We start from the raw sequence: 72,089 nt of genomic DNA on the forward strand, positions 1-72,089 counted from the left end.
GAGTGCACCCGCCCTAAATCCTAAGATGAGGAGGGGCCTAGGCGTTTTGCTTGTTAGTCGGAAAATGGGAACAACACAAGAACACACGAGGATTTAGAGTGGTTCAGGCCGCCGGAGCGTAACACCCTACTCCACTGTGTGATGTATTGCTTGAGAGCTTGTATGAACTTGTGAGTGTTTGAGTGAGCCTAAGATTGGATCTGTCTTATAACGTCGCATGCCTCCCCTTTTATAGCTGAAGGGGGGCATGCACAAAGGTTCTGGGCCCAGGGACATAAAGGATATAACACTTGGGGCTACAAACGTTTGCTGCTGGAGCGATCTTCTCGTGCCCTGACACCCGAGATCTGCGCATCTTCGGCGTGTAGGGGAGGCTTCTCGTAGAAGGGATGATGAGCTCAGTGCGCCGCTTGGCACGGGCGCACTGTTTGTCAATAGACTGGACAGGCGCGCCGTCTGCTGGGAGACCCTAACGCCGCCTGTCAGCGGATTGGATAGGACACATTAAATGCTGAGAGGGCACGTCGCCCGTCAGCGTGGTGGCAGGCGACACGTCCTCTCCGCAATAAATGTAGAGGCTGCGCGTTGTCATGGGCCTCGCGTCAGGCCCAGCCCGTTGGCTTATGTCATGGGCCACAAGCCACGCGACAGCAGTGGGTCTCTGCCTGAGCGAGGAGCGCAGGGCAGGGCCTAGACGCGTGTCAGCACCGAACCCTTACTCAAGCCAGGGTCCTCCCCGTCCCGGGACCTTGCTAAGGCCCGGACCTTACTCAGAGGGAACTGGGGCCTACCCGAGGGACCCGACATGCCTTCTTGGAAGCTCCGGACTTGTACGCACAGGGTCTGGTGTCCTACTGTGGGGGTCCGGACCCAATGATGCATCCTGGGATGTATTATCTTTCCTTGCCACGCGGTGCCTTAAATCCTGCCCATGTGGTGGGGTCAGGTGCCGTTCTCCATGTGACCTGGAGACGTCGTACATGTATAGCGCCTTCATACTGTAGAAGAGGGTACCCCTGATTCAGGGTACCGATAGTGGCCCCCAGACCCGCCTCAGGGGAGGATGCGAGCCTGCAGGTGGGGCCAAAGCTTGATTAGCGGTTGGCCTGCTGCCCCTGCGCGCCTGTTGACGCAATTACTGCCGGCCCGCCTATGGTCATGCCGACTGCCACGCTTATTCCCACGGTTGACTTGCCCGTGATTTTCGTACTTAATGCCACCGCTGGGCCATGCGCGGGCTGCCTTGAGTCGCTGCACTGGTTCTGAAAACTTATCTTTTCAGTCTTTCGTGATGGCCTCGAGAAGACGTGGCATTGGCGCGAGCGGCAGTGCGATTTTTCCGCACCCGGTAACTGGCGCGCCGGTTGTATGACATGTGGGCCTGGGCCCCCATGTTGGACCACCGGTTGCAGCGAAGCTGAGGGGGCGCACAACCGCGGGGCGGTTGTACGCTTATTGTGTTGCGGTTCGCCTTTTCGACCGCTGGTTTCGGCGAAGATGAGGGAGCGTTTAACCGCGGGGCGGTTGCATGCTTCTTGTGTGGCGATTCGCCTTCTTGACTGCTGGTTGCTCCGAAAATGAAGGGGTGCATAACTACGGGGCAGTTGCACGCTCCTTGTGCGGTGGTTCGCCTTCTTCGTGCTTCATGTCAGTCTGTATGACATGTGGGGCCTGGCCCCCGTGTCATAGGGCGGTAACCCTGGTGCACGTCGGGGGAAACTTCGCCCGTGACGCTTCGGGGCGCGAGTGGTGAGATCTGCCTTTAAAAAGGGATCGATCTCCCGAGTAGTAGCCATGCCTTGCTCCTCTCGCTTTCATCTCGCCCTTCCGCCTTCCGGGCGTCCAGATGGGGTGCGCCGGTGTTCTCTGGAGGGATCCGCGTCAGGGTCGCCCCCTCCGGCGATCTCACCGTCGGAGAGCTCGCGCTCGTGGTGGTGCTGCCGGTCTTGTCTTCTTCTTGCTGCTGTTAGAGGAGTGCAATCCCGTGGGGGTTGGCGCTCTTCCGCCATCGCTCGGCTTCAAGGATTTTCATCATGCAGCCCGGCCGCAACCCCTCGCCAGTGGTCATCTAGAGGGATGACCACCAGCCTTGTGGTGGAGAGAAGCGAGCCAGGCTGCGGCCTCCCCCCTGTCCTCAGCTTCAAGGATGTTCATCATCCACGCTGGGGAGGAGGGCGAGCCGAGTTGGGGTCCCGCCTTTCGCATGGGCTGGTGGCCCGCTTCTTCCTCCAGCATTCGGGGGAGAAGGGCGTTCACCAGCTCTGAGGAGGAGGCGAACTTTGGGTACGCGGGACCGGCCAACTGCGGGTGCCGCCGACCGCCATGTGCCCGGTTCCCCGGCTTGGATGGTCTCGGCGCCGCCTCCGACACTGCCTCCTGCCGTTTGGTTGGGGCGTGGCTGCCCGTCCACCGCACGGGCGACGGTCGCGCCGTGCGCAGGTCTGCCACATCCACAGCTTCTCCCGCGCTGGCGGCCGCACCGGGGGGCGGTACAAGACGTGGTATGCTGCGGGGGCGGCAGCCGCGTTCTTGGATGGTCTTATCCTCACTCCCGTAGTGAGGACGGGAGCGAGGACCTCTTCGTGTGTGCTGAGGCAGCCGCCGCCCACCGGTGCAGAGGTGGCTGCTGTCGTCGGCGCTAAGGTGGTCATCGCCGCGGGTGAGGCTGCCCGTTGCAGAGGTGGTTGCCTTCGCTGGCGAGGCCATCAGTGCCACCTGCCGCCGAGCCTTCCGACTCTTTGGCTTTAATGGCCTCGTTGTCGCCCCCCGTAGGAAGACGGGGGCGAGGACCTTTCCGCAATGGCGCACGTGCTGAGGTGATCGCCATTGCTGGCGAGTCATCGGTGCAAAGGTGGCCGCCGCCATCGGTGCTGAGGTGGTCGCCTCCGCTGGCGAGCCGCTCGGAGCTAGCTATCCCACGTCCCTACTGGTGTGGAGGTAGTTCATACCTGCAGAGTAGAGATGGAACTAGGGCTCCACTTGAAAACAGATGTAATACTTTCGCTTTTTGTAAGGTACTCAAGAGTACTATTTGTTAAGCAGTATTAGCACTTATCAATTTTCAACTTGTTTCTGCTTTGTGTGATATTGTTGACTCCTCCCTGGTACCTGGCCCCCCGCCTGGGATGCAGGCTTGATTTGTTGAGGTTGGATACCAGCGTATCTGAAAAGGTTGTCAATAATTCTCGGGAGACAGCCTCGCCGAGGTCTGGATCTGTACACAGCTTCAGCTAAGGAGCGTTAGTAGTACACCCATAGGGTCCCCTGTCTGACATTATCCATCCTTTGATACATGCTCGGGACTCGTAGGTTTCAGTCCGGGTGGCCAAGTTGTGTGTCCAGACCTCCTTGGGCAGCGGCTCTAGATACTAGGATACTTGTCGTAGGGCGGTGGAGCGTGCAGGCCCACAGTACGGGACCAGGCTGAGCGGCTACACGGGCTCCGGACCACCCCAGGGGACTAATGTCCATTCTCTAGTTCCGGACCCGAGGTTGTCAGACCCATAGGACTTATAGCCCCAAATACTAGGTACCCGTCATGGAGTGGTGAAGTGTGCAGGCTTTCGGGTATGAAACCAGGCTAAGCGGCCACACAGGCTCCGGACCACCCCATGGAATGGGGTCCCGTTCTCTGGGGCTGGCTCCCAGGCTGTTGGACCTCCCAACTTTCGTATCGGGGGCCTAAACTACAAGCCTGGCTGCTCAATTCGGATGTCGTCATGTCAGTACAGATGGGATCCGTACGGGTGGGTTAGATAAAAAGTATTGTCTGAAAAAATACTGCAAGGCAAGACCATGGAGCAGCGAGATGGAACTATCATAGAGGCTTAGCTGAGGGGGTACTTTTTCTTTATAACTCATCATGCATGGGTGTAGACCAACATACCAGGTTTATGGGGATAGACCCCACCGAGTTGGCGTACCCGTATGCGCTACCTAGTTACAAAAGGGAAACTAAATCAACCCCTCAGACTTGCTCTATGGTTAGAACTTATAGAGATGTTCCGGCATCGGGGTGAGGGACTCCTTCAGTCGTAGCTAGATGGTTGCCCTCAGGTCAGTGCATTCCCGTTACCTTGAAGGGTCCTTCCCAGTAGGGGGAGAGTTGTGGAGCCCTTCTTGGTTGGTACTTGTCGTAGGGCTAGGTCCCGACCCTTGGTCCCCATCTGCATTTGACACGGGAGCCCTCGCCTTTGGTTGTGGCCATCCCTGCATGTACCTGTTGGAAGTCTGGACCCGTGGGGAATCCAGAAGGGTTTCCGGAGGAAAGCAAGCTTCAGCTCCATAGACCGGGGAACACGGGGTCCCTCTAGGATCCGTCTAGTTGTCTCCATCGGAGTAGGAGCCTCCAGCGAAGACATCCTTCAGGTCCCCCTCGGGTGACTGATACCCGAGGTCCCGTTCAACTACGGCCACCTCGCCGTCGTCTACCTTTTCTTTGCTAGGTCGGCTACGGGGTGGGGAGCTGTCTTTGGAAGACTGCTCATGCTGACTGACGTGTTTCGCGAGGTCGATGATCTCACGACACTCCTCGGCGCTGTGGCGACCATTAGGGTGCACAGGGCATGAGCCGCTGTTACCCCTTTGTGGCCGTGGACGTTTGTTGTGGTCGCCCTACCCCCGGTCGTGGCTGCGACAACCAGAGCGGTGGACCGCGACTTCTGGTAGTCGCGGTCCTTCTTCTTTTTCTTCTTTCCGTCCCGGGGGACGGCGCCCGAGCCACCCGACTGGGCAGCCCCGGTTTGTGGGGCTGAGTGCCATGCACGACCCTCTGCAGCTCTGGCGCATTTATCGGCCAGAGCAAAGAGTGTGGGGACAGTTTCCACGTCATGTGTGGCCAACTTCTCCAGCATTTTGTCATCACGTACTCCCTGTCGGAAGGCCGTGATGATGGACGAATCAGAAATACGAGGTATAGTACCTCGCACCTTGGTGAAGCGGGAGATGAACTTCCGAAGAGTCTCCTCGGGCTCCTGCCTCACCGCATGGAGGTGTGCCTCCACACCGTGCTGCTGGTAAGCACTGGCGAAGTTCGCAACGAACCGCACGCAGAGCTCTTCCTAGGAGTAGACTGACCCCGGGGTGAGGTTCATGAGCTAGGTCTGGGCAGGTCCAGACAAGGCAACATGAAAATATGTTGCCATCACAGAGGTGTTTCCACCTGCTGCCGTGATGGCGGTGACATACTGTCACACCTGGTTTTAGAAGGCAAACCGAATGCGAACCATGTACGTGCCAGGATCAGTTATTCACGTACACAGCAGTTACATAACATGGACATCATCGCACAGTGCTCAAAATAGTATTAAAAGGGAAATAATAGTCGATTACATCATACGTCTGAGACGTCCATATAGTCCTTACAATAAATCAAAGTGCGGAAAAGAAACGTAGATAACCGTGGCCTTCACAGGCAGCCGACTGGGGGTTGCCGCTAACCCACGCCTAGAACTCGTCGTAGTCTTGGAACTCCTGAAAGTCTCCTTCCACAGCTTCATCTTTGCCTGAGCAGTGGTTGCAATGCTGACAACCTGGGGATGGGGGGGGGGGGGTTGGTGTGTAGAGCAAGGGTGAGTACACATCAACATACTCAGCAAGTATCCTGTTTGGCTGTAGTGGACTAGCTTTATGTGGGGATAAGTCAAGCAGTTGCTTTTAGTTGGTCAGATTATTATTTACTAATAGAAAGCCAGGTTTTAGCATTAACCCAAGTTATTAACCCGATGTACCCTTTCCAAACAGAAAGAATACCACTTACCAGCACCATAGTCATAACCAAAACCATTGATCTCATAGCCACCTGTACCATAATGTCTCTGATCAAGTACCACTAATCACTGAAGCTCCCTTGGCCGCTCATAACCGCGAGCACGGGCCACGGCTGATATATCAGTTTTCAAACACTCTGCAGAGGTTGTGCACTTTACCCACAAGCCGTGATTCCCTCTTGCCTCGGGCCGATCAAACCCTTAAACACTACCAAGGTGAATAGGCAGGGTCTCACTACGTAGCCTTTACAAAGATTCCCCGGGGCTGTAGCCGCCCGTTAGGTTTCCTAAATGTACCGCACTCCTCCCCAAGGGACGAATCAACCTTGGCAGAGCGAGCCGCATACACCGAGCCCCATTGACGGCACGACGGCGAAGCGAACTACACCCCGGATCCTCTAATTATTCAGCTAAGGGCACCCCATTCCACCCTCATGGTTGCACTGTTTTCCCGGGCGGTCATCCATAGAACAGGTCCTTACGGAGAGGCACTCGAGAAACCGCTCGAGCCCCCTTAAAGGCCACAAGTATAATATCATAATAAGAAGAGGGAAAACAGCGTATCATAGATAATCTCATCATGTTCATTGATTAGAGTTTGAGCAATAGCATAAAGCTAAACAATAATAATCGAACCCAAATAGGTAAGCAAGGACATGGATAACAAAGCTAGTCAATCCTTAGGCATAAATGTATAAAACGGGAGGTGAATTAAAGAATGAATAGGACAGAGATAGCTCAAAGGACACTTGCCTTCACCAAACAGATGCTCAGAGTCTTCAATCTCGTAGAACTCGAAGAGCCAGATCACTTGGTCGCCAGCGCTTGATCGTCGATTCCCCGAAGCTTGGAAACGAATCGCGGTCTAATCGCAACGCGACGCGAAGACGAACAGGCACAAGCAAACAAACATATACATATACATAAGAACATTACACCATACAATACAAAATGTTATAAAAACGAGCAATATAAAATATATAGCGCTTTTACGGTTATGCGAGGAAAAGAACCGCGATAGTCGAAGCTAGGGTCGAGAAGTTATAATATTGACGCTACAAAGTATTAGTTAGAACATTTAATTCGACGCAATCACATTAATTGACATCAAATGTAGATTAAAACTACTATATAGTTATGACTAACTTACTAGTTTAATAGTGGACGATTAAATAGTTAATTAACTGTCATGAGTGATTATAAGCAAACGGCTTAATCTCACGCGCGAATAACATGTGATACGCGCGAACGTCGAGCGACAACGTGTGCGGAGAGCACGCGCGACACTCGCGAACGACACACGGATACACACGACTTAGCGTGCAGACAACACATGGCCCAGCACGACACCACGTGCGGAACAGTACACACGAATCCATACGCGCGACATCGCGCGAATGACATGTAAATCAGCACACGCGAAGCGCGGGAACCACTAAATAACTGTCGTGCTTATACTAAACAAGTATTGATTCATGAACGTTTGAATTGATGTAATCATATTAATGGGTATTTATAAAAGGACAAGTTAAAGCTACACTTAAATTAGAATGTCATTTCATTAACCATTAGATAAACAAACAATACGCTAGTTAGACAAAATACTTATTATTAACGTGCATTTGATATGATTACGAAGTTATCACAATTAAAACAGGATCAGATGTATCTGCTATGCATGCACATTGAATACGTACTCGTTCGCGATTCAAAACGATAGGATCTCATGCGGCCACAACAACCTCACTCACGAATAGGATGATTGCTTCTTCTTCTCGTTCTCCACTGCGCACATGAGGACCAACACGACAGAAGGAGTTCGACGAAGGTGGTCTTTCGGTCGATCACGATGGTTGGGTGCCGACCAGGACCCGCTGGGAGCACACCGCGACGGGCTAGGGAGCCGGGGGGCCGGACGCTCGGGCACGCGGGACATGCGCGCAGGGGAGGGCTCGGCAGCGGGCTGGGAGCTAGGCCGCGCGCGTTGCGCTCACTGGCCGCGAGCCACCACGCCGGGCAGGCTGCCGCGCCATGGCCGCTGCTGCGAACGCGCCGCGAGCGGGCTGGCCACGCACCACGCCGGCTGCGCGCCACGCGCTGGCCACGCCGGCCGCGCACCACGCCGGCCCTCTTGGCCGCACTGCAGGGGGCGCCGAGCTGGCCGCGCCGGGCCGCCGAGCCGGTGCCGCGCCGAAGCCGCGCCCACGCAGGGACCGCGCGCCCGCGCGCCCGCGCAGAGACCGCGCGCCCGCGCAGGGGCCACGCGCCCGCGCCGGGACGTGCCCGCGCCGGAACCGCGCCCAGGCCACCCGCGTCGGGCCGCCAGGGCCGCCGGGGCCGCCGTGTCCGGCCGAGCCGAGGGGAGGGGCGGGGAGAGGGAGGGCGAGGGCGAGCGGCGTCGAGGGAGAGAGAGGGATGTGCGCGGGATCGGGGAGGGAGAGAAGGAGGTAGGGGAAAGGGGGTGGGCTGACGAGCGGGCCCCACCAGAGGGGGTGGCGGCGGCGGCTGGGGGAGGGCGTGGCCTAGGGTTAAGGGGGTGGGGCTGCTGCGCGCGGGATGGGCCAGGTGGGCCGTGTGGGGGAGGGGCGAGCTGGGCCGCCGGCTGGGCCGCGCGGGGGAGGGGGCGGCTGGGCCGCCGAGCCAGCCGGCCCAAGGGGAAAGGGGGAAGGAGGGGGGCCTGCTGGGCCTGCCAAAGAGCCGACCCAAGAGAGAAGGGGGGCTCCTTTCTATTTTCCATTTTCTTTATCTTTTGTTCTTTCCTATTTTCTTCACGGTGTTAAATTGAATTCCTTATTAAACCCATGCTCCACAGAATCACTCATCAAACAAAGTGAAAGTGTACGCCAGCATGATGCGACAATCAAAGCACTCATAGGGTTTTAATTTACTAGGCTTACACGTAGATATAATACAAAATAATTCCCCACTATTTAGGGAAAAGAAAAGAAAGATCAAGGAAAAGAGAGGGTAACACCTGAATTTGGTGGATATTGGAAAAGAAATTTTATACCCCCAAATTCAGGGTGTTACACATACACCTGCAGGAACTCCGACGGGTTCGATGTTCCGTCGTATTTTTCCGGCAGGTGTGGCCGGAACTTGGGTGGCCATGACGTCGCACAGAGATGATCTGTGGGGGCGGCGCAACCCACACTGGCCAAGGGGACACCCGTTTGGGACCGGGTGCCCATTGGTGTCTACGGTGCAACCGCAGCGAAGTCTTGATCGAGGTTGCGACCACCGATGTTCTGGTGGCGCTCGCGCGCCCTTTCCAAAGAGACCCGGGCATCCTCTCCCGCACGCCTGCGGTCGAGCTCTGCCCGGAGATCATTGGTCTGTGCGCCCCTTACAGAGGGCGAGCGCACAGACGCTCATGCCTCGTGTTGGCGCCGGGATGACCGTGTCCTCAACCTGGTCGAGGTAGAATGTGCCATACCGAGTAGTCGGTCGACGTTGTCCCGCCATTGTTTCATGGCCCCTAGTGAGGCCGTGGAGCTTGGAGGGTGTCGCAACAACTCCCTGGCTGCTGACAATGCCCCCGGAGTCGCCCTCGATGGAGCCCGTGACGTTTTTGCAGCCGTGTGCTACCGTGCGACGTGCACAGCAGCAGTGCCTGGCACAGGGCGGTTGGGAACTTGTGGCGTGGAAGAAGCAGCTTCTCCTTCCACCGCGAAATCTACCGAAGTCTCGGCACGGTGCTCAACAATTTTCACCATCATGCTCGAGCAAGGAAACAAGCAAAAACCTAATGCCTAGCCCCCAACCTAGCGTGCCAAATGTCGGAGAGGAAATCTCCGGCCGGGTGGCGGAGTGCACCCGCCCTAAATCCTAAGATGAGGAGGGGCCTAGGCGTTTTGCTTGTTAGTCGGAAAATGGGAACATCACAAGAACACACGAGGATTTAGAGTGGTTCGGGCCGCCGGAGCGTAACACCCTACTCCACTGTGTGATGTATTGCTTGAGAGCTTGTATGAACTTGTGAGTGTCTGAGTGAGCCTAAGATTGGATCTGTCTTGTAACGTCGCATGCCTCTCCTTTTATAGCTGAAGGGGGGCATACACAAAGGTTCTGGGCCCCGACGTGTGGGCCTAGGAACATAAAGGGTATAGCACTTGGGGCTACAAATGTTTGCTGCTGGAGCGATCTTCTCGTGCCCTGACACCCGAGATCTGCGCATCTTCGACGTGCAGGGGAGGCTTCTCATAGAAGGGATGATGAGCTCAGTGCGCCGCTCAGCACGGGCGCACTGTTTGTCAACAGACTGGACACGCGCGCCGTCTGCTAGGAGACCCTGACGTCGCCTGGCAGCGGATTGGACAGGACACATTAAATGCTGAGAGGGCACGTCGCCCGTCAGCGTGGTGCAGGCGGCGCGTCCTCTCTGCAATAAATGCAGAGGCTGCGCGGCGTCATGGGCCTCGTGTCAGGCCCAGGCCGTTGGCTTATGTCACGGGCCACAAGCCACGTGGCAGCAACAGGTCTCTGCCTGAGCGAGGAGCGCAGGGTAGGGCCTAGACGCGTGTCAGCACCGGACCCTTACTCAAGCCGGGGTCCTCCCCGTCCCGGGACTGTTGGGGACTTGTCCTTAAATGCTATGAATTAAGAACAAGGCAACACATAAATTGTTAAACGTTAAAGTCCTTCGTCCTTCGAAGCATTATTTCCCTTGGGATATAATGAGTTTCAGACAAAGGTTATGAAGGACATACCTTCATCACCATAATAAATAATGAAGAAAGATTCATATAAAGTATGAGAAATAACATAAACACTTAAATATTATTATTAACTCATTTCTATTTTATTATTATGGAAAAATAGAAATGATAATAAATTACAAATGTACCTTCGGCTTGAAAGAAGGCAAAAGTACAAGCGTGATGCAAAAGCAAATGCGAAGTCAGCGTGAACAGTACGGGAGCACTGTTCATCTATTTATACGCACGGGACGCAACCCATGTAAAATTACACCCATGCCCTTTACATTTGCTAATAACTCTATAGTAATCCATCGGGGTCTAAATAGCCTTTTCCCCTTTAAGCCGGTTTCCTTTTCTGCTATCACGCCGAAGCTCCCCTGCGCATAGCTTCGGCTCTGCGCCATCCTTCGTATTCTTTGTGCTTCTTCACACTGTGGTTTTGACCTAAGTCCGAAGGTACCTGTTCATGTATCATACTCCAGAAACATTGTTAAATCATGTTTTTGAGGACCTTCGGAAGCCGAAAGCCCCCAACAGTAGCCCCTCGCAATATTAATTTGTTAGAATGATAAATTCATATTGCGATATGGACGAAGGCCTTAAGCCGAAGGTCCGAAAAACACCTTCCCTTTGCTAGAATAGCAACAATCAATGACAAGCGGGGCCCTCCCACTTGCAACGTACTAGGCGTATAAATAAGAGCGCACCGCGAGCTCATTTGGCACGCTTTTTTGCCATCTGCTCTGCCTGCTCAATTTTAGCTCTTGCCTACAAACGCTTTGCCTGGCTTTTTAGATTTTTTAGCTTCGGCCTTAAGAGCACATTTTCAACATTTTTGAAGAGATGTCTCAAGACAAGAAAGTTGTTGTTGAAACGAAGCTGAGCCTTTCTGAGGAGAAGAATCTTGGCTTTCTTGAATCAATAGCGAAGAGAAATACAGAGAAGATTACTAGAGAGATTTTAGAAGGTTTATCTGAAGACACCAGTGATAGTGACAGTTATGATGTGGAAAGCGGTGGTGAAGACTCCGAAGATCGACCTTGGCGACCAAGTCATACAGTTTTCGAAAAATCAACTATTAAACAGATTCATCTCGACAATATGAGGGGAAGATATTTTCGAGATGTGTCTATCGTGAGGGCTGACAATGGAGATAGGACTTCTCCTGCTCCCGAAGAGAATGAAGTCGTGATCTTCCGAAGCTTCTTCAAGGCTGGGCTTTGGTTCCCCCTAAGCAATTTTGTGGTTGAAGTTTTAAAAATATATCAGGTTTACCTTCATGAAATTACTCCCGAAGCAATCATAAGAATGGGAATCTTCGTCTGGGCCATGAGGAGCCAGGGCTTGGAGCCAAATGCAAAAAGTTTCTATAGTATGCACGAACTGTTATATGAGACGAAACCTTGGGGCAAAGAGCAATACAATATTAATTTTGGCTGCTATAGCTTTGTTGCTCGCTCTGGGTCAAGCTGCCCCGTGCCGACTTTTCGGAAGAGATGGCCCGAAGATTGGATGAAGTAATGGTTTTATGTGAAAAATGATTTAAAAGCACGAGCGGATATTAAGGAGATCATCATGCGCCCTATCTGGCAGCGTTTCGGCCTCCGGAAACCAAAGGTGGAAATTGATGAAGCAGCCAAAGAATGCCGAAAGGCCTTTGGCATAGTTTGCTCTTTCATTGGGACAAGGGATTTAGTCCAGGAGCACATAGCCTTCAGAGTGTGGCCACTTGTAGAGAAATGGGAAATGCCAAAGGAAACTATTTGCAAGTGTGACGAAGGTGGGCTGGTTAGGTTGAAATACACCTTCAGATATGAAGGTAAGTTTGTTGAGCCAGATGATGATTGGCTGAAATGTATTGAAGCTACAAGCGATGAACTACTTGGGCCATATTCAAAGGCAAAAGATAACACGTTATCTGCGGCCTTCGGAGGCCGGAAGAAGAAGAGGCCGAATAGAGTTTTCGATGCTATTGGGCCATATTCAAAGGCAAAAGATAACCCGCCGAAAGGGCAAAAGATAAAAAGTGCAACTTCTAGGAAAGGTGATGCTTCAGCTGCTCTAAGCGAGCCCGCGCCAAAGAGGAAAAAGGTGAAGGTCCTTACTCACCGACCGCGCTTCATTGAACCGGCCACAGTGCTCAAATTTGGTGGTGAGACCTCTTCGGCTACTGAAGCCAAAGGACCTGCTCTTACACAGAAGAATGAAGAGCCAGCTATGATGCCGAAGGCCGATAATATTGAAGAGATAGAGGTCGAGAAAACAAAGGTATTAGAAGTTATAAGCCCTTCAGCAGGAATGACAGTGCCGAAGGCACAAAAAGATCTCACGGCGACTCCTAAGAGAAAAAGGATGGTCAATGTACTAGATGTGTTGGAGACAATAAAGTCTTCAAGCACCACTCCGAGGAAAACTGCCAAAGCGTCAAAAATGCAAATTGAGACAAAACCATTCGAAGCCGAAGCTGCAAAGAGCCAGACCGAGGCCGAAGCTGGGCCTTCAGAGCCCGCCAAGGAGAAATCCTTGGAAACCGGAGAAGAAGAAACGAAAAAAGAGGCTACAAAGCAAATTCTGCCTGAAAAAACTGTCTCTTCAACTCCCGAAGCATCTTCCGGAGTACCTGATTATATTGTACGACATGCTTCGGGCAAAAGGCTATCTCAAGAGGAAAAGCGAGAAGCTCAATATTATGCTCAGAAATTAAAATATCCAAAGGGGACATTAATATTCAACGGCAGCGGAGAAGAAGATTTCTTGTATTGTCTCCCAGACAGCAAGGAAATTTCTGTCTGCCGGGAGATGAGCAAAAGCTTTGGATTCCCGACGCTAGAAGATGGGCTTTCGGTGCTATCGAAAGATGAACTGGCTGACAGCTTAGCATATAATAGCTTAAAGGTATGAGAATGAATTTTTTTGTATTAAAAAACCAAGATTTGTTTTATTTGCTTATACTTAATACCACACTTCTTTTTGCAGGGCCTAATTCTTAGCAACGCCCTCAGGGCGCAAAAAAGTGCTGAAGACGAAGGATGCACTATAGCTTTGAACAACCTTCGTTCCGAAGTAATTGAACTAAGGAACGAAGGTCTTGAAAAAGATAAAATATTAAACTCATTGGTGAATAAAATAAAAGAAGACGAAGCTACTTCCAAGGCCCAAGCTGAAGCCCAGAAGTGTGAAATTGAAGATCTTCGGAAATAGCTGGCTGGAGCGAAGTTAAAATGTGCTATCGCCGAAGCTGACCGAGACGCCAGTGACTACTGGAAAAATTACTGGGAAAAAACAGTTGTAGAGCTTCGTTCTTCAAAAGAAAGATGCTATGAAAAATCTATAGCATGTGTACAAAAGATAAAAACCAGCTTCGCCAATATTGGCGCATATTCGAATGAAGACAACTTCGTACTGGGTGATCCCGAAGGTCCAATCGAATGGATCAATGGTGAAGCCAAAGCCTTTGAGGAAGTTTTGAGTGGCCGTGGAGATGTGTGCGCCTTCTTAGGTGCCAGGGGAATTGCGGCTATTTTGGAGAAGGCAGGATGCGAACACGTGAAGATTCTGGCCCAAGCCGAAGCTGCTTTCTCTATTGATGACACGAAGGATCCCTCGGCCGAAGCAAGCTTAGTTGGCGGAAAATTCTTTACTGACATTTGGGAAATGGCGGCCGAGGGATAGCCCATGAGATAATAAAAAAAGTGCGAAAAAGATACTCACGATACAAGAGAAGCAACAAAGGCAGCTGAGAAAGCTGCGGAACTCGAAAGACGGATAGGTATTGCCTAATTGTTTTCAGCTTTATGTTTTATTTCTGTGACTTCAAACTTATTTACGTTTTGTATCGCAGCTGAACTATCTCCTCCTCCAGAGCCCTTCGAGTCAATGGCCGACCCAGAAGCAGAGAAAGAAGATGAAATTACTAAAGTGGTCGAAGCTATTATGGACGGAGATGTTTCTCGACTGCTAAACGAAGCTGCGGAAACAGTTTTAAAAGAAGAATAGCTGTTATTGTAAAAACATTTGGAATGTAATATTTGCTAAACAAAGTATGTAACATTTTATAGTTTTGAATGTAATATATAAGCTGTTTGCAATTCAATTCTTTACGATGCATGAAACTTTACGTACATACCGTTTTTGAGCCATCTGCGAAAAAACACCTTCCCTTCTTTTCATGCTTCGTGAAGATATCCATATTCCGTAAAAACATCCAATCTCCGTAAAAACATTATACTTTGTAAGCAATAGATCTCATTTCATATTAGAGTTGATGAAGCTGTACTTCTTCAAAACTTATTTTGTGCCTTGGCACAACTTCTTCGAAGCAATTTCCGAAAATTAACATTGTATCCCCTTCTTGTGCCATTGATGCAATATGGTGTATGATGTTATGTTATGCGAATGATGTAATGATGTTATGCTATGCAGAATGATATTTGTGCCGAAGATACACACACATTCCCACAGTAGAATACACAATCTCTTTGCCGTTTATTTTTCGGCTTCACCGCTTATTTTTCGGTGTATCAGCGTTGACTTTTCGCTGTAAGTTCTGCATTCCCTTAAGAACGTCTTTTGAACTTCTTCGCCTTCTATTTCGGCGGTATTCGTGTTGACTTTTCGCGCTTTGCCTTATATTTCGGCGGAATCAGCGTTTATTTTTCGCTGTAAGCTCTACATTCCCTTTGGAACGACTTTTGAGCAGAAAACTTACGCTGCGCTCCCTTAGGAACGACTTTTTGTTGCTTCGGCAAACTTACGCTGCGTTCCTTAGAACAACTTTTTGTTGCTTCGGCAAAACTTACGCTGCGTTCCTTAGAACGACTTTTTGTTGCTTCGGCAAAACTTGTAATATGATTGTAAACCCCACGTTCTCTTGAAAACAACTTTCGTGGTTCGCCGACTTTTGGAACTTCGTGAGTCTGTGAAGAAGGTTTATTATATCATGACAATTATGAAGCTATTACAAAAAATTGAAAACAACAAAAGAACTAGGCTTTCAATGATTGTTCCTTATTAAAAAAATGATGATGAACGCAAAAACTGTTTTAGAGGTAGGATATCTCTTAGTAGATGTGCTTCGATTCTGGCACAGTACTGTTGACTGTGCGAGCTTCGGACTGCTCCCTGAAGTATCGCTGCTGGTGAGTGTGCTGGCTCCCTTCTAGCTGCTGGCCTTGGGGATATGCGGGTTGCATTGGTGGTGGAGGCTGTTGCCAAGATACCTGAGGTTGGCTTGCCGAAGCAACAGAAGCTGCAGGATGGTTACCCACATACTCTGGTATGTACGGTGAATGATACGAAGCAGTATGCATCACTTGCTTTGGCTGGTTCTGTTGGGCTGCAGCTTCTGCTATCTCCTTCTGTTTCTGGTGACATGGCACATCCTTGTAGTATGGACCTTGTCCTCACCGCAGAATAGGCAATAAATTTTCCTGGGCTTATCCCCAAACCTTCCACCGAAGCCCCTGGCGCCTCTGCCCCTTGGAGCTGGAGGCCGAGGATAGCTTTGTTGCTGCCCCGAAGTCTGGGAGGAATATTGCGGCCTCTGCTGCTGATCTCCTCTGTCGTCATTCTGAGTAGAGTGGATTGATCTGACGTGCCTTGGGTGGACTCTCCCTCAGAAGCCCCTGGTCATTTCGGAGAACCTGTAAGCTTCCTCCCTTCTCTGCCGAAAGTCATTATCAGCGCGGATGTATACATCCATCTTCTGAAGCAATTTCTCCAGGGTCTGAGGGGGCTTCCTGGCGAAGTATTGGGCCGTATGTCCTGGCCGAAGCCCCTTGATCATGGCCTCAATGACAATTTCATTGGGCACTGTTGGCGCTTGTGCCTTCAGACGCAAGAACCTTCGGACATACGCCTGAAGGTATTCTTCATGATCTTGCGTGCACTGGAACAAAGCTTGAGCAGTAACCGGCTTCGTCTGAAACCCTTGGAAACTGGTGATCAGCATGTCCTTCAGCTTCTGCCATGATGTGATTGTTCCTGGCCGAAGAGAGGAGTACCAGGTTTGTGCAACGTTCTTGACTGCCATGACGAAAGACTTCGCCATGACTGCAGTATTGCCTCCATATGAAGATATGGTAGCTTCGTAGCTCATCAAAAACTGCTGTGGATCTGAGTGTCCGTCATACATGGGGAGCTGGGGTGGCTTGTAAGATGGGGGCCAAGGTGTAGCCTGCAGTTCTGCTAACAGAGGAGAAGCATCATCAAAAGCAAAATTTCCATGATGGAAATCCTCATACCAATCATCCTCGTTGAAAAAGCCCTCTTGGTGTAGCTCTCTATGTTGGGGCCTTCGGTTTTGCTCATCTTGAGTAAGATGACGTACTTCTTCAGTGGCTTCGTCAATCTACCTTTGTAGGTCGGCTAGCCGAGCCATTTTTTCCTTCTTCTTTTGCACTTGTTGATGAAGCATCTCCATGTTCCTGATCTCTTGGTCCAACTCATCCTCTTGGGGTGTTGGACTGGTGGCCTTCCTCTTTTGGCTTTGGGGCTCTCGAAGAGAAAGGGTCTCCTGGTTCGGGTCCAGCGGCTGCAGAGCGGCAGTCCCTGTCGCTGAAGCTTTCTTTGGCGGCATGACGAAGGTCGATGTTTGCCGAAGGTGGTCAAAAAGGGTTCACCGGAGGTGGGCGCCAATGTTGGGGACTTGTCCTTAAATGCTATGAATTAAGAACAAGGCAACACAAAAATTGTTAAACGTTAAAGTCCTTCGTCCTTCGAAGCATTATTTCCCTTGGGATATAATGAGTTTCAGACGAAGGTTATGAAGGACATACCTTCATCACCACAATAAATAATGAAGAAAGATTCATATAAAGTATGAGTAATAACATAAAAACTTAAATATTATTATTAACTCATTTCTATTTTATTATTAAGGAAAAATAGAAATGATAACAAATTACAAATGTACCTTCGGCTTGAAAGAAGACAAAAGTACAAGCGTGACGCAAAAGCAAATGCCAAGTCAGCGTGAACAGTACGGGAGCACTGTTCATCTATTTATAGGCACGGGACGCAGCCCATGTAAAATTACACCCATGCCCTTTACATTTGCTAATAACTCTATAGTAATCCATCGGGGTCTAAATAGCCTTTTCCCCTTTAAGCCGGTTTCCTTTTCTGCTATCACGCCGAAGCTCCTCTGCGCATAGCTTCGGCTCTGCGCCATTCTTCGTATTCTTTGTGCTTCTTCACACTGTGGTTTTGACCTAAGTCCGAAGGTACCTGTTCATGTATCATACTCCAGAAACATTGTTAAATCATGTTTTTGAGGACCTTCGGAAGCCGAAGGCCCCCAACAGGGACCTTGCTAAGGCCCGGACCTTACTTGGAGGGACCTGGGGCCTACCCGAGGGACCCGACATGCCTTCTTGGGAGCTTTGGAATTGTACGCACAGGGGTCCAGTGTCCTACTGTGGGGGTCCGGACCCAATGATGCATCCTGGGATGTATTACCTTTCCTTGCCACGTGGTGCCTTTAGACCTGCCCATGTGGTGGGGTCGGGTGCCGTTCTCCATGTGACCTGGAGACGTCATTCATGTACATCGCCTTCATACTGTAGAAGAGGGTACCGACAATTTTAATAGAGCTGAACTCGACACTTGCTTAATTGCTAAGACTAACATGGGTTGGCTCTGGCATCGCCGACTAGCCCACGTTGGGAGAAGAATCTTCATAAGCTTCTAAAGGGAGAGCACATTTTGGGACCAACAAATGTTCATTTTGAGAAAGACATGATTTGTAGCACCTGTCAAGCAGGGAAGCAAGTTGGTGCTCATCATCCACACAAGAACATTATGGCGACCGACAGGCCGCTTGAACTACTCCACATGGATCTATTCGGCCCGATAGCTTACATAAGCATCGGCGGGAGTAAGTATTGTCTTGTAATTATGGATGATTACTCTCGCTTCACTTGGTTGTTCTTTTTGCAGGAAAAATCACGAACCCAAGAGACCCTAAAGGGATTCTTGAGACAGGCTCAAAATGAGTTCGGCTTAAGGATCAAAAAGTTTAGAAGCGATAATGGGACAAAGTTCAAGAACTCACAAATAGAAGGCTTTCTTGAGGAGGAGGGCATCAAGCATGAGTTCTCTTCTCCCTACACGCCTCAACAAAATGGTGTAGTGGAGAGGAAGAATAGAACTCTACTTGACATGGCAAGGACCATGCTTGATGAGTACAAGACTTCGGACCGGTTTTGGGTGAAAGCAATCGACACCGCTTGCTACGCCATCAACCGTCTCTACCTTCACTGAATCCTCAAGAAGACATCGTATGAACTCCTCATGGTAAAAAGCCCAATGTTTCATATTTTAGAGTCTTTGGTAGCAAATGCTTTATTCTTGTTAAAAGAGGTAGAAAATCTAAATTTGCACCCAAGGTTGTAGAAGGCTTTTTACTTGGTTATGACTCAAACACAAGGGCATATAGAGTCTTTAACAAGTCCACTGGACTAGTTGAAGTTTCTTGTGACATTGTGTTTAATGAGACTAACGGCTCTCAAGTAGAGCAAGTTAATCTTGATGAGCTAGATGATGAAGAGGCTCCATGCGTCGCGCTAAGGAACATGTCCATTGGGATGTGTGTCCTATGGAATCCGAAGAGCCTCCACATGCACAAGATCAACCATCTTCCTCCATGCAAGCATCTCCACCAACCCAAGATGAGGATCAAGCTCAAGATGATGAAAATGAAGATCAAGAGGAGCCACCTCAAGAGGAGGACAATGATCAAGGGGGAGATGCTAATAATTAAAACAAGGAAGATGATGAGGGTCCAAGACCGCCTCACCCAAGAGTCCACCAAGCGATACAACGAGATCACCCTGTGAACTCCATCCTCGGCGACATTCATAAGGGGGTAACCACTCGATCTCGTGTCGCACATTTTTGTGAGCATTACTCTTTTGTTTCCTCTATTGAGCCTTATAGGGTAGAGGATGCACTACGAGATTCGGATTGGGTGTTGGCAATGCAAGAGGAACTCAACAACTTCACGAGGAATGAGGTATGACATCTTGTTCCACGTCCTAACCAAAATGTTGTAGGAACCAAGTGGGTCTTCCACAACAAGCAAGATGAGCATGGTGTGGTGACAAGGAACAAAGCTCGACTTGTGGCCAATGGATATTCACAAGTCAAAGGTTTGGATTTCGGTGAAACCTATGCACCCGTAGCTTGGCTTGAGTCAAATTGTGTATTACTTGCCTATGCTACTTACCATGTCTTTAAGCTTTACCAAATGGACGTAAAAAGTGCCTTCCTCAATGGACCAATCAAGGAGGAGGTCTATGTTGAGCAACCTCCCGGCTTTGAAGATAGTGAGTACCCTAACCATGTCTATAAACTCTCTAAGGCGCTTTATGGGCTCAAGCAAGCCCAAAGAGCATGGTATGAATGTCTAAGAGATTTTCTTATTGCTAATGGTTTCAAAGTCGGCAAAGCAGATCCTACTCTCTTTACTAAAACTATTGCTAATGATTTGTTTGTATGCCAAATTTATGTAAATGATATTATATTTGGGTCTACTAACAAATCTACATGTGTAGAGTTTAGTAGGATTATGATTCAAAAATTCGAGATGTCTATGATGGGGGAGTTGAAGTACTTCTTAGCATTTCAAGTGAAGCAACTCCAAGAGGGCACCTTCATCAGCCAAACCAAGTACACGCAAGATATACTTACTAAGTTTGGAATGAAGGATGCCAAGCCCATCAAGACACCCATGGGAACCAATGGGCATCTCGACCTCGACACGGGAGGTAAATCCGTAGATCAAAAGGTATACCGGTCGATGATAGGATCTTTACTCTATTTATGTGCATCTCGACCGGATATTATGCTTTCCGTATGCATGTGTGCAAGATTCCAAGCCGATCCTAAGGAAATTCACCTTAGGGCCGTGAAATGAATCTTGAGATATTTAGTTCATACACCTAAGTTTGGTCTTTGGTACCCTAGGGGATCCACTTTTGATTTAATAGGTTATTCAGATGCTTATTGGGCAGGGTGTAAAATTGATAGAAAGAGCACATCAGGGACTTCTCAGTTCTTGGGAAGATCCCTGGTGTCTTGGGCTTCAAAGAAACAAAATTCCATAGCTCTTTCTACCGCCGAAGCCGAGTACATTGCCGCAGGCCATTGTTGCGTGCAATTGCTTTGGATGAGGCAAACCCTTAGGGACTATGGTTACAAATTAACCAAAGTTTCTCTCCTATGTGATAATGAGAGTGCAATCCGCATGGCGGATAATCCCGTTGAGCACAGTCGCACTAAGCACATAGCCATTCGATATCACTTTTTGAGGGATCACCAACAAAGGGGGGATATCGAGATAGCCTATGTAAGCACCAAAGAACAATTAGCCGATATCTTCACCAAGCCATTAGATGAGAAAACTTTTACAAAACTTAGACATGAACTAATCATTCTTGATTCTAGGAATTTTGATTGATATTTTGCACACATAGCTCATTAATGTACCTTTGATTATCTCTTTCATTTGCTATGACTAATGTGGTTTTCAAGTGTATTTCATGCTAAGTCATAGATTGAAAGGGAAATGGAGTCTTCGGCGAAGACAAGGCTTCCACTCCACTCCATCATATTATTTCTCCTTCGCTGTCACTCCGCATCGCTCTCCACTTTGGTATAATCCTTCACTCATATATTATTTGCCAAAGAGGGAGAAAGTTTGACTAAGGGCTGTAATGACTCCGTTTTTGGCGATTCATGCCAAAGGGGGAGAGAGTATTAGCCCAAAGCAAAAGGACCGCACCACCACCAATTTCAAAAATGTAATCTTTTCAAATTGTATTGAAGAAGTTTTTCAATTGGTATCTTATATTTGATATAATTTCAAATTGGTATAACCCCTTTCAAAATTAATATCTAAAACCCTCTTGAACACTAAGAGGAGGATTTCATTGAGGGGGAGTTTTGTTTAGTCAAAGGAAAAGCATTTGAAACAGGGGGAGAAAATTTCAAATCTTGAAAATGCTTCTCAAAATCTTATTCATATACCCTTGACTATTTGCAAAAGACTTTGAAAAAGAATTTCCAAAACATTTGCAAAAACAAAACAAGTGGTGCAAGCGTGGTCCAAAATGTTAAAATAAATAAAGCAATCCATGCATATCCTATGAATGTATAAATTGGTTTAATTCCAAGTAATCTTTGCACTTACCTTATGCAAACTAGTTCAATTCTGCACTTATATATTTGCTTTGGTTTGTGTTGGCATCAATCACCAAAAAGGGGGAGATTGAAAGGGAAATAGACAAAAACCTTTTCCTAATTGATTTTGGTGGTTGAATTGCCCAACACAAATAATTGGACTAACTAGTTTGCTCTAGATTATAAGTTATACAGGTGCCAAAGGTTCACAACAAACCAATACAAAGTTAAAAGAAAGGGTTCAAAAAGAAAGGAGCAAAGCAACCAAAGGCTGCCCTGGTCTGGCGCACCGGACTGTCCGGTGTGCCACCGGACAATGTCCGGTGCACCAGGGTGGATTATCTCCAACTCTCTAGCTTCGGGAATTTGGGGAGCCACTCCGCTATAATTCACCGGACTGTCCGGTGTGCCAAGCGGAGCAACGGCTAGCTGCGCCAACGGTCGTCTGCAACAGCTACAAGAACATTGAACAGTGCGCGACTGCGCGCGTAGAGTCAGAGCAGGCGCCAGAAGGCGCACCAGACAGTGAACAGTGACTGTCCGGTGCACCACCGGACTGTCCGGTGGCCCACTTGTCAGAGCTCCAACGGTCGAACCCCAACAGCTGGGTGACGTGGTTGGCGCACTGGACTGTCCGGTGCGCCCTTCGACAGCAGCCTTCACCAACGAACACTTTGGTGGTTGGGGCTATAAATACCCCCAACTACCACACTTCATTGTATCCAAGTTTTCAGACATTCCACCCAATACAAGAGCTAGTGCATTCAATACAAGACACAAATAGAGTGAATCAAAATCTCTCCAAGTCCCAATTCCACTCAAAGCATTAGTGACTAAAAGAGAGAGTTTTGTTGTGTTCTTTTGAGCTCTTGCGCTTGGATCGCTTTTCTTCTTCCCCATTTCTTGTTCCCAAGTTCTTTGTAATCAAAGCAAGAGACACCAATTGTGTGGTGGTCCTTGTGGGGACTTAGTGTCCCAATTGATTGGGAAGAGAAGCTCACTCGGTCTAAGTAACCGTTTGAGAGAGGGAAAGGGTTGAAAGAGACCAGGTCTTTGTGACCACCTCAATGGGGAGTAGGTTTGCAAGAACCGAACCTCGGTAAAACAAATCACCGTGTCATCCGCCTTATTTGCTTATGATTTGTTTTTCGCCCTCTCTTTCGGACTCGATTATATTTCTAACGCTAACCCTGGCTTGTAGTTGTGCTTAAACTTTATAAATTTCAGGTTTGCCTATTCACCCCCCTCTAGGCGACTTTCAAAATGAGCCTAACATTTCATTCAAGACTTTTGATGCTTCTTATGTTTTAACTAACAAATCAGGCAAAGTAGTTGCCAAATATGTTGGGGGCAAACACAAGGGCTCCAAGACTTGTGTTTGCGTACCCAAGGTGCTTGTTTCTAATGTGAAAGGACCCAAACGGGTACCTAAGAAAAAGGCCTAAATTATTTTGCAGGTTTATGCATCCGGGGGGCTCAAGTTGGATAATTGATAGCAGATGCACAAACCACATGACAGAGGAGAAAAGGATGTTCTCCTCCTACGAGAAAAACGAAGATCCCCAACGAGCTATCACATTCGGGTATGGAAATCAAGGTTTGGTCAAAGGACTTGGTAAAATTGCTATATCACCTGACCATTCTATTTCCAATGTTTTTCTTGTAGATTCTTTAGATTACAATTTGCTTTCTGTTTCTCAATTATGTAAAATGGGCTACAACTGTCTTTTTACAGATATAGGTGTTACTGTCTTTAGAACAAGTGATGATTCAGTAGCATTTAAGGGAGTATTAGCGGGTCAGCTATACTTAGTTTATTTTAATAGAGCTGAACTCGATACTTGCTTAATTGCTAAGACTAATATGGGTTGGCTCTGGCATCGCCGACTAGCCCATGTTGGGATGAAGAATCTTCACAAGCTTCTAAAGGGAGAACACATTTTGCGACTAACAAATGTTCATTTTGAGAAAGACAAGGTTTGTAGCGCATGTCAAGCAGGAAAGCAAGTTGGTACCCACCATCCACACAAGAACATCATGACCACCGACAGGCCGCTTGAGCTACTCCACATGGATTTATTCGGCCCGATCGCTTACATAAGCATCAGTGGGAGTAAGTATTGTCTTGTAATTATGGATGATTATTCTCTCTTCACTTGGGTATTCTTTTTGCAGGAAAAATCACAAACCCTAGAGACTTCAAAGGGATTCTTGAGACGAGCTCAAAATGAGTTCGGTTTAAGGATCAAAAAAATAAGAAGCGATAATGGGACGGAGTTCAAGAACTCTCAAATAGAAGGCTTTCTTGAGGAGGAGGGCATCAAGCATGAGTTCTCTTCTCCCTACACACCTCAACAAAATGGTGTAGTGGAGAGGAAGAATAGAACTCTATTGGACATGGCGAGGACCATGCTTGATGAGTACAAGACTCCGGACCGGTTTTGGGCTGAGGCGATTAACACCGCCTGCTACTCCATCAACCGGCTCTACCTCCACCGAATCCTTAAGAAGACATCATACGAATTCCTTACCGATAAAAAGCCGAATGTTTCATATTTTAGAGTCTGTGGTAGCAAATGTTTTATTCTTGTTAAAAGAGGTAGAAAATCAAAATTTGCTCCTAAGGCTGTAGAAGGCTTTTTACTTAGTTATGACTCAAACACAAGGGCATATAGAGTCTTCAACAAATCCACTGGATTAGTTGAGGTTTCTTGTGACATTGTGTTTGATGAGACTAATGGCTCCCAAGTGGAGCAAGTTGATCTTGATGAGCTAGATGATGAAGAGGCTCCGTGCGTCGCTCTAAGGAACATGTCCATTGGGGATGTGTGTTCTGAGGAATCCGAAGAGCCCATACAAGCGTAAGATCAATCGTCATCTTCCATGCAAGCATCTCCACCAACTCAAGATGAGGATCAGGCTCAAGACAATGAAAATGAAGATTAAGAGGATGAGCCACATCAAGAGGATGACAATGATCAAGGGGGAGATGAAGTTGATCAAGACAAGGAAGATGAGCAAGAGATAAAGGGTCAAAGACCGCCACACCCAAGAGTTCACCAAGCAATTTAAACAGATCACCCAGTGAACTCATTTCTCGGTGACATTCATAAGGGGGTAACCACTCGATCTCGAGTCACTCATTTTTGTGAACATTACTCTTTTGTGTCCTCTATTGAGCCATATAGGGCAGAGGATGCACTAAAAGATTCGGATTGGGTGTTGGCAATGCAAGAGGAGCTCAACAACTTCACGAGGAATGAGGTATGGCATTTAGTTCCACGTCCTAATCAAAATGTTGTAGGTACCAAGTGGGTATTCCGCAACAAGCAAGATCAGCATGGTGTGGTGACAAGGAACTAAGCCTGACTTGTGGCCAAAGGTTATTCACAAGTCGAAGGTTTGGATTTCGGTGAAACCTATGCACCCGTAGCTAGGCTTGAGTCAATTCGTATATTACTTGCCTATGGTACTTACCATGGCTTTAAGCTTTATCAAATGGACATGAAAAGTGCTGTTGGGGGCCTTCGTCCTCCGAAGGTCCTCAAAAACATGATTTGACAATGTTTTCCAAGTGGATTATGTGAACAGGTACCTTCGGACTCAGAATTACGAACATGAAGTGCGGTCAGGACGAAGCCTGAACCAGACGAAGGACGGGCTGATTACCAAGCTCCACGAAGGATGGTGCACAGCCGAAGCTGTGCGTAGGGAAGCTTCGTCGCGATAGCAGAGAGGGGAACCGACTTAAAGATGAAAAGACTACGTGGGCCTTGTCAGATTTCCATAAGTCATTGACAAATGTAATGGACATAAATGTAATTTTACGTGGGCTGCGTCCCGCGTCTATAAATAGATGAACAGTACTCCCGTACTGTTCACGCTGACTTGGCATTTGCTTTTGCGTCACGCTTGTACTTTTTATCTTCTCTCAGGACCGAAGGTACATTTGTAATTTGAAATCATTTCTATTTTTCCATGTTAATAAAATAGAAATGATTCTATGATAATGCTTATATTATATTTCATGCTTTATATGAATCCTTCGTCATTACTTGTTATGTTTACGAAGGTATGTCTCTTATGACCTTCGTCCGAAACTCATTATTTCCCGAAGGGACATAATGCTTCGAAGGACGAAGGACTTTAACACTTAACACTTTTTATGTTGCCTTGTTCTTAACTCTTAGCATTTGAGAACAAGTCCCCAACATTGGCGCCCACCTCCGGTGAACTCACTTCCACTTCGAGTTTTTTGAACACCTTCGGAAGCTATAGACCCTCGCTATGGCGCCGAAGAAAGCTTCAGCGACTGGGGCTGCAGCACTGCAACCGCTGGACCCCAACCAGGAGACCGTCTCTCTTCGGGAGGCCCGAAACCAGAAGAGGAAGGCTGTCAGCCCGACGATTCAGGAGGATGAACTAGACCAAGAGATCAGGGACATGGAGATGCTACATCAACAGGTGCAGAGGAAGAAGGAGAAGATGGCCAGGCTAGCTGAGCTGCAGAGGCAGATAGACGAAGCTTCTGAAGAAGTCCGTCATCTTACCCACGATGAGCAGAACCGAAGGCCTCAACAAAAAGACCTTCATCAGGAGGGCTTCTTCAATGAAGATGACTGGTATGACAATTTCCATCATGGAAATTTTGTTTTCGACGATGCTTCTCCTCTGTCCGCTGAGCTGCAGGCTACACCTTGGCCTCCGTCCTATAAGCCACCCCAGCTTCCCATGTTCGATGGCCATTCGGACCCGAAGCAGTTCTTGATGAGTTACGAAGCAACAGTGTCTTCGTATGGTGGCAATGCTGCAGTAATGGCAAAGTCTTTCGTTATGGCCGTCAGGAGTGTTGCTCAGACCTGGTATTCCTCCCTTCGGCCAGGAACGATCACTTCATGGCAGAAGCTGAAGGATATGTTAATGACCAGCTTTCAAGGATTTCAGACGAAGCCGGTCACTGCTCAAGCCTTGTTCCAGTGCACTCAGGATCATGAAGAATACCTTCAGGCGTATGTCAGAAGGTTCTTGCGTTTGAGGGCGCAGGCACCAACGGTGCCCAATGAAATTGTCATCGAAGCCATGATCAAGGGGCTTCGTCCTGGACCTGCTGCTCAATACTTTGCTAGGAAGCCTCCTCAGACCCTGGAGAAGCTGCTCCAAAAGATGGACGAGTACATTCGTGCTGACAATGACTTTCGCCAAAGAAGGGAGGAGGCCTTCAGATTTTCTGAAATGACCAGGGGCTTCGGAGGAAGATCCTATCCGAGGCATGTCAGGTCCATCCACAACTCCACTCAGAATGATGATAAGGGGAGTCAGCAGAACAGACCGCAGTGCTCCTCACAGGCTTCGGGGCAACAACAAACTTTCTTCCGGCCACCAGCTCCAAGAGGCAGAGGCGCCAGGGGCTTCGGCGGAAGATTCGGAGATCAACCAAGGAAACTGTTTTGCTTGTTCTGTGGAGAAAGCAAGGGCCATACCACCAGGACGTGCCATATTACAATCCAGAAGCAAAAGGAAATAGCCGAAGCTGCATCTCAACAAGCTCAGCCGAAGCAGGTCATGCATACTGCTTCGTATCATCCACCTTACATCCCACAATACATAGACAACCACCCTGCAGCTTCTGTAGCTTCGGCAAGTCAACCTCAAGCTTCCTGGCAGCAGCCTCCGCCTCCACCTCCACTGCAACAGGGTCAACAGCCAGAAGGGAGTCAATATGCCCCACACCAAAGGGACTTCAGAGAACAATCCGAAGCTCGCACAGTCAACAGCACTGTGCCAGAGTCGAAGCACATTTATTGACACATATCCTACCTTTGATAGCAGTCTTTTCTATTCAGTTTTATTTTCTGTGAAACAAAGAACATTGTTAGTTTTCATGTAATAATTTCGTTGTTTCCCACGAGGAAAACCCATTTTCTTCACAGGCTTAAGTCCCTGAAGCTTAAAATTTTTTTGCGCTAACAAGGAGGACCTTCGAATTATTAAAAATCCTTCGAAGCAACAGAAAGTCGTTCTAAGGAACGCAGAGTAAGTTGATGAAGTCACAAAAAGCCGTTCCAAAGGGAGCGCAGTGTAAGTTTTCTGCTCAAAAGTCGTTCCTACGGGAATGCAGAGCTTACAGCGAAAAGTCAACGCTGATACCGCCTAAGTAAAAGGCGAAGAAGCTCCTAAGGGAGGCTTACAGCGAAAAGTCAACGCTGATACCGCCTAAGTAAAAGGCGAAGAAGCTCCTAAGGGAGGCTTACAGCGAAAAGTCAACGCTGATACCGCCTAAGTAAAAGGCGAAGAAACTCCAAAGACGTTCCTAAGGGAATGCAGAGTTTACAGAGATATTTTGTGTGTATCTTCGGAACAAACGTCATTTGCATAACATAACATCATCACACCATTTTGCATAGCATAAGCATCATACATCATGTTGCATATGGCAAAAGAAGGGGACACCGTATCAACCTTCGAAAGGACGCTTTGAGAAAGTGAAAATTGTGTAAAGTCATGAGGAAATACAATGATAATCTTCGGAATACAGTTTCGGAGAATGTTTTTACGAAGCATGGATGAGCTTCATCAGAGTAATATCGAAATTGTACAGCTTCGGAGAATGTCTTCTTCACGAAGCATGAAAAGAAGGGAAGGTGTTTTTTCGCCGAAGGCTCAAAAATGGTATGTATGTAGAATTTCATGCATCGTAAAGAATTGAATAATGAAAAGGGACTTATATATCACATTCAAGTGTACAAAATATTACATAGATCACACTTCAAATGTTTTTTCTAATAACATCTAGTCTTCTCTTAATACTACTTCGGCAGCCTCATTTAGAAGTTGTTCAACAACTTTATCCATGATAGCTTCGGCCATTTGTTTGATTTCGTCATCCTCTTTGATGTGAGGGTCAATAGACGATCCAGTAGGTTCTGAGGAAACAGAATATTTTTGCATTACTATTACAAACTGCGAGTAAAGTTTGAAATAAAAATTACAACACAATAAGTGCGACTAATTAATACCTATTTGCCCTTCGGCAACTTCTGCCACTTTCCTGGCATCATGGATGCCTTTTTCACTTCTTTGAATAATTTCTTGCGCCATTTCTCGGCCGCCGTTGTCCCAGATATCAGTGAAGAATTTACCGCCAACCATGCTTGCTTCGGCCGAGGGGTCTTTGATGTCTTCGGAGGATAAGGCAGCTTCGGACTGAGCTAAAGATTTTACATGTTCACAACCTTTTTTCTCCAAGACAGTAGCAATTCCTCTGGCGCCCGAAAAAGCGCAGATGTCACCGCGGCTACTCAGGATTTCCTCGAAGGCCTCTGCTTCGTGACTGATCCATTCTATTGGACCTTCGGGATCGCCTCTTGAGAAGTTCTCTTCACTGGAAAATGCGCCCACGCTAGCGAAGCTGGTTTTGATTTTCTTTACGCCTTCCATGGATTTTTCGTAGCATTTTTTCTTAGAAGACCGAAGCTCTTCCACGGTTGCTTCCAAATGATCAGCCCATTGGTCGCTGCATTCACGTCTTGTTTCTTCAAGTATGCGTTCTTCTTTCGCCCGGGCCAATTGCTTCTGAAGGTCCTTAATTTCGCGTTTGTGAGCTTCGGCTTGAACCTTTGCAGCAGCTTCGTCCTTTTTTATCTTGTCTACTAATGTAACCAGAATTTTATCTTTTTCTAGAGCTTCGTTTCTCAGTTTAATAACTTCGGAGCGTAAATTGTTGAACGCAATTTCATGGCTTTCATCTTTGGTGCTTTTTTGTGCTCTTAATGCGTTGCTTAGGATTAAGCCCTATACGAAAAAGTATCCATATAAGAATAAAAGAATGAATTACGTATTAAAAAGTTTTTTCAAGCGACTAATTCCCATACCTTTAGGCTATTGTACGCAAGACTGTCCGCGAGATCCTCCTTTGTCATAGCACATAATCCAGCTTCGAGCTTCGGGAACCCCATACTCCTAGCCATCTCTCGGCAGACAGATAGTTCTTTATTATCAGGCAGGCAGTATAGGAAGTCATCCTCTTTTGTCCCGTTGAATACTACTGCCCCCTTCGGATATTTTAGCTCTCTGGCATAGTAGTTGGCTTCATAAGTCTGTTGGCAGACAGATAATTTCTTCCCCGAAGCATGTCGTATGATGTAATCGCATGTGCTGGCAGGAGCTTCGGGGACGACAGTGTCAATTTCCTCAACCAAAAATGGTTCTGATGTTTTTATTTTTTTTTCTTTCGGTTTCCAAAGATTGTTCCTTGGTGGGCTCTGAAGGCCCAGCTTCAGCTTGTTGCTTCGAAGCTTCAGTAGACGCTTCAGCAAGATCAATAGTCTTCTTTGGAGTTGTGCTTGAAGACTTAATTGTCTCCAAGACATCTAGTACGTTCACCATTCTTTTCCTTTTTGGGGTCACCAATGGGCCCTTTTGGATTTTTCTTGTTTCGACATTTGCTGAAGGACTTAAGATTTCCAATATTTTTTGTCCTTCAATTCTCGGTTTTTCTGCCTTCTCTGCTGAAGGCGCTTCAGATTTCTCTTCTATCTTCGGCACTGGAGCTGGTTCTGTAGCTTCAGAGGCCAAAGAGACTTCACCAATAAATTCTGGCACTGTGGCCGGCTCAATAAAACGCGCTCGGTGGGTGAGCACCTTCATCTTTTTCCTTTGCGGCGCTGGCTCACTAGTGGCACTTGTGGTAGCTTCTGTTGCAAGAGAAGTATTCTTTCTTTTGCGACCCAGTATCGGATAGTGATAATCAGGGTAGACAAACCCGACTGCGTCAAATACCCGGTTGAGTCTTTTCTTCTTTCGGCCTCCGAAGGCTGCTGATAACGCAGTGTTCTCGGCCTTCGAATATGCCCCAAGCAGTTCGTCACTTAATGTTTCAATGTTTTTCAACCAGTCGTCATCGGGTTCAACAAATTTATCCCCGTATTTGAATGTGTATTTCAGTCTGACCAGTCCGCCTTCGTCGGACTCTTTGATGGTCTCCTTCGGCATCTCCCACTTTCCTGCAAGTGGCCACACCCTGAAGGCAATATGTTCTTGAATCAAGTCCCTTGTCCCAATAAAAGAGCAGACTACGCCGAAGGCTCTTTGGCATTCCTCGGCCGCTTCATCCATTTCAACCTTCGGCCTTCGAAGTCCGAAGCGTTGCCAGATGGGGCGCATAATGATACTCTTGACATTTTCTTGCGCTGTTAAGTCATTCTTTACATAGAACCATTCAGTCATCCAGGCTCCGGGCCACCTCTTCCGAAAAGTTGGCACAGGGCGGCTTGACCCGGAGCGGGCACCGAAGCTGTAGCACCCAAAGTTGTTGAGATATTGTTCCTTCCCCCAGGGCTTCGTCTCATATAACAACTCATGAATGTTGTAAAAGCTTTTAGCATTTGGTTCTAAACTTTGGCTTCTCGCAGCCCAGACAAACATCCCCATTCTTATGATAGCTTCGGGAGTAAGTTGATGAAGGTAGACTTGAAATGTCTTCAGGACTTCAATGACAAAGTTGCTTAGGGGGAATCGAAGTCCTGCCTTGAGAAAGCTTCGGAAGATCACGACTTCATCTTCTTCGGGGGTGGGAGAAGTCTTTTCTCCAGCATCAGCCCTCACGATAGATATATCACGAAAATATCTCCCTCTCATGTTATCAATGTGACTCTGCTTAATGGTGGTTTTCCCGAAAACCGTGTGACTTGGCCGCCATGGTCGATCTTCGGATTCTTCCCCTCCACTTTCTATATCATAACTGTCGCTGTCACCAGTATCTTCGGACAAACCTTCAAGAATCTCCTTGGTGATTTTCTCCGTATTAGTCTCCGCCATCGCTATAAGGAATCCCAAGTTCTTCTCCTCGTCGAGACTCAGCTTCGTATCAGCAGGGATCTTCTTACCTTCAGACATCTTCGGAAACACTAAAAAACTGTTTTCAAGGCCGAAGCTTCAAAATCAAAAAGATCAGCAAATCTTATTGCACAAGAGCTAAAAATTTAGTGGGCCGAAGCAGATGGCAAGTGTGCGAACCAAATGAGTTTGCGGTATGATCTTATTTATACGCCCAGGGCGTTGAAAATTGAAAGACCCCGCTTATCAGTGAAAGTTGCTATTCTAGCAAAGGGAAGGTGTTTTTTCGGACCTTCGGCTCAAGGCCTTCGTCCATATCGCAATCTGAATTTATCATTAACAAATTAATATTGCGAGGGGCTACTGTTGGGGGCCTTTGTCCTCCGAAGGTCCTCAAAAACATGATTTGACAATGTTTTCCAAGTGGATTATGTGAACAGGTACCTTCGGACTCAGAATTACGAACATGAAGTGCGGTCAGGACGAAGCCTGAACCAGACGAAGGACGGGCTGATTACCAAGCTCCACGAAGGATGGTGCACAGCCGAAGCTGTGCGTAGGGAAGCTTCGTCGCGATAGCAGAGAGGGGAACCGACTTAAAGATGAAAAGACTACGTGGGCCTTGTCAGATTTCCATAAGTCATTGACAAATGTAATGGACATAAATGTAATTTTACGTGGGCTGCGTCCCGCGTCTATAAATAGATGAACAGTACTCCCGTACTGTTCACGCTGACTTGGCATTTGCTTTTGCGTCACGCTTGTACTTTTTATCTTCTCTCAGGACCGAAGGTACATTTGTAATTTGAAATCATTTCTATTTTTCCATGTTAATAAAATAGAAATGATTCTATGATAATGCTTATATTATATTTCATGCTTTATATGAATCCTTCGTCATTACTTGTTATGTTTACGAAGGTATGTCTCTTATGACCTTCGTCCGAAACTCATTATTTCCCGAAGGGACATAATGCTTCGAAGGACGAAGGACTTTAACACTTAACACTTTTTATGTTGCCTTGTTCTTAACTCTTAGCATTTGAGAACAAGTCCCCAACAAGTGCCTTCCTCAATGGACCAATCAAGGAAGAGGTCTATGTTGAGTAACCTCATGGCTTTAAAGATAGTGAGTACCATGACCATGTGTATAAACTCTCAAAGGCGCTTTATGGGCTCAAGCAAGCCCCGAGAGCATGGTATGAATGCCTAAGAGATTTTCTTATCACTAATGGCTTCAAAGTCGGTAAATCCGATCCTACTCTCTTTACTAAAACCATTGCAAAAGATTTGTTTGTATGCCAAATTTATGTTGATGATATCATATTTGGGTCTACTAACAAATCTACATGTGAAGAGTTTAGTAGGATCATGATTCAAAAATTTGAGATGTCTATGATGGAGGAGTTGAAGTATTTCCTAGGATTTCAAGTCAAGCAACTCCAAGAGGGCACATTCATCAGCCAAACAAAGTACATACAAGACATACTTAACAAGTTTGGAATGAAGGATGCCAAGCCCATCAAGAAACCCATGGGAACTAATGGGCATCTCGACCTCGACGCGGGAGGTAAATACGTAGATCAAAAGGTATACCAGTCGATGATAGGATCTTTACTCTATTTATGTGCATCTTGACCGGATATTATGCTTTCTATATGCATGTGTGCAAGGTTCCAAGCTGATCCTAAGGAAGTTCACCTTAGGGCCGTGAAAAGAATCATGAGATATTTAGTTTCACTACAAGAAATTTGTCCTTTTATGACAAAATACCTAATGACAAGGTCAGTTATCGTCATATAATGTCACATAATATGATGGAATTTTTTTGAGTCGTCATAATTTCATGAGGCCATGAAGATTTTATGACGATAGTGTTTTTGTTGTCACATAAGGGTACGAAGATTCGTCATATATTGTCAGGAGCCGGTAGACGGTTTTACTTTTATGACGCTTAGATGTGCCTTTATGTGATGATTTGGCGGCGTCACTTTATGTTTTTTTCCAAAAAAGAACCGTACCCCTTTCTGTTGACCGCATTCACTTTCCCATCTCCCCCACACCACCGAAGACGAAAACGAGCGGAGGGCGGCCTCTGGCGGTGCGGAGGACGACGAGCGGTGGGCGAGCGTCGTGCGGCTGGTGGCGTCTGGGCTGTGCACGGCCGGCGTTGGGCAGGCTCCGGGCGTAGCTGCCTCCCCGTCTCCCCAGGTGACGGCGCGGTAGCCTGGGCGGAGGCAACGCGAGCTCCGCTGCCAGGCCGCCCGGAGGAGCGCGGATCTCCAGTGACCGCCGCGACTAAATCAGGTTGGTAGGTGGCGTGCTCCTACTCCCCACCTGCTCGTGGAGGGCACTGGTGCCGTCAATCCCCTCCTTGTCCCCTTGGATTTGGTTGGTAGTGGCACCCTCATCCCCTCCCTATTCATCTTTCAATTGGAATTATAGTTGCTAATCATTCCCATGTGCATCAATCAGGGTCATGTCGCAGGCCTGGTCATCAACTGCGCGCTCTCGGTGGCGAAGCACAGCTAGGGATGTCGTAGAACCCAGACCCCTTGCTGTTGTTGCTGCAGGAACTGTGCCCATTGGCGTTGATCTGGAGGCGCCGATCGATGATGTGACCGGGTTGCCGTTGATAATGTGCCCGGATTGCAAGGATGTGAGGGTGTTTGCTGCTAATACCACGTACTCCAATAACGTTGGAAAGAGATTTTTCAAGTGTCCTAGGAAGAACCGTAGAAATGTCAGTGAAGTGGTTGAATAATTTGCATTGCCCATATTTCATTCTTGTTTGTAGTGGTTGACTTTGCTGAAATTTGGATGCAGGGGACATGTGATAGGTTTTGGTTCGAGGAAGAATATTTGGTGTTCCTTCAGGATAATGGATATCTACCGTCAGTATCCTCCACCATTGCAGCAGGTTCAACAACCAAGGTTCCTAAGCTCATGGGAAAAATTGACAGCTTAGAGCAAAATCTGAACAAGGTGACGGAAATGGTTAGCAAGAACAAAGATGGCATGGGAAGCTTGATTTGTCTCGTGTGTGGATGTGTGAATGTAATAGTACTCCTGGTGTTTGCCATCTTCTTGGTTGTAGCTTTTGTGTTGAATTAGGCAATGTTGATGAAGTATTGGCTTTTGTGTTGAAGTTGTAGTATTATTGAAGAACAAGTTGTATTGAACCTGTTGTTATGGATGTATGTGTACTTCGTAGGAAATATGGGCCTTCGTGCTCTTGGACATCTCTTGTGTAATCTGTGTCTTTGTAATGTATGTTGGAAATAAAGATATCTATTGCTTATGATGATTTACTTGTGTGCGATGAAATTTTTGTGGCCTGCATGTTTCTTCCAGCCTATACATTTTGTGACAGATTCTATACATTCCATGACAGAAGCTGGGCATTCCATGACGATGAAATTTTGGACTATATGTATATACAACATCATGTGAATCAATTCTGGGCACTGTAACTTGCATCATACATCTAGTATGCACTGAAAACAGAGTCATTGCATATAAGGTCTTACAAATTCAGAATTCAGATACAAATGTAGTAGCATAATTGAAATACACAACAAAATCACTAATAGAAAAAGTTCATGGTTCACAAGTCTCTACAAATGCAAAGGTTAGTCATCATCACCGTCTTCTCCTGAAGTATTGCCTTCTTCTGGACTATGGTACTAAAGGTAGGTGTCATCTTCATCTTCTTCATCGCCGTGTGTGTTATCACCTTGAGTTGTATGTTTCTGTCGACGGATGTGTTCGACGAGGTTTCTACTAATAGGGTTGCCTGGTTCATTATCCATGTGCAACAAATCCAAATCAAGATGAATGTCTCCCACTGCACCATCTCTCAATGAAGTATGCTCCTCTTGGTATGCCTCCTGACATCTCATCTGTACTTGTTCATGGATCGGTTCGTTTGTGTCGGTCTCTTCAACATCAAATATATGTCGGTGGCCAAATTCTTGTACCACTTGCCAACATGCACCTAACTTTGTATCTTCCAAGAAAAATACTTGTGAAGCATCTGTGGCTGTTGGGGGCCTTCGGCTTCCGAAGGTCCTCAAAAACGTGATTTGACAATGTTTCTGGAGTATAATACATGAGCAGGTACCTTCAGACATGAACCCTTCGAACAAGTCAAAATTGTTGTATGAAGAAACACAAAGAGAACGAGGGATGGAACAGAGCCGAAGCTGTGCGCAAGGAAGCTTCGGCATGATGGCAGAAAAGAGGAAACCGACTTAAAGAGGAAAAGACTATTTAGACCCTGATAGATTACTATAGAGTTATTATCAAAAGCAAAGGGCCTGGATGTAATTTTACATGGGCTGCGACCCGTGCCTATAAATAGGTGAACAGTATTCCCGTACTGTTCACGCTGACTTGGCATTTGCTTTTGCATCACGCTTGTACTTTTACCTTCTTTCAAGTCAAAGGTATATTTGTAACCCAACATCATTCCTATTCTTCTACAGCAATAAAATAAAAAATGAGTTGATAATAATACATAACTATTCATGTTATCTTTTATATTCCATGTAATTCCCTTTTCATTATGATATGTAATGTTCATAAAGGTATGTCCTTCATAACCTTCGTCCGAAAATCATTATATCCCAAGGGAAATAATGCTTCGAAGGACGAAGGACTTTAACGATTAACGTTTTCTGTGTTGCCTTGTTCTTAACTCTTAGCATTTGAGAACAAGTCCCCAACATTGGCGCCCACCTCCGGTGAACTCACTTCCACTTTTTGAGTTTCGAACACCTTTGGCAAGCATCGACCTTCGTCATGCCGCCAAAGAAAGCTTCAGCGATAGGGGCTGCAGCTCTGCAGCCGCTGGACCCGAACCAGGAGACCCTTTCTCTTCGAGAGGCCCGAAGCCAGAAGAGGAAGGCCACCAGTCCAACGCCCTAGGAGGACGACTTGGACCAAGAGATCAGGAATATGGAGATGCTCCATCAGCAAGTACAAAGGAAGAAGGAAAAGATGGCTCGGCTAGCTGATCTGCAAAGGCAGATAGATGAAGCTTCTGAAGAAGTTCATCATCTAGCTCAAGATGAGCAGAACCGAAGGCCTCAGCACAGAGAGCTTCATCAAGAGGGCTTCTTCAACGAGGATGACTGGTATGAGGATTTCCATCATAGAAATTTTGCTTTTGATGATGCTTCTCCTCTGTCAGTAGAACTGTAGGCAACACCTTGGCCCCCGTCTTACAAGCCACCCCAGCTTCCCATGTACGACGGACACTCAGACCCGAAGCAGTTTTTGATGAGCTACGAAGCAACCATATCTTCTTATGGTGGCAATACCGCAGTCATGGCGAAGTCTTTCGTCATGGCTGTCAAGAATGTTGCACAAACCTGGTACTCCTCTCTTCGGCCAGGAACAATCACGTCATGGCAGAAGCTGAAGGATATGCTGATTACCAGTTTCCAAGGGTTTCAAACGAAGCCGGTCACCGCTCAAGCTTTATTTCAGTGCACCCAGGATCACGAAGAATACCTTCAGGCGTATGTTCGAAGGTTCTTGCGTCTGAGGGCACAGGCACCAACGGTGCCCAATGAAATTGTCATTGAGGCCATGATCAAGGGGCTTCGGCCAGGACCTACGTTCCAATACTTCGCCAGGAAACCCCCTCAGACACTGGAAAAGCTGCTCCAAAAGATGGATGAATACATCCGCGCTGATAATGATTTTCGTCAAAGAAGAGAGGAAGCTTACAGGTTCTCCGAAATGACCAGGGGCTTCGGAGGGAGAATCCACCCAAGACATGTAAGATCAATCCATTCCACTCAAAATGATGATAGAGGAAGTCAGCAACAGCGGCCACAATACTCCTCTCAGGATTCGGGGCAACAACAGAGCTATCTTCGGCCGCCAGCTCCAAGGGGCAGAGGCGCCAGGGGCTTCAGAGGAAGATTTGGGGACCAGCCCAGGAAAATTTATTGCTTATTCTGCGGTGAGGACAAGGGCCATACTACCAGGATGTGCCATGTCACCATCCAGAAACAGAAAGAGATAGCAGAAGCTGCAGCCCAACAGAGCCAGCCGAAGCAAGTTATGCATACTGCTTCATATCACTCACCGTACATTCCAGAGTATGTGGGTAACCATTCTGCAGCTTCTGTTGCTTCGGCAAGCCAACCTCAGGCGTCTTGGCAACAGCCTCCACCTCCACCACCTATGCAACAAGGCCAGCAGCCAGAAGGGAGCCAGCACACTCATCAGCAACGAGACTTCAGAGAGGAGTCCGAAGCTCGCACAGTCAACAGTACTGTGCCAGAGTCGAAGCACATCTACTAGAAGATATCCTACCTCGGCAATAGTTCTTGCATTCGTTTTCATTTTTTTAAAATAAGGAACAATCATTAAAGCTTAAGTTTTTCTTCTCATTTTCAATTTCTTGTAACAGCTTTGTTTTTTACCATAGTGAAAATATATCTTCTCCATAGATTTACGGCGTCAGAAAAATTACCGAAGCACTAAAGCTCGGTCTTAAGAGCTCGTGATTACAGAAAGTATCTCCGAAGATATAAAAAAGTCGTTCTACGGAACGCAGCGTAAGTTGCCAAAGTTATAAAAAGTCGTTCCTAAGGGAGCGCAGTTTAAGTTTTCTGCTCAAAAGTCGTTCCAAAGGGAATGCAGAGCTTACAGCGAAAAATAAACGCTGATTCCGCCGAAATAGAAGGCGAAGAAGCTCCTAAGGGAGGCTTACAGCGAAAAATAAACGTTGATTCCGCCGAAATAGAAGGTGAAGAAGCTCCTAAGGGAGACTTACAGCGAAAAATAAACGCTGATTCCGCCGAAATAGAAGGCGAAGAAGCTCCTAAGGGAGGCTTGCAGCGAAAAGTCAGCACTGATCTTCGGCACAAATATCATTTTGCATAACATCACATCATCACATCATTTGCATAGCATAACATCATACATCATATTGCATCAATGACGCAAGAAGGGGGTTCAATGTTGATCTTCGGGGATTGTTTCGAAGAAGCAGTGCCAAGGCACAAAATAATTATTAAAGAAGCATACCTTCGTCAAACTCTAAAATGAAAAGACCTATTGCTTAAGAGGCACAATATTTTTTACGAGGATTGGATGTTTTTATGAAATATGGATATTCTTCACGAAGCATGAAAAGAAGGGAAGGTGTTTTTTCGCCGAAGGCTCAAAAACGGTATGTACGTCAAGTTTCATGCATCGTAAAGAATTGAGTTACAAGCAGCTTATATATTACATTCAAGGTTATAAAAATATTACACACTTTGTCCAGCAAATATTACATTCTCAATGTCTTTACAATAGCAGCTAATCTTCTCTTAAGACTACTTCCGCAGCTTCGTTTAGTAGTTGATCAACAACCTTATCCATAATAGCTTCAGCCATTTTTCTAATTTCGTCATCCCCCTTTGTGTTGGGGTCCACCAATGGCTCGGCGGGCTCTGGGGGAGAAGATAGTGCGGCTGTGTTACAAAGTGTAAATAAGTCCAAAATCATATAATTACAACATAAAGTCAAAACTTAGTAGTCAATACCTATTCGCCTCTCGAGATCCGCACTTTTCTCAGCGGCCTCTGCTATATTTCTAGCGTCGTGAATACCTTTTTCACTTTTCCTTATAATTTCTTGAGCCATCTGCCGGCCACCATTTTCCTAGATGTCGGTGAAAAATTTACCACCAACCAAGCTTGCTTCGGCTGAGGGGTCTTTTATATCTTCAGAAGATAAGGCAGCCTCGGCTTGTGCCAAGGATTTCACATGATCGCAGCCTCTACTCTCCAAAATAGTGGCAATCCCCCTAGCACCCGAGAAGGCACATATGTCTCCGCGGCCATTCAAAACTTCCTCAAAAGCTTCGGCTTCGTGGCTGGTCCATTCAATTGGGCCCTCGGGGTCGCCCTTTACAAAATTTTCCTCGCTTGAATACGCGCCAACGTTGGCGAAGCTAGTTTTTATTTTCTTAACACACTCTATAGACTTTTCATAACACCTTTCCTTGGATGCACGAAGTTCTTCAATGTTTTTCTCTAAATGATTTGTCCATTGTTCACTGATTTCTCGTTTAGCTTCTGCAACTGCGCATTTTCCTTTAGCTTCAGCTAGCTGTTTCCGAAGATCCTCAATTTCGCGCTTCTGGGCCTCAACTTGAGTTTTGGAAGCAGCTTCGTCTTCTTTTATTTTATTCACCAATTAATGTAATATTTAATCTTTCTCAAGACCTTCGTTCCTTAGCTCAATTACTTCGGAACGAAGGTTGTTTAAAGCCATGGCGCACCCTTCATCTTCGGCACTTTTTTGCGCTCTGAGGGCATTGGTGAGGATAAGGCCCTGCAAAAGGAATGTGATATTAAGAAATAAACACACGAATTTTTAACCACACAAAAAGTGTATTTTCTCACCTTTAAGCTGTTATATGCTAAGCTGTCAGCCAATTCATCTTTCGACAAAACTGAAAGCCCATCTTCTAGAGTTGGGAAGCCGAAGTTTCTTGCCATCTCCCGGCAGACAGAGATCTCCTTGCTGTCTGGGAGGCAATACAAGAAGTCTTCTTCTCCGCTGCCATTGAATATCAACGCCCCTTTCAGATATTTCAATTTTTGCGCATAGAACTGAGCTTCTCGCTTTTCTTTTTCAGTCAAATTTTTACCTGAAGCATGGCGTAAGACATAGTTGGGAGCTTCGGAAGATGCTTCGGGAATAGGGATGGCGGTTTTCTCAGATAAAATTTCTTCTACACATTCTCTTTCTGTTTCTTTTCCAATTTCCAAGAATTCCCTCTTGGCAGGCTTTGAAAGCCCAGTTTCGGTTTCCACTTGGTATTGGGGGCCTTCGGCTTCCGAAGGTCCTCAAAAACATGATTTGACAATGTTTTCCAAGTGAAATATGTGAACAGGTATCTTCAGAATCGGGTTATGAGTATACAAGAGCATGGTCAGGACAAAGCCTGAGCGAGACGAAAGGCGATTATGACGAAGGATAAGATGATCACGAAGTTGTGCGCAGAAAAGCTTCGGCATGATAGCAGAGAAGGGGAACCGACTTAAAGATGAAAAGGCAAATTAGACCTCGAAGAATTACTATAGAGTTATTGATAAATGTAAAGGGCATTAATATAATTCTACACGGGCTGCGTCCCTTGCCTATAAATAGATGAACAGTACTCCCGTACTGTTCACGCTGACTTGGCATTCGCTTTTTGCATCACGCATGTACCTTTACTTTCCGTCAAACCGAAGGTACATTTGTAATTTGTTATTCTGGATATGATAATGCAAATAAAAATAAGTTGGTGATAATATCTATATTATTCTTCATATTTCGCATATGAATTCTTCCTTATCATCTATTGTGCTTACGGAGGTTTTTTCTTTCATAACCTTCGTCCGGAATTCATTATATCCGAAGGTATATAATGTCTTGAAGGACTTTAATATTTAACACATTTTATGTTGCCTTGTTCTTAACTCTTAGCATTTGAGAACAAGTCTCCAACATTAGCGCCCACCTCCGGTGAACTCACGTCCATTTTTTGAGTTTTGAACACCTTCGGCAAGCATCACCTTCGTCATGCCGCCGAAGAAAGCTTCAGCAACAGGGGCTGCCACTCTGCAGCCGCTGGATCCCAATCAGGATGTCCTTTCTCTTAGGGAGGCCCAAAGCCAGAAGAGGAAGGCCACCAGTCCAACGCCTCCGGAGGACGACTTGGATCAAGAAATCCAAAACTTGGAGATGCTCCATCAACAGGTCCAACAAAAGAAGGAAAAGATGGCTCGTCTAGCTGACCTACAAAGGCAGATAGATGAAGCCTCTGAAGAAGTTCGTCATCTTGCTCAAGATGACCAGAACCGAAGGCCTCCGCGCAGAGAGCTTCATCAGGACGGCTTCTACAATGAGGACGACTGGTATGAAGATTTCCATCATGGAAATTTTGCTTTTGATGATACTTCTCCTCTGTCAACAGAACTGCAGGCTACACCTTGGCCCCAGTCTTACAAGCCACCCCAGCTCCCCATGTACGACGGTCATTCAGACCCGAAGCAATTCTTGATGAGTTATGAAGCAACCATATCTTCGTATGGTGGCAATACTGCAGTCATGGCAAAGTCTTTCGTCATGGCTGTCAAGAGTGTTGCACAAACCTGGTACTCCTCTCTTTGGCCAGGAACAATCACCTCATGGCAAAAGCTGAAGGACATGCTGTTAACCAGCTTCCAAGGGTTTCAAACGAAGCCGATCACTGCTCAAGCTTTATTCTAGTGCACCCAGGACCACGAAGAATACCTTTAGGCGTATGTCCGAAGGTTCCTGCGTCTGAGGGCATAAGCACCAACGGTGTCCAATGAAATTGTCATTGAGGCCATGATTAAGGGGCTTCGCCCGGGACCTTCAGCTCAATACTTTGCCAGGAAGCCTTCTCAAACTTTGGAAAAGCTGCTCCAGAAGATGGACAAGTATATTCGAGCTGACAATGACTTCCGCCAAAGAAGGGAGGAAGCATACAGGTTCTCTGAAATGACCAGGGGCTTCGGAGGAAGATTTCATCCGAGGCACGTCAAGTCAATTCACAACTCTACTCAGAGTGATGATAGAGGGAGTCAACAGCAAAGGCCACAGTACTCCTCGCAAGCTTCAGGGCAGCAGCAAAGCTCTTTCCGACCGACAGCTCCAAGGGGCAGAGGCGCCAGGGGCTTCGGAGGAAGATTTGGGGATCAGCCAAGGAAAATTTATTGTCTATTCTGTGGTGAGGACAAGGGCCATACCACCAGGATGTGCCATGTTACCATCCAGAAGCAAAAGGAGATAGCAGAAGCTGCAACACAACAGAGTCAGCCGAAGCAAGTCATGCATACTGCTTCATATCATTCGCCTTACATTCCAGAATATGTAGGCAACCACCCTGCAGCTTCGGTTTCTTCGGCAAGCCAACCCCAAGCATCTTGGCAACAGCCTCCACCACCAACGCAACGAGACCAACAGCCAGAAGGGAGTCAGCCCACCCACCTTCAACGGGACTTCAGAGAAGAGTCCGAAGCTCGCACAGTCAATAGCACTGTGTCAGAGTCGAAGCATATTTACTGACAAATATCCTACCCCGACAGCAGTTTTTCGCATTCAGTATTATTTTTTTAATAAGGAACACTTATGGGAGGCTTAAGTGTTTTTTGTCGTTTTTAATCTCTTGTGACAGTTTCGCTTTTTACCATAATGAAAATATATCTTCTCTGAAGGCTTAAGTTGCCGAAGCATAAGAATTTATGGTGGCAAGGAGGACCTTCGAATTATCAAAAATTTTGTTCTAAGGAACGCAGCGTAATTTCTTTGAAGCAGCAGAAAGTCGTTCCTAAGGGAGCGCAGTGTAAGTTTTTTGCTCAAAAGTCGTTCCGAAGGGAATGCAGAGCTTACAGCGAAAAATAAACGCTGATTCCACTAAAAGTAAAAGGCGAAGAAGCTCCTAAGGGAGGCTTACAGCGAAAAATAAACGCTGATTCTGCTGAAAGTAAAAGGCGAAGAAGCTCGTAAGGGAGGCTTACAGCGAAAAATAATCGCTGATTCCGCTGAAAGTAAAAGGCGAAGAAGCTCCTAAGGGAGGCTTACAGCGAAAAATAAACGCTGATTCCGCTGAAGTAAAAGGCGAAGAAGCTCCTAAGGGAGGCTTGCAGTGAAAAAACATCGACCTTCGGCAAATATCATTTTGCATAACATCACATCATTACATCATTTGCATAGAATAACATCATACATCATGTTGCACCAACAACGCAAGAAGGGAATCTCAGTATTGATATTCGAAAATTGTTTCGAAGAAATAGTGACAAGGCACAAAAATAGCTATTGAAGAGTTGTACCTTCGTCAAACTCTGAAATGGAAAGATCTATTAGTTATTGACTTTACGAGGATTGGTTACTAATCTTATGAGAGCACGGATATTGTTTACGAAGCATGAAAAGAAGGGAAGGTGTTTTTTCGCCGAAGGCTCAAAAACGGTATGTATAAGAAATTTCATGCATCGTAAAGAATAGAACCATAAACAGCTAATATATTACATTCAAAGTTACAAAATATTACACATGTTTCTCAACAAACATTACATTCTAAATGTTTTTTGCAACAGCATCTAATCTTCCCTTAGAACTACTTCTGCAACTTCATTTAACAGTTGATCAACAACCTTATACATGATAGCTTCGGCCATTTTCCTAATTTCGTCATCCCCCTTCGCGTGGGGGCTCGCAGATGGCTCGGCAGGTTCTGAGGGAGGAGAAGATACGGCTATATTACTATTACAAACCGTAAACAAGTTCGAAATCAAAAAATTACAACAGAGCCAAAAACCACTAGTTAGTACATATTTGCCCTTCGAGCTCCGCACTTTTCTCAGCGGCCTCTGCTACTTTTCTAGCGTCATGGATGCCTTTTTCGCTTTTTCGTATAATTTTTTGGGCCATTTCTCGGCCACCGTTGTCCCAGATGTCGGTGAAAAATTTTCCACCGACCAGGCTCGCTTCGGTCGAGGGGTCTTTTATATCTTTGGAGGATAAGGCGGCTTCGGATTGTGCCAAAAATTTCACATGCTCACAGCCCTTCCTCTCCAAAATGGTAGCAATCCCCCTGGCACCCGAAAAGGCACATATGTCTCCGCGGCTATTCAAAATTTCTTCAAAGGCCTCAGCTTCGTGGCTGGTCCATTCGATTGGGCCTTCGGGGTCACCCCTTATGAAGTTCTCTTCACTTGAAAAAGCGCCAATGCTGGTGAAGCTAGTTTTTACTTTCTTAACACATTCTATAGACTTTTCATAGCATCTTTTTTTAGATGCACGAAGCTCTTCAACGCTTTTTTCTAAATGGTTTGCCCATTGTTCACTGATTTCTCGTTTTGTTTCTTCAAGTGTGCGTTCCTCTTTAGCTCTGGCTAGTTATTTTCGGAGATCTTCAATTTCACGCCTCTGAGCCTCAGCTTGAACTTTAAAAGTAGCTTCGTCTTCTTTTATTCTATTTATCAATGAATGAAATATTTTATCTTTTTCGAGACCTTCGTTCCTTAGTTCAATTACTTCGGAACGAAGGTTGCTCAGGGCCATAGCACACCCTTCGTCTTCGGCATCTTTTTGGGCCCTGAGGGCATTACTAAGTATAAGGCCCTGCAAAGAAAAATGTGTGTGCGTCAATAAATTTAAGCAAATGAAAAATTTTGGTTTCAAGAAAAAATAGAAAAACCTCATTTTTGCACCTTTAAGCTATTATACGCCAAGCTATCGGCTAGCTCGTTTTTCGACAGCACCGAGAGCTCGTCTTCTAGTGTTGGGAATCCGAAGCTCTTGCTCATCTCCCGACAGACAGAAATCTCCTTGCTGTCAGGGAGACAATACAAAAAGTCTTCTTCTCCACTGCCATTGAAAATCAACGCCCCCTTTGGATATTTCAATTTTTGGGCGTAAAACTGGGCCTCTTGCTTTTCTTTTTCAGACAATTTTTTCCCCGAAGCATGACGTAAAATATAATCGAAGGCTTCGGAAGATGCTTCGGGGGCGGCAGTACCAGTTTCTTCAGCCGGAATTTGTTCTGTTATTTCTGTTTCTTTGGCTTCCAAGGATTTCACCTTGGTGGGCTCTGAAGGCCCAGCTTCAGTCTCAGGTTGATGTTGTGAAGCTTCGGCATCAAATGCTTCAATATGCACTTCGGAAGTTTCGACAATTTTCTTCGGAGTTGTGCTTGAATACTTTATTGTCTCCAAAACATCCAGCACATTAACCATCCTTTTTCTTTTGGGGGTCACTGCTGGACCCTTTTGGCTTTTTGCTGCTTCAATTTTTGCTGAAGGACTTAAAATTTCTGATGTCTTTGTTTCTTCAGCCCTCGGTTCTTCTATTTTTTCTGTCGCCGGCACTTCGGCCAACCCTTCAATATTCGGCAGGGGAGTTGGTTCTTTAGCTTCGGTGGCCGAAGAGGTCTCACCGACAAACTCAGGCACTGTGGCCGGTTCAATATAACGTGGCCGGTGTGTGAGAACCTTTACCCTTTTCCTCTTCGGCGCCGGCTCGCTAGGAGCGGCTAAAGCAACTTCCTTCGCAGAAGATGTATTTTTTCTTTTTTGACCCCGCGTTGGATAACGGTAGTCGGGGTAGACAAACCCAATTGCATCAAATACTCGGTTGAGTCTCTTCTTCTTTCGGCCTCCGAAGGCCGCTGATAGTGCAGTGTCTTCGGCCTTCGAGTATAATCCAAGCAATTCATCACTTATGGCCTCAATACTTTTTAGCCAGTCATCATCTGGCTCGACGAATTTATCTCCATATTGGAATGTGTATTTTAGCCTAACTAATCCACCTTCATCAGTTTCTCTAACGGTCTCCTTCGGCATTTCCCACTTTTCTACAAGTGGCCATATTCTGAAGGCAATGTGCTCTTGGACCAAATCCCTTGTCCCAATAAAAAAGCAAACCACGCTGAAGGCTCTCTGGCATTCTTTGGCTGCTTCATTCATTTCCACCTTCGGCCTCCGAAGGCCGAAGCGTTGCCATATAGGGCGCATAATGATATCTTTAATATCTTCCCGTGTTTTCAAATCATTCTTCACATAAAACCATTCCGTCATCCAGTCGCCGGGCCATCTCTTTCGAAAGGTTGGCACAGGACAGCTTGACCCAGATCGGGCACCGAAGCTGTAGCAGCCAAAATTGTTGTGATACTGCTCTTTACCCCAGGGTTTTGTCTCATACAATAGCTCATGTATGTTGCAGAAACTTTTTGCATTTGGTTCTAAACCTTGGCTCCTCACGGCCCAGACGAAGATGCCCATCCTTATCATTGCTTCGGGAGTAATTTGATGAAGGCAGATTTCAAATATCTTCAGTACCTCCACGACAAAACTGCTCAAGGGAAACCGTAGTCCAGCCTTCAAGAAGCTTCGGAATATCACAACTTCATCCTCCTCAGGAGTCGGACTAGTTTTTTCTCCTTCGTCAGCCCTCACAATAGACAAGTCCCAAAAATATCTACCCCTCATATTAACAAGATGGCTTTGTTTAATACTTGATTTACCAAAAACCGCATGGCTTGGTCGCCAAGGTCGATCTTCGGAATCTTCACCACCATTATCCACATCGTAGCTGTCACTATCGCCAGTGTCTTCAGATAAACCCTCTAAAATCTCCCTCGTAATCTTCTCTGTATTTGTCTTTGCCATTGATTGAAGAAAGCCAAGATGCATCTCCTCAGAAAGGCTTAGCTTCGATTCAGCAACAGCCTTTTTATCTTCAGACATCTTTGAAAATGCTGAGAAAGTGCTCTCGAAACCGAAGCTTAAAAATTTAAAAAGCCAAGCAGGTGTTGTTGCGCAAGGGCTAAAAGTCGAGTGAGCAAAAGCAGATGGCAAGAAAGCGTGCCAAATAAACTCGTGGTGAGCTCTTATTTATACACCTAGTGCGTTGAAAACTGGAGGGTCCCGCTTGTCAATGACTGTTGCTATTCTAGCAAAGGGAAGGTGTTTTTTCGGACCTTCGGCTTAAGGCCTTCGTCCATGTCGCAATATGAATTTATCATTCTAGCAAATTAATATTGCGAGGGGCTACTGTTGGGGGCCTTCGGCTTCCGAAGGTCCTCAAAAACATGATTTGACAATGTTTTCCAAGTGAAATATGTGAACAAGTATCTTCAGAATCGGGTTATGAGTATACAAGAGCATGGTCAGGACGAAGCCTGAGCGAGACGAAAGGCGATTATGACGAAGGATAAGATGATCACAAAGTTGTGCGCAGAAAAGCTTCGGCATGATAGCAGAGAAGGGGAACCGACTTAAAGATGAAAAGGCAAATTAGACCTCAAAGAATTACTATAGAGTTATTGATAAATGTAAAGGGCATTAATTTAATTCTACACGGGCTGCGTCCCTTGCCTATAAATAGATGAACAGTACTCCCGTACTGTTCACGCTGACTTGGCATTCGCTTTTTGCATCACGCCTGTACCTTTACTTTCCGTCAAACCAAAGGTACATTTGTAATTTGTTATTCTGGATATGATAATGCAAATAAAAATAAGTTGGTGATAATATCTATATTATTCTTCATATTTCGCATATGAATTCTTCCTTATCATCTATTGTGCTTACGAAGGTTTTTTCTTTCATAACCATCGTCTGGAATTCATTATATCCGAAGGTATATAATGTCTTGAAGGACGAAGGACTTTAATATTTAACACATTTTATGTTGCCTTGTTCTTAACTCTTAGCATTTGAGAACAAGTCTCCAACACTTGGTTTTTGGCAGCTTCGGTCTCAATTTCTGTTTTTGGAGCTTCGACAGCTATCTTCGAAGTAGAGCTTGAAGATTTTATTGATTCTAGCACATCTAGCACGTTAACCATTCTCTTTCTCTTGGGAGTTGTTGTAAGGTCCTTTTGTGCCTTCGGTGTTGGCATTGGCACCTCAACTCTTGCTGAAGGACTTAAAACTTCTTATGTCTTTGTCTCTTCAGCCCTCGGTTCTTCCATTTTTCCGTCTCCGGCATTGTAGCCAGCTCTTCAATATTCTGCAGATGAGTAGGCTCTTTGACTTCAGTGGCCGAAGAGGTTTCACCAACAAACTCAGGCACTATGGCTGGCTCAATATAGCGTGGCCGGTGCGTAAGAACTTTCATCCTTTTTCTCTTCGGCGCTAGCTCACTAGGAGCGGCCGAAGCAACTTCCTTCACAGAAGCCGTACCTTTTCTTTTTTGACCCCGTATTGGGTAACGGTAGTTAGGATAGACGAACCCAATAGCATCAAAAACTCGATTGAGTCTTTTCTTCTTCCGGCCTCCGAAGGCCGCAGATAGTGCAGTATCTTCTGCCTTCGAGTATGGCCCAAGCAGTTCATCGCTTGTAGCTTCAACGCATTTCAACCAATCGTCATCTGGCTCGATAAATTGGTCTACGAACCTGAAGGTATATTTTAGTCGAATCAGGCCACCTTCATGTGGGTTGTTGATGGTTTCCTTCGGCATTTCCCAGTTAGCTACCAATGGCCATATCCTGTAGGCCACGTGCTCTTGAACTAAGTCCCTAGTCCCGATGAAAGAGCAGACTATGCCGAAGGCTCTCTGGCACTCTTCGGCTGCTTCATCCATTTCCACCTTCGGTTTCCGAAGGCCGAAACGCTACCAGATAGAGCGCATGATGATATCTTTAATATCTTCTCGTGCCTTCAAATTGTTTTTCACATAGAACCATTCCTTCATCCAGTCTCTGGGCCATCTCTTTCGAAAGGTTGGCACGGGACAGCTTGACCTAGATCGAGCACCGAAGCTATAGCAGCCAAAATTGTTATGATATTGTTCTTTACCCCAGGGTTTTGTCTCATATAATAGCTCATGCATATTGCAGAAACTTTTTGCATTTGGCTCCAAACCTTGGCTCTTCACGACCCATACAAAGATTCCCATCCTTATGATTGCTTCGGGAGTAATTTGATGAAGGCAGATTTCAAATATCTTTAAAACTTCAACCATGAAACTGCTTAGAGGAAACCAAAGCCCAGCCTTGAAGAAGCTTCGGAAGATCACGACTTCATTTTCCTCAAGAGTAGGACAAGTTTTCTCTCCTTCATCAGCCCTCACAATAGACAAATCCCGAAAATATCTACCTCTCATATTGGCAAGATGGCTTTGTTTAATGGTTGATTTTCCAAAAACTGCATGGCTTGGCCGCCAGGGTCGATCTTCCGAGTCTTCCCCCCACTTTCGGCATCATAACTGTCACTATCACCACTATCTTCAGATAAACCTTCCAAAATTTCCCTTGTAATCTTTTATGTATTTGTCTTTGATATTGATTCAAGAAAGCCAAGATTCTTCTCCTCAAGGAGGCTCAGCTTTGTTTCAGCAACAGCTTTCTTATCTTCAGACATGTTCGGAAACGCTAAAAATCGATTTTAAAGCCGAAGCTTAAAAAACTTACAAATTAAGCAAGTCTTGTTGCACAGTAGCTAAAAACTGAGTAAGCAAGAGCAGATGGCAAAGAAAGCGTACCAAATGACATTGCGGTGTGCTCTTATTTATACATCTGGCGCATTGAGAACATGAGGGCCCCGCTTGACATTGACTGTTGCTATTCTAGCAAGAGGAAGGTGTTTTTTCGGACCTTTGGCTTAGGGCCTTCGTCCATATCGCAATCTGAATTTATGATTCTAACAAATTAATATTGCGAGGGGCTACTGTTGGGGGCCTTCGGCTTCCGAAGGTCCTCAAAAACGTGATTTGACAATGTTTCTGGAGTATAATACATGAGCAGGTACCTTCGGACACGAACCCTTTGAACAAGTCAAAATTGCTGTATGAAGAAACACAAAGAGAACGAAGGATGGAACAGAGCCGAAGCTGTGCGCAAGGAAGCTTCGGCATGATGGCAGAAAAGAGGAAACCGACTTAAAGAGGAAAAGACTATTTAGACCCCGATAGATTACTATAGAGTTATTATCAAAAGCAAAGGGCCTAGATGTAATTTTACATGGGCTGCGACCCGTGCCTATAAATAGGTGAACTGTACTCCCGTACTGTTCACGCTGACTTGGCATTTGCTTTTGCATCACGCTTGTACTTTTACCTTCTTTCAAGTCAAAGGTATATTTGTAACCCAACATCATTCCTATTCTTCTACAGCAATAAATAAAAAATGAGTTGATAATAATACATAACTATTCATGTTATCTTTTATATTCCATGTAATTCCCTTTTCATTATGATATGTAATGTTCATGAAGGTATGTCCTTCATAACCTTCGTCCGAAAATCATTATATCCCAAGGGAAATAATGCTTCGAAGGACGAAGGACTTTAACGATTAACGTTTTCTGTGTTGCCTTGTTCTTAACTCTTAGCATTTGAGAACAAGTCCCCAACAGTGGCTATAATGAAAGGATCATTTTTATACCATTGACCTTGGTTGTTTATGCTCTTGAAATAACCATCATCTTTCATTTGGTATGTCCTTCCCTCTAGATTGTACCATTCACACTGTAATAAGATAACAGTTCTACGCCCTTTGCTGTTCTTACTGTAACTCAACTCAATAATGTCTGTGATTGTCCCATAGAAGTCAATTGTGTCATCACCGTGAGTACCTGCACTTTTGATGGTGGAGTTTTGTGTATTCCTGTGTTCGTCACGAGCTAGAGTGTGGAACCGTACCCCATTGATTATATAGGCTGTGTATGAACGCACTCTCCGATCCGGCCGGCATGCTAGTGAGTACAAGTCTTCATCAACATGTGTTGTGCCTTCATATTTCAATCTAGTAACCTGCAGGATGCAAACATATAGAATTAATGAGTTTCAGAATGTAGTATATCATAAATTATTTAGTCATGTTGTAGAAGTTGCACACACATGATTCTCGAACCATGCAGCGAATTGTGTTGACATCATTTTTCAACATCATTGACCTCTTGTTGTTCTAATTGTGCCCTGTACATGCTGTACATGATTTGCTGATATAAGTTGCCACCAACACCATGGCTTGTTGCGGTGTACAGATCTTGAATCAAACCTTGAACTCCCTATTCACTATCATCTAAAATGACATCTTTAGCTTGTCCTTCATCATCAAGTGGAGCCTAGTCATTTCCATCCCATGACATATATTCATAACCAACAGCAAGTGTGCCATCATCATCTTCTTGAACATCAATATCTCCCTCTCCATGGTAAACCCACCTTGTATAACACTGTCGGGGACCATAATTAGGGGTACCCACAAGGCTCCTAAATCTCAGCTGGTAACCCCCATCAGCACAAAGCTGCAAAGGCCTGATGGGTGCGATTAAGTCAAGGATCGGTCCATTCAAGGGACGCGATCATGCCTCGCCCGAGCCCAGCCTCGGGCAAGGGCAGCCGACCCCGGAGGATTTACGTCTCGCCCGAGGACCCCCTACGGCAACGAACGCACCTTCGGCTCGCCCGAGGCCCAGTCTTCACCAAGAAGCAACCTTGGCCAAATCGCCACGCCAACCGACCAAATCGCAGGGGCATTTAATGCAAAGGTGGCCTGACACCTTTATCCTGATGCGCGTCCTCCAGTTGACAGAGCCGAAGTGACCGTAGTCACTTCGCCGCTCCACTGACCAGCCTGACAAGAGGACAGCGCCGCCTGCGCCGCTCCGACTACTGTGCCACATGACAGAGTGAGGCTGACAGCAGCCAAGCCTGGCCCCAGGCGCCATAGGAAACTCCGCTTCGCCCGATCCTAGGGCTCGGACTCGGGCTCAGCCCTGGAAGACGACGAACTCTGCTTCGCCCGACCCCAGGGCTCGGACTCGGGCTCAGCCCCAGAAGACGACGAACTCCGCTTCGCCCGACCCCAGGGCTCGGACTCGGGCTCAGCCCCGGAAGACGACGAACTCCGCTTCGCCCGACCCCAGGGCTCGGACTCGGGGTCAGCCCCGGAAGACGACGAACTCCGCTTCGCCCGACCCCAGGGCTCGGACTCGGGCTCAGCCCCGGAAGACGACGAACTCCGCTTCGCCCGACTCCAGGGCTCGGACTCGGGCTCAGCCCCGGAAGACGACGAACTCCGCTTCGCCCAACCCCAGGGCTCGGACTCGGGCTCAGCCCCAGAAGACGACAAACTCCGCTTCGCCCGACCCCAGGGCTCGGACTTGGGCTCAGCCCCGGAAGACGACGAACTCCGCTTCGCCCAACCCCAGGGCTCGGACTCAGCCCTGGCCTCAGCCGACGGTCTCTGCCTCGCCCGACCCAGGGGCTCGGACTCGACCTCGGCCTCGGAAGACAGACTCGGCCTCGACCTCGGAGGAGCCTCCACCTCGCCCAACCTAGGGCTCGGACCGACCACGTCACAGGAGGCGCCATCATTACCCTACCCCAAGCTGACTCAGGCTACGGGGAACAAGACCGGCGTCCCATGTGGCTCGCCCCGCCAAACAACTAATGATGGCGCCCCGGACGCTCTATGACGATGGCGGCTCTTAGCCCCCTTACGGAAGCAAGAGGACGTCAGCAAGGACCCGACAGCCCCGACAGCTGTCCTTCCGCCAGGCTCCAGCGCTCCTCCGACGGCCACGACACCACACGAACCGGGTGCCAAAACCTCTCCGGCTGCCACGATGGCATGTACTTAGGGCGCTAGCTCTCCTCCGCTAGACACGTTAGCACACTGCTACACCCCCATTGTACACCTGGATCTTTTCCTTACGCCTATAAAAGGAAGGTCCAGGGCCCTCTTACAGAGGGTTGGCCGCGTGGGGAAGGATGGGACGGCGCTCGTGTGAGGCCGCTCGCTCCCTCCCGCGTGGACGCTTGTAACCCCCTACTGCAAGCGCACCCGACCTGGGCGCGGGACAAACACGAAGGCCGCAGGATTTCACCTCTCACACCTGTCTCCCTCCGGCTTCATCCCCCCTTCGCGCTCCGTCTCGCGCCGACCCATCTGGGCTGGGGCACGCGGCGACAATTTACTCGTCGGTCCAGGGACCCCCCGGGTTCGAAACGCCGACAGTTGGCGCGCCAGGTAGGGGTCTGCTGCGTGTTGACGAACAGCTTCCCGTCAAGCTCCAGATGGGCAGTCTCCAGCAACCTTTCCAGCCCGGGACGGTACCCCGTTTCGGGAGTCTTGAGTTCATGTCCCTCGACGGCAGCTACGACATGATACTCCTTCCCCCGCCGCGCGACAGCGACAATGGCGGCAGACAACCCGCCCGCCGGCGGCGGAATCGATGACGTCTTCCCCGCGCGGTGGAAGAACAACATTCGAGCTCGCCCTGTCCCCTCCCCCGCCGACGGAGGAGGAGGCGGGGCAACGAGGGCCAAGCAGGAGGCGACACCTCGTCGGCTGTCAAGCGAGTCGACGGCGCCGGCGCCCCAACGGGGGGCACGTCGGGCATCGACCTCGCGTCTGAGACGAAGACGAGCGCCGTCTCCCCGCAACACGCCAATCCCAAGCAAACGGACGACGCCAGCACGCTCGCGAAGGACTTGCCGGGCGTCACCCTCGTACCTGAGACGACGGTGCAGTCAGCCCCTGACGTGACTTCGTCACCGCCCGTCGACCAAGAGGTACCAGCCGATTCCCATCTCACGCCTTTTGGATTTAGCCTCGACCCACCAAGCGACTTCGCTTTGGTGGACGCTCTCGTAGAGGCGAGTCCAAACCCTCTGGGGTATCGTATGTGGTCACCCTGGGACCGGCTGACGGCCGTCTCGACCTACGGTCCCTCGGGATTCGAGGAAGATGACGAGCCCGACTTCTGTTGGGATTTCTCCGGACTTGGTAGCCCTAGTGCCATGCGGGACTTTATGACTGCGTGCGATTACTGCCTTTCCGACTGTTCCGACGGTAGCCGCAGCCTCGGCGACGAGGACTGCGGCCCAAGTCGTGAATGTTTCCACGTCGATCTAGGGGGTCCCAACGAAGGCGACCATCTTGGTATGCCGAAGAACGGTGATCTCCATAGGCCTATGCCTCGCGTTGACATCCTTCGGGAGCTAGTTGTGGTCCTTGTCCCGGCGGGGGGTCATGACCCACAGCTCGAGCAAATTCGTGAGATGCAGGCCAGGCTCGACGAGGGGGCAGGAACAATTGAGCCGATCCGCCGGGACATCGGGCAGGAATGGGCGGGCCAACCTCCGGCCGGAGAAGTGCGTCATCTACCCCAGGGTATCCAGCACTGCATCGCCGACGATGTCAGGGTAAGGCCGCCACCGACTTCCAGTGGAGTCGGCCAGAACCTGGCTGCAGTAGCAATACTTCTCCGCGCGATGCCGGAGCCATCGACCACCGAGGGGCGGCGAATTCAGGGAGAGCTCAAGAATCTCCTGGAGGATGCCGCGGTCCGACGGGCCGAAAGCTCCGCCTCCCGAAGGCAGTGGTACCCCTCGAAACATCGCGCTGCGACTTCCCGATTCATGCGGGAAGCCTCGGTCCACACCGGGCGCACGCGCAACACAGCGCCTGCGGCCCCGGGTCGCCTCGGCAACGAGCACCATCACCGCAACCGTCGGGCCCACCTCGACGAGAGGGTGCGCCGAGGCTACCACCCCAGGCGTGGGGGATGCTACGACAGCGGGGAGGATCGGAGTCCCTCGCCCGAGCCACCCGGTCCGTAGGCTTTCAGCCGCGCCATACGACGGGCGTCGTTCCCGACCCGGTTCCGAACCCCGACTACTATCACAAAGTACTCGGGGGAGACAAGACCAGAACTGTGGCTCGCGGACTACCGGCTGGCCTGCCAACTGGGTGGAATGGACGATGACAACCTCATCATCCGCAACCTCCCCCTGTTCCTTTCCGACACCGCTCGCGCCTGGCTGGAACACCTGCCTCCGGGGCAGATCTCCAACTAGGACGACCTGGTCCAAGCCTTCGCCGGCAATTTCCAGGGCATGTACGTGCGCCCTGGAAACTCCTGGGATCTCCGAAGCTGCCGACAGCAGCCGGGAGAGTCTCTCCGGGACTACATCCGACGATTCTCGAAGCAGCGCACCGAGCTGCCCAACATCACCGATTCGGATGTCATCGGCGCGTTCCTCACCGGCACCACCTACCACGACCTGGTGAGCAAGCTAGGTCGCAAGACCCCCACCAGGGCGAGCGAGCTGGTGGACATCGCCACCAAGTTCGCCTCTGGCCAGGAGGCAGTTGAGGCCATCTTCCGGAAGGACAAGTAGCCCCAGAGTCGCCCACTGGAAGATGTCCCTGAGGCGTCAACTCAGCGCGGGGCCAAGAAGAAAGGCAAGAAGAAGTCGCAAGCGAAACGCAACACCGCCGACGCGGACCTTGTCGCCGCCGCCGAGTACAAGAACCCTCGGAAACCTCCCGGAGGTGCCAACCTCTTCGACAAGATGCTCAAGGAGTCGTGCCTCTATCATTAGGGGCCCGTCACGCACACCCTTGAGGAGTGCGCCATGCTTCGGCGCCACTTTCACAAGGCCGGGCCACCCGCGGAGGGTGGCAGGGCTCGCGACGACGATAAGAAGGAAGATCACCAGGTAGGAGAGTTCCCCGAGGTCCGCGACTGCTTCATGATCTACGGTGGGCAAGTGGCGAACGCCTCGGCTCGACACCGCAAGCAAGAGCGTCGGGAGGTCTGTTCGGTAAAGGTGGCGGCGCCAGTCTACCTAGACTGGTCCGACAAGCCCATCACCTTCGACCAAGACGACCACCCCGACCACGTGTCGAGCCCGGGGAAATACCCGCTTGTTGTCGACCCCGTCATCGGCGACGTCAGGCTCACCAAGGTCCTCATGGACGGAGGCAGCAGCCTCAACATCATCTACGCCGAGACCCTTGGGCTCCTGCGGGTCGATCTGTCCTCGGTCCGGGCAGGCGCTGCGCCTTTCCACGGGATAATCCCCGGGAAACGCATCCAGCCCCTCGGACAACTCGATCTACCCGTCTACTTTGGGACGCCCTCCAACTTCCGAAGGGAGACCCTCACGTTCGAGGTGGTCGGGTTCCGAGGAACCTACCACGCAGTACTGGGGAGGCCATGCTACGCTAAGTTCATGGTCGTCCCCAACTACACCTACCTCAAGCTCAAGATGTCGGGCCCCAACGGGGTCATCACCGTCGGCCCCACGTACCGACACGCGTACGAATGCGACGTCGAGTGCGTGGAGTACGCCGAGGCCCTCGCCGAATCCGAGGCCCTCATCGCCGACCTGGGGAGCCTCTCTAAGGAGGCGCCAGACGTGAAGCGCCACGCCGGCAACTTCGAGCCAGTGGAGACGGTTAAATCCGTCGCTCTCGACCCCAGCAACGACGCCTCCAAGCAAATCCGGATCGGCTCCGAGCTCGATCCCAAATAGGAAGCAGTGCTCGTCGACTTTCTCCACGCAAACGCCGACATTTTCGCGTGGAGTCCCTCGGACATGCCCGGCATACCGAGGGATGTCGCCGAGCACTCGCTGGATATCCGAGCTGGAGCCTGACCCGTGAAGCAGCCTCTGCGCCGATTCGACGAAGAAAAGCGCAGAGCCATAGGCGAGGAGATCCACAAGCAAATGGCGGCAGGGCTCATCAAAGAGGTATTCCATCCCGAATGGCTTGCCAACCCTATGCTTGTGAGAAAGAAAGGAGGGAAATGGCGGATGTGTGTAGACTACACTGGTCTAAACAAAGCATGTCCGAAAGTTCCCTACCCTCTGCCTCGCATCGATCAAATCGTGGATTCCACTGCTGGGTGCAAAACCCTGTCTTTCCTCGATGTCTACTCAGGGTATCACCAAATTAGGATGAAAGAGTCCGACCAGCTCGCGACTTCTTTCATCACACCTTTCGGCATGTACTGCTATGTTACCATGCCGTTCGGTTTGAGGAATGCGGGTGCGACATACCAAAGGTGCATGAACCACGTGTTCGGCGAACACATTGGCCGAACGGTCGAGGCCTACGTCGATGACATCGTAGTCAAGACGAGGAAAGCCTCCGACCTCCTTTCCGATCTTGAAGTGACATTCCGATGTCTCAAGGCGAAAGGCGTGAAGCTTAATCCCGAAAAGTGTGTCTTCGGGGTTCCCCGAGGCATGCTCCTGGGGTTCATCGTCTCCGAGCGGGGCATCGAGGCCAACCCGGAGAAGATCGCGGCCATCACCAGCATGGGACCCATCAAGGACTTGAAAGGCGTACAGAGAGTCACGGGATGTCTTGCGGCCCTGAGCCGTTTCATCTCGCTCCTCCGCGAAAGAGGCCTGTCTCTGTACCGCCTCTTAAGGAAGGCCGAGTGCTTCACTTGGACCCCTGAGGCCGAGGAAGCCCTCGGGAACCTGAAGGCGCTCCTCACGAACGCGCCCATCTTGGTGCCCCCCGCTGCCGGAGGAGCCCTCTTAATCTACGTTGTCGCGACCACTCAGGTGGTTAGCGCCGCGATCGTAGTTGAGAGACGAGAAGAGGGGCATGCATTGCCCGTCCAAAGGCCAGTCTACTTCATCAGCGAGGTACTGTCCGAGACCAAGATCCGCTATCCACAAATTCAGAAGCTGCTGTACGCGGTGATCCTAACGCGGTGGAAGTTGCGACACTACTTCGAGTCTCATCCGGTAACTGTGGTGTCATCCTTCCCCCTGGGGGAGATCATCCAGTGCCGAGAGGCCTCGGGTAGAATTGCAAAGTGGGCAGTGGAAATCATGGGCGAGACGATCTTGTTCGCCCCTCGGAAGGCCATCAAGTCCTAGGTCTTGGCGGACTTTGTGGCTGAATGGGTCGACACCCAGCTCCCAATAGCTCCGATCCAACCAGAACTCTGGACCATGTTCTTCGACGGGTCGCTGATGAAGACAGGAGCAGGCGTAGGCCTGCTCTTCATCTCGCCCCTCGGGAAGCACCTACGCTACGTGCTACGCCTCCATTTCCCGGCATCCAACAATGTGGCCGAGTACGAGGCACTGGTCAACGGGTTGCGCATCGCCATCGAGCTAGGGGTCCGACGCCTCGACGCTCGCAGTGACTCGCAGCTCGTCATCGACCAAGTCATGAAGAACTCCCACTGCCGCGACCCGAAGATGGAAGCATACTGCGATGAGGTTCGGTGCCTGGAAGACAAGTTCTATGGGCTCGAGCTCAACCACATCGCCCGATGCTACAACGAGACTGCGGACGAGCTGGCTAAAATAGCCTCGGGGTGAACAACGGTTCCCCCGGACGTCTTCTCCCGAGACCTGCATCAACCCTCCGTCAAGACCGACGACACGCCCGAGCCCGAGAAGGCCTCGGCCCAGCCCGAGGCACCCTCGGCTAGGCCCGAGGCACCCTCGGCCTCCGAGGGTGAGGCATTGCACATCGAGGAGGAGCGGAGCGGGGTCACGCCTAATCGAAACTGGCAGACCCCGTACCTGCAATATCTCCACCGTGGAGAGCTACCCCTCGACCAGGCCGAAGCTCGGCGGTTCGCGCGGCACGCCAAGTCGTTCGTCTTGCTGGAAGATGGGAAGGAGCTCTACCACCGCAGCCCCTCGGGCATCCTCCAGCGATGCATTTCCATCGCCGAAGGCCAGGAGCTCCTACAAGAGATACACTCGGGGGCTTGTGGCCATCACGCAGCACCTCGAGCCCTTGTTGGAAACGCCTTCCGACAAGGTTTCTACTGGCCGACGGTGGTGGCCGACGCCACTAGAATTGTCCGCACCTGCGAAGGGTGTCAGTTCTACGCAAGGCAGACCCACCTGCCTGCTCAGGCCCTACAGACCATACCCATCACCTGTCGTTTGCTGTGTGGGGTCTGGACCTAGTCGGCCCCTTGCAGAAGGCACCCGGGGGCTACACGCACCTGTTGGTCGCCATCGACAAATTCTCCAAGTGGATCGAGGTCCGACCCCTAAACAGCATCAGGTCCGAACAGGCGGTGGCGTTCTTCACCAACATCATCCATTGCTTCGGGGTCCCGAACTCCATCATCACCGACAATGGCACCCAGTTCACCGGCAAAAAGTTCCTGGACTTCTGCGAGGATCACCACATCCGGGTAGACTGGGCCGCCGTGGCTCACCCCATGACGAATGGGCAAGTAGAGCGTGCCAACGACATGATTCTACAAGGACTCAAGCCTCGGATCTACAACGACCTCAACAAGTTCGGCAAGCGGTGGATGAAGGAACTCCCCTCGGTGGTCTGGAGTCTGAGGACGACGCCGAGCCGGGCCACGGGCTTCACACCGTTCTTTCTAGTCTATGGGGCCGAGGCCATCTTGCCCACAGACTTAGAATACGGTTCCCCGAGGACGAGGGCCTAAGACGACCAAAGCAATCAAGCTAATCGAGAAGACTCGCTGGACCAGCTGGAAGAGGCTCGGGACATGGCCTTACTACACTCGGCGCGGTACCAGCAGTCCCTGCGACGCTACCACGCCCGAGGGGTTCGGTCCCGAGACCTCCAGGTGGGCGACCTGGTGCTTCGGCTGCGACAAGACGCCCGAGGGCGGCACAAGCTCACGCCTCCCTGGGAAGGGCCGTTCGTCGTCGCCAAGGTTCTGAAGCCCGGAACGTACAAGCTGGCCAACAGTCAAGGCGAGGTCTAAAGCAACGCTTGGAACATCCAATAGCTACGTCGCTAATACCCTTAAGATGCTTTCAAGTTGTTCGTATGCCTCGTTCCCACGCAAAGTTTAGTCATCAAGGAAGGGTCAGCCTTGCCTCGTCAAAGGCCGACCCTCCCTCGGGGGCTAAAAGGGGGGAACCCCCTCTGCGTCAAAATTTTCCTCAGAAAAAGATCTTTTCTACCAGAATGTGTTTTGTGCTTTTCGACTACTTCGAAAGTGGATCCTGAAAACGATGGAGTACACGTAAGCAGCCAAGGTTGACCGAGCCGAGGGACTCCTATGCCTCCAGGATACGGATACCTCACTCATCACCTTCTGCGATAAGTAACTTGCGCTCGGATAGGTGATTCCGCGGACCGAACAAGTCTTCACGCTCGAAAGATCCTCTGCCGAAACGATTTTTCGGGCCTACTCGACTGCGTCGGTGACAGAACCCTATGGACGAGTAAGAGTGCGCGTAAGCGGCAAGGCCGACCGAGCCGAGGGATTCCTACGCCTCCGGGATACGGATACCTCACTCATCACCTTCCGTGAAAAGTAACTCTCGCTCGCACAAACAATTATGTTACCGACAAATAAGTCCAGATACTCGAAACAAGGGGAAAAGAAACGCAGCTTTACAACACGACGATGGTGTGTTTGGGCCTCGGCGGCCGCAGAAAACATACACACACTACAAGATAATCCGATCCTGCAGGCTCGGATCTTGACAGTTGAAGGGAGCAGCAGCACCCTCGGCGTCAACTACGCCTTCGGCGAGGCCCGACCTAGCCTCGGACGGTGACGCGGTCGGAGGATGTCCACTCTAAAGGACGACATCAGCACCACGCCTGGGCCATCGCCGCCAGGGTCTTCTCTAGGAATCCGGCTCGAGCAGACGGCTCGGCCGGCCACCCTGAGGCCTCGGCCAGCTGTCCCTCGAAGACATCAGCCCGGCCTGTGGTCTCGGCAACTCAACTCCGGCGTCGGTCCCGCCAGTGGACGACCCGGCCAGGCTCTGGCCGACCAAGTCTTCTTTTCGAGCCAACTCAGCCTCTGTCCAGTGCTGACACCGCTACCTCCGGCTTCGACTCATCGGAGAGCGGCCGAGGGTTTCCTTTAACTAAGCAAGAGAAGCCTCGGACAGCAAGGCCGACCGAGCCGAGGGACTCCTACGCCTCCGGGATACGGATACCTCACTCGTCACCTTTGCACGAGGCAACTCACACTTGGTGAAGCGGTTCAGATAGCCGACAGGCGAGTCTTAGTGCTCGAAATGAGGAAAAAATGTGGCTCCGTGCCGAAAATACATACATGTTCAGGCCCCGACAGCCACAATGAACAAAAGATCGGCATTCAAGGTGCCATCACAAACGGAACTCCGGTTTCGTCCCCGCGGGTATGAATAACCTCCACACCGGGGAGCCTGCGGAGCGACAAGTTCCGGGCGACTCGCCAGCGACCTCTGCAGCAGCAGCTATGGTCCCAGGACGGACGCGGCCACCGGAAGGCTCTCGTTCGCGTCCCCGCTCAAGGGACGCGAACCAGACATCAAAGCCAAAGAGCTGGAGGCCGGCCCGTAGGCGGCGCTGACGGCCTCGACGGTGGGGAAGCTTCCCCCGGCTGCCACCACGTTAGCACCGACGGCGGCGTCCGCCTCTCCACCAACGCCGCACCGGCGAACGCGGGCCGCTCCAAAGCGCACCGGCAGGTCCTCGCTCCCATCCTCGCCACAGAAGCGAGGAAGGGGGCGGAATGTTGCATCCTAGCTGGGCAGCAACAGTTCGCCTTCCCCGGCATGGCTGGAGGACGCCTCCTCCGTAGAGCTGAAGGATGGTTTCCACCACCAGAAGCTGTAAGAGGAGGTGCCCAGCCGACCCGTGTGGGAGGTAGAGCCCCGACTCGCCTCGCTCTCCGCCCCAGCAAGGATGATAAACATCCTTGAAGCTGAGGGAGGGGCGGGGGCCACAGCCCGGCTTGCTTCTCCCCATCTAGGGGCTGGTGGTCATCGCCTTGGGTGACCACCGGCGAGGGGATGCGGCCGGGCCGCGTGATGAAAATCCTTGAAGCCGAACGATGGCTGAAAGGTACCAACTTCCACGAAGTTGCGTTCCTCCAACGACAAGGCGAAAGGATTGCGGGTGTTCCCCATCCGGGGGCTCGGAAGGTGGAAAGACACGATGCATAAGGGAGCGCACATGGTCGCCTTTCAAGGGGGTCACCCTCCTTTTAAAGGCGACTCTCCCTACTTGCATCCCCAGCCATCGCGGGCTGAGTCTTCTCCAACACGCTCCAAGGTCCTCCCCTAGTCCCCTACAGCGCGGGGGCTGGGTCCCACGCGTCATGCAAGCTGGCCCAGAGCAGAAGAAGCCAAACCGCCGCGCACGATGCATGCAACTGCCCGGCGGTTACGAGCATTCCTCCACTATCGCCCAGACCAGCGGGTGAAAGGGCGGACAGCCATGCAGGCGGCATGCTACCGCGCCAAGTGGGCGCACCCCTCCGACTTCCAATGCACCCAGCGTGGAGGCCCAGGCCCACACGTCATGCAACCGGCGCGCCGGTTGCTACGTGCGAGCAACTGCACCGCCACTCGCACCACTACCGCGCCTCCTCGACTACGGAACCAGTACCGCGACTCAAGGCAACCCTGCGTATGACCCAACAGTGCCAGCCAGGCGCATCGATCACGGGCCAGTCAGCCGCGGGAGAAGGCGCGACGGTCGATGCGGCCAAAAATGGGCCGGCAGTAATGGCAGTGGCAGGCGGGTAGAAGCAGCGGTCACGTCGTCAGCCAAGCTCACGTCACCTCGTGGGACAGCGAGAGAACCCTCTCTCACGGCATGAAGACGACGCGCCCGTGTTCTGTTTCTTGAACGGCTCACGCACGCGCAACGACTACCCCGCGAACCACTCGCCCCGTCGCATTAACTCCGCGGCGGGACAGGTGGCGCCCTTGGCAGGAGAAGCGAGCGACGCTTCACCTTCGCCATAATGACCGCGTCAAAAAAGGTGTGCCACGTCATCTCAATTTCGTATTCTTTCCCTTTTCCTCTTTCTCTCTCTTACAGCAGGGACCGGGAAAGGGGGATACCCCGAAAGGGATCCTTTTCCGCGAAGGAAACGGGCCCCGAGCCCCCCTACTGATCAGAGGTTCAAAGGTTGGCCCCTCGGAGGGGTTCCATAGCCACCTCAGAGAGCTTGGGCTCCGCGCCCACTACTGGTCAGAGGTTCGAAGGCCGGCCCCTCGGAAGGGTTCAACGGCCGCCTCAGGCCACTCGGGCTCCACGCCCACTACTGATCAGGGGTTCGTAGGCTGGCCCTCGAAGGGTTCACAGCCACCTCAGACACAGAGCGAGGGATGACCCTTGGTACGTTCGATACATAACCAAGGCTCGGGCTACGCTCCCGAGGTACCCTAGGACATTTCCGAGACCAGCGGGAACGATCTTGTAATGGAATCCCATCAGAGGGAGGCATCGAGCCCTCGGACCCGTCGAAAGGGGACTGGGTCCGGCAGATCACCCGCAGGTACTTTTGGAGCGCGCCTCCGGGCCTCTAGCCGACCCCTAACAAATGGGGCACGAGCGTCCACTCGGATTACGCGTCAGCAGCTCACTGGAGACACCATGTTCGGCACCCTCCAAGGGCAACATGGCGCTTTCCCCCCCCCCCTCCTCCTTGCGGAAAGGCAACGCAGGGGCGTATGAAAAAAGTCGAGTCTGTCCTTGACCATCCTCTCACCCTGTGCGGAGGCTCGGGGGCTGCTCTCGCAAACCCGACTCCGGCCAAACCGTTGACAGCGTCAACATAACAGCCCGAGAACTTGGGACCCGACCGTGCACCCGGGCTACGGCCAGCTCGCATGAGGGAACAACCAGACCAGCCGAAGTGTTGCGAAACGCACTAAGACCTCGAAGGAGTCAAACTACTCCTCCGAGGCCTCGGGGGCTACACCCGGCGGGTGCGCTCGCGTGCACCCACCGGAACAAAACGCAACCAAGAAAGGCTGGTCCCCTTGCAAAAAAGTGCGACAAAAGCCTCCAAGCGAGTATTAACACTCCCTTCGAGGCTCGGGGGCTACTGTCGGGGACCATAATTAGGGGTACCCTCAAGGCTCCTAAATCTCAGCTGGTAACCCCCATCAGCACAAAGCTGCAAAGGCCTGATGGGTGCGATTAAGTCAAGGATCGGTCCATTCAAGAGACGCGATCGCGCCTCGCCCGAGCCCAGCCACGGGCAAGGGCAGCCGACCCCAGAGGGTTTACGTCTCACCCGAGGACCCCCTACGGCAACGAACGCACCTTCGGCTCGCCTGAGGCCCAGTCTTCACCAAGAAGCAACCTTGGCCAAATCGCCACGCCAACCGACCAAATCATAGGGGCATTTAATGCAAAGGTGGCCTAACACCTTTATCCTGACGCGCGTCCTCCAGTTGACAGAGCCGAAGTGACCGTAGTCACTTCGCCGCTCCACTGACCAGCCTGAAAAGAGGACAGCTGTCACACCCGGTTTTAGAAGGCAAACTGAATGCGAACCATGTACGTGCCAGGATCAGTTATTCACGTACACAGCAGTTACATAACATGGACATCATCACACAGTGCTCAAAATAGTATTAAAAGGGAATAATAGTTGATTACATCATACGTCTGAGACGTCCATATAGTTCTTACAATAAATCAAAGTGCGGAAAAGAAACGTAGATAACTGCGGCCTTCACAGGCAGCCGACTGGGGGTTGCCACTAACCCACTCCTAGAACTCGTCGTAGTCTTGGAACTCCTGGAAGTCTCCTTCCACAGCTTCATCTTCGCCTGAGCAGTGGTTGCAATGCTGACAACCTGGGGATGGGGGGTTTGGTGTGTAGAGCAAGGGTGAGTACACATCAACATACTCAGCAAGTATCCTGTTTGGCTGTAGTGGACTAGCTTTATGTGGGGATAAGTCAAGCAGTTGCTTTTAGTTGGTCAGATTATTACTTACTAGTAGAAAGCCAAGTTTTAGCATTACCCAAGTTATTAACCCGATGTACCCTTTCCAAACGGAAAGAATACCACTTACCAGCACCATAGTCATAACCAAAACCATCGATTCTCATAGCCACCTGTACCACAATGTCTCTGATCAAGTACCACTAATCACTGGAGCTCCCTTGGCCGCTCATAACCACGAGCACGGCTGATATATCAGTTTTCAAACACTCTGCAGAGGTTGTGCACTTTACCCACAAGCCGTGATTCCCTTTCTGCCCGGAGAGAGCTACTCCCCATTGACCACTACCTAGGTGGCCTAGCAGGGCATCACTACGTAGCCTTTACAAAGATTCCCCGGGGCTGTAGCCACCCGTTAGGTTTCCTAAATGTACCGCACTCCTCCCCAAGGGACAAATCAACCTTGGCAGAGCGAGCCGCATACACCGAGCCCCATTGACGGCACGACGGCTAAGTGAACTACATCCCGGATCCTCTAATTATTCAGCTAAGGGCACCCCATTCTACCCTCATGGTTGCACTGTTTTCCCGGGCGGTCATCCATAGAACAGGTCCTTACGGAGAGGCACTCGAGAAACCGCTCGAGCCCCCTTAAAGCCACAAGTACAACATCATAATAAGAGAAGGGAAAACAGTGTATCATAGATAATCTCATCATGTTCATTGATTAGAGTTGAGCAATAGCATAAAGCTAACTAATAATAATAATAATCCAACCCAGATAGGTAAACAAGGACATGGACAACAAAAGCTAGTCAATCCTTAGGTATAAATGTGTAATGCGGGAGGTGAATTAAATAATGAATAGGACAGAGATAGGTCAAAGGACACTTGCCTCCACCAACCGACTGCTGCTCAGGGGCTTCTCCTGCGAGTTCCTCGGGCTCTTCGACCGGATCGTTCTCTATGCGATTGCAAGCATACATACATTCATCCATTCAAATTGGGAAACAAACAGTACATCATACAAGGGAACAAATAAAGTGAATATGCATCAAGTATGACATTCGATATCGCATTCATTATGGTTAGAAAGAAACGGGAAAAGGTCTCGCAGGGGTTAAAGCTTATGCACTAACGATTAGTTACAATTGGTTCTAACAAAAGAATTTAGTTATATGCACTAATGGGAACCTAGTCATTTTTAGTTGATCAATATTGAACTGGATAAACAATTGATTATATGAATCAACTAGCGTAACGGAATTCCAAATTAAATTTCCTGTTTCAATAACATGAACAATGATTAACCTGCCTAAAATAAAACACATACCAGTAATAAAAATAAAATGAAAATAAAAAAAGAGGGGGCGGTTGAACCGGCCTGGGGCAGGGGCGGCTGGGCAGGGCGTGGGCGCGGGGCAGGGGGGCGGCCGAGCTGGGGCGCGCAGGGGGCGGCCGGGCTGGGCGGCCGAACCGGCGGGGGGGGGGGGGGGGGGGCCGAGCTGGGCGGGCGGGCGGCCGAACCGGCCAGGGGGCGGGGCAGGGCGCGCAGGGGCAGCGGCGGCCGAGCCGGCCAAGGGCGGCCGAGCTGGGCAGCGGGCGCGCAGGGGCGGCGGCGGCCGAGCCGGCCAAGGGCGGCCGAGCTGGGCAGCGGTTGGGCCGGGGAGGGGGAGGGAGGAGAGGAGGGGGAGAGGGAAGGGAGGAGAGGGGGAGGGGGACCTCACCGGGGACGGGGCGGTCGAGCGGCGGGGCGGCCGAGCTGCAGGGGTGGCCGAGCTGCAGGGGGCGGCGGCTAGGGCAGGGGGGCGGCGGCTGGGGTGGGGAAGAGAGAGAATGAGAGGGAGGGAGAGGGGTTTTGGGAAAAATAAAGGGAGGGGGGCGGCATGGGCCAACTGGGCCCAAAGGGGCGCGCGGGGGCGGCTGGGCCGGCCAGGGCGCGGCCCACGGCGCGGGGGAGAGAAAAGGAAGAGGGAGAGAAAGAAAAAAGAAAAAGAAAAAGAAAGAAAAGGTTTTTCTTCTTTTCGAAATCCGATCTTCTTAGATGAATGCACTTACATTCCTAAGCAATCAAAGAATGCATAGTTCGGCATGGTGCATCAAACAACATAAGGTAATTTAGGGTTTTTTCTTTACACGGGAATCCCAAGCCGAACCCCGCTAAAACTTTGGAAAAGGTCAAAGTTTAGCGAGGGAACGAGAAAAGAAAAGAGTAACGCCTGAATTTGGTGAGAGAAAAGAAGAAAAAATTCTACCCCCAAATTCAGGGCGTTACAAACCTATCCCCCTTAAAAGAATCTCGCCCTCGAGATTCAGGGCTCGCTAGCAAAGAGCTCTGGGTACTTAGCCATCAGATCATCTTCACGCTCCCAGGTTGCTTCTTCCTCTGGGTGGTGATTCCATCTGACTTTGCACATTCTGATGGTCTTCCTTCGGGTGACTCTGTCTGCAACCTCAAGGATTTGCACTGGCTTCTCAACGTAGGTCAAGTCCTCCTGGACTTCAAGACCTTCCACTGGCAACTGCTCTTCTGGCACACGCAAGCACTTCTTCAACTGAGACACATGAAAGACATCATGCACAGCAGACAAATTTTCTGGTAGACTGAGCTGATAGGCCACTTCTCCACGTCTTGCAAGAATCTGATACGGACCAATGTAGCGGGGTGCTAACTTGCCTTTCACTCTGAATCTTCTGACTCCTCTGATCGGTGACACTTTCAGATAGACAAAGTCTCCGACTTCGAAACTCAGCTCTCTTCTTCTTGTGTCTGCATAGCTTCGCTGTCTTGATTGCGCTATCTTCAGATTCTCTCGGACCATCTTGATGTTCTCTTCGGCTTCCAGCAAAATGTCTGGCCCAAACACTTGCTTTTCTCCAGGCTGATCCCATTGCAACGGAGTTCTACAACTCCTTCCATAGAGCGCCTGAAATGGTGACATCTTCAAACTGGCCTGGTAACTGTTGTTATAGGAAAACTCTGCATAAGGCAATCTCTTGTCCCATCCGGACTGATCTTGCAATGCACAGGCTCTCAACATGTCTTCAAGAATTTGGTTGGTCCTTTCGGTCTGGCCATCTGTCTGCGGGTGATAAGCTGAACTGAAATTCAGATGCGTGCCCAAGGCTTCATGCAACTGCTGCCAGAAATGAGAGGTGAACTGCGTTCCTCTGTCTGACACTATCTTCTTTGGCACACCATGAAGACAAACGATCTGAGACATATACAACTCTGCCAATACTGCACTGCTGTAGTTGGTCTTGACAGGTATGAAGTGGGCTGACTTGGTCAAGCGGTCCACTACTACCCAAATGGAATCGTAGCCGGCTCGAGTGCGAGGCAATCCGACTATGAAATCCATACCAATTTCATCCCATTTCTACTGAGGGATCTGCAACGGTTGCAACAATCCAGCAGGTCTCTGGTGCTCTGCCTTAATTCTTCGACAACTATCGCACATAGCCACATGCTCTGCGATTTCCCTTTTCATTCCGTACCACCAGAATTTCTTTTTCAGATCCTGATACATCTTCTCACTGCCAGGGTGAATTGAATAAGCTGTCTCATGAGCTTCCTTAAGAATCAACTCCTGAATGGACTGGACATTGGGAACACACAAGCGGTCTTTGAACCATATCACGCCTTCTGCATCTTCTCGAAAATCTTTGCCTCTGCCATCTAGAATCAGTCGCCGGATCTCACTGATCTTCTCATCATTCTTCTGCGCTTCTTTGATTTCGCGCTCTAGGGTAGGTTCCAACTCAACTGTGACTCCTCGCGAATTGTTCAGAAATCCAAGACTCAACCTGTCGAACTCCTTGGCCAACTCATAAGGCATCGGACGAGCGACCATCAGATTGACTTGACTCTTTCTGCTCAAAGCATCTGCCACTACGTTTGCTTTGCCTGGATGGTAATGAATCTCCAACTCATAGTCTTTGATCAACTCTAACCATCTTCGTTGCCTCATGTTCAACTCTGACTGAGTGAATATGTACTTCAGACTCTTGTGGTCTGTGTAAACATCGCATTTCTGTCCATACAGATAGTGCCTCCATGTCTTCAGTGCGTGAACCACTGCTGCCAACTCTAGATCATGGATTGGGTAATTCTTCTCATGAACCTTCAGCTGTCAGGACGAGTAAGCCACAACTCTTCCCTCTTGCATCAACACACATCCCAAACCTGTGTAACAAGCATCACAATACACCGAGAAGGGCTTGTGCACATCAGGCAAGACTAGGACAAGCGCTGTAGTCAACTTCTCTTTCAGCGCTTCAAAGGCCTCTTGGCATTTCTGGGTCCACTTGAACTCAACCTTGTTGCCTAGCAACACTGTCATAGGTTTCGCAATCTTCGAAAACCCTTCAATGAATCACCGATAATATCTGGCCATTCCAATGAAACTCTTGATTCCTCGAGCATCTGTTGGCGCTTTCCAGTTCAGAATGTCTGCCACTTTCTTCGGATCCACAGCCAAACCTTCTTTGTTGATTATATGACCCAAGAACAGGACTTCATTGATCCAGAACTCACACTTGCTCAACTTTGCATACAACTGGTGCTCTCGCAATCTCTGCAATACCATCCTCAAATGATCTGCATGCTCTTCTTCGCTTTGAGAGTAAATCAGAATGTCATCAATGAATACCACCACAAACTTATCAAGGTAATCCATGAATACACTGTTCATCAAGTTCATAAAGAACGCTGGCGCATTGGTCAAACCAAAAGACATCACTGTGAACTCATACAAACCATACTTGGTAATAAATGCCGTCTTCGGAATGTTCGAAGGTCGGATCCTGAGCTGATGATAACCTGACCTCAGATCAACCTTGGAGAACACACTGGCTCCTCTCAACTGGTCGAACAGATCTTCTATTCTGGGCAAGGGATACTTGTTCTTGATCGTGACTTCATTCAAAGCTCGATAATCGATACACATCCTTTTGGTGCCATCTTTCTTTTCTACGAACAAGACAGGGGCGGCCCAAGGCGAGGTGCTTGGCCGGATGTAACCTTTCTCTGACAGCTCATCAATCTGCTCCTTAAGCTCAACCAACTTTGGTCCAGATATTCTGTAAGCTCTCTTAGAGATAGGGGCGGTTCCAGGAAGAAGCTCTATGGCAAACTCAACTTTCCGCTCGGGTGGCATACCCGGTAGGTCCTTTGGAAACACATCTGGGAACTCAGACACAACCTTGATACTCTCAATTGGGTCTGCTTCACTGCTATCAACGGCCATCTGATAACAACTTCCTTTCTTTGGCTCAGGCGGGACTAACTCGGTCACCACTTCCTCTCCTAGTGGAGACACCAACTTGATTGTCCTTTTATCACAGCTGATAACTGCCTGATACTTATCTAGCCAATTCATCCCTAGGATGACATCTATTCCCTGAGTACCCATTACTATAAGGTTGGCGGGAAACGCTATCCCCCTTATTTCCACACTTATATTCAAACAAATGCTATCGGCTCGAATTCTACCACCGGCTGAGTCAATTTGAATGGGGGTTGACATGGTAGTAATTGGAAGATTATGTGCTTCTACCCATGATGCAGTAATGAAAGAATGCGTTGCTCCGGTATCAAATAACACTTCTGCATAATGGGAGTCGACTGGGAACATACCTACTATCATGTCGGGGGTCTCCTGAACTGCTTCCGCCTCCAAGTGGTTCAGTCTCCCATGATTGTAACGCGGCTGAGAGCGATTGCCTGCTCCAGGCTGAGACATGTTCTGCTTCGCTGGGGCATTGGGGCCTGACTGCTGCTGGGCTGCCTTCTTCGGACATTGCATCACCCAGTGGCCTTGCTCTCCACAGTGGAAACACGCCCTGTTTCCAACCTGAGCTGGTGCTGCCTGATTGTTCTGCTGGTTTGCTGGGGCAGGAAGACGAGGTGCTTGCTGATTCTGCCTCTGAAACTGACCTCCTGACTGATTGCTCTGACGGTTCTGATACTGATGCTGAGGATACTGCCTTTGGAATTGCTGATGCTGCTGAGGTGGACGCTGGTTCTGCCTGAACTGCTGAGGTTGATTGCCTGAGAAACGAGGACGACTGCTGCTTCCAGGCTGGGGTCCACTGATCTTGCGCTTACGATCCTCCATCTCCTTACGCTTTCTTTCTGTCATGATTGCTCTGTCAATCAGGTGCTGGAATGTCGGGAAGGTGTGATTCATCAGTTGGTACTGCAGAGGGTCAACCAAGCCTCTCAGGAAACGGTACTGTCGCTTGGCGTCGGTGTTGACATCTTCAGGAGCATAACGAGACAATTGCAGAAACCTGTCTCGATACTCACTGACAGACAACGGCCCTTGCTTGAGAGCCAGGAACTCCTCCTTCTTCACTGTCATCAGACCTGCAGGGACATGGTACTGACGAAAACTACTTTTGAACTCTTCCCAAGTGATAGCGTCAGGGTGGGCATGGGTGGCGAGGTAAGACTCCCACCATGATTGGGCTGCTCCTCTCAACTGACGGGGACCATACAAGACTTTCTCCCTGTCATCGCACTGAGCGGTATACAACTCCCGCTCCACAGTGCGCAGCCAGTCTTCAGCATCCATGGGGTCAGAAGAATGAGCGAACGTTGGTGGATGACCTCTCATGAATTCAGCACGCTTGTCTCTGGGCATCTGAGGCATCTGAGGCTGAGGTGGGGCCTGCTGCTGTTGCTGCTGCTGCTGCTGAATGGCGGCCAAAGTCTGACCGATGGCTTGAACTGCCTGAGTCTGCATCAGAAACATCTGCTCGATGGACATCGGGGGCGGGGGCGGCAGGTGCTGCTGCTGGGGCACCTCATCCTGTTGAGCGGCTCGCTCCTGCTGAGCACGCCTTCCTCCTCTGCGCCTGTTCTCTGACATCTGCAGAATGCAACCACACATCAGAACTGATCTGGCAAGTCTTGCAGCATAAGAAAAGAGTACAGGATTCTTCAACAGCACTGAACAGATGAGCATCTTCACTGATCTCCAACACAGACCACACAGCTTCTTAGATAAAGAGGAAAGGGGAATAAAAGGTTTCCCAACTATATAACTAACTCCATTAACATAATAGGTAAACCAAAATACAGGGGATACCCACACTCTGGTGACAATCGTTACAAAGATCCAAACCAAACATAGTTCATCATGACAAACATAAATGCACAGGATATAGCAAACTACCTTGTCTAACTAAGACTAACTAAAACTGAGACTAATGCTAAGACTGAAGCTTCTATGTATATATATATATTTCGTATTAATTACAAGATCCAACTCTGACGATCTATGGTTCTAGAGTTATCTTGGTCTTGCAGTCGGGATTGCCATAAGACTGGGATCCACGCCGAGGTGAACGGTACAGGTGCTGAGTCCCGACGGGAGCGGGGGAACCATCCTCCAGGTGACGACGTTCCGCGCGCTCAGCCCGCAGCAGGGCGATCTCAGCACGAGCCCTACTCAGCTCGTCCAATGCATGGTCCAGCTCCGTGTTTAGCACGGCGGCTAGGTTGACTGTGCTGCTCAACCTAGGATTGCCCTCACCGACGGGTGAGACAATCACGCCTCTTGTGCTGCCAGATGAACGGCGGGGGTAATACCTCAGGTCAAGACCGTCAGCTACCCCACCGAAAACCGAGCAGTAGTGCGAAAGCGCACGCCGT

General features: G+C 49.3%; 1 protein-coding gene across 1 annotated transcript; it reads left to right on the top strand.

Annotated features, from left to right (window-relative positions):
- The first annotated feature begins 7,799 nt into the window (after nucleotides 1-7,799).
- Nucleotides 7,800-34,597, top strand: LOC103648694 (uncharacterized). The gene is made up of 3 exons (XM_020548886.1): nucleotides 7,800-8,110; nucleotides 33,959-34,226; nucleotides 34,310-34,597. Exons 1-3 carry the CDS (start codon nucleotides 7,800-7,802, stop codon nucleotides 34,595-34,597), a joined length of 867 nt encoding a protein of 288 aa, XP_020404475.1.
- The last annotated feature ends 37,492 nt before the right edge of the window (nucleotides 34,598-72,089 follow it).

The sequence above is a fragment of the Zea mays genome, chromosome 2 (assembly GCF_902167145.1).
Source record: "Zea mays cultivar B73 chromosome 2, Zm-B73-REFERENCE-NAM-5.0, whole genome shotgun sequence".
Classification (NCBI taxonomy): domain Eukaryota; kingdom Viridiplantae; phylum Streptophyta; class Magnoliopsida; order Poales; family Poaceae; genus Zea; species Zea mays.

Excerpts from the sequence above, each read along its gene's own strand:
- LOC103648694 (XM_020548886.1), top strand. The coding sequence starts at position 7,800 with ATGGCCGCTGCTGCGAACGCGCCGCGAGCGGGCTGGCCACGCACCACG. Across the intron at positions 8,111-33,958 it reads CCAGGGCCGCCGGGGCCGCC|GGTCATGTCGCAGGCCTGGT; the intron begins GTGTCCGGCCGA and ends TGCATCAATCAG. Across the intron at positions 34,227-34,309 it reads CTAGGAAGAACCGTAGAAAT|GGGACATGTGATAGGTTTTG; the intron begins GTCAGTGAAGTG and ends ATTTGGATGCAG.